A 72,089-nucleotide genomic window follows, 5' to 3' on the forward strand; every position below is an offset into this window, starting at 1 on the left:
TTTTGTATTCTGTGATGTGCAGATGTTCTTCTTGGATAAGGCTATCTTTTTTTGTCGTTTCATTTGTGAATACTCTCAGTATTCACATTCTCAGTATTCTCAGTATTATCAGTCGCTTCATTTGCGAATACTCTCTTTATCAGTCATTTCATTTGTGAATACTCTCTTTATCAGTCACTTCATTTGTGAATACTCTCTTTATCAGTCGCTTCATTTGTGAATACTCTCTTTATCAGTCGCTTTATTTGTGAATACTCTCTTTATCAGTCGCTTCGTTTTTTAATACTCTCTTTATCAGTCGCTTCATTTGTGAATACTCTCTTTATCAGTCGCTTCATTTGTGAATACTCTCTTTATCAGTCGCTTCGTTTTTTAATACTCTCTTTATCAGTCGCTTCAATTGTGAATACTCTCTTTATCAGTCGCTTCATTTGTGAATACTCTCTTTATCAGTCGCTTCGTTTTTTAATACTCTCTTTATCTGTCGCTTCATTTGTGAATACTCTCTTTATCAGTCAATTCCTTTCCTACTTATATACACCTAGCCTGAAAACTTATATGCTGCTATCAGCCCCACTCCACTTGTGAACCTTTCAAGATCTTTGTCATGGTTGTTTGATCCAACCTTCTCCATTTCTTTTGTATGGAATCTTCCTGTTCCTGAATTCCTATCAGTATTACTGCTCTATGTATCTTATTTGATGTGGGGTAATATATCAATTGTATTTGTGATGATACATTGTATAACTCGCTTTATCAGGCTTTGTACAGATATCACGAATACTTATTTATTTGTGTTTTTCATACAAAAAAACAAATGAACTTGAAGATTCACTCAACCCCTGATTGTTGTTGGCACTCCTTCACTCAGGCACCCACCCAGCCCCCCATGGCCGCCCGCCCACCTGCCAGCCTGCCCACCCACCTACCTCCCAACTTGGCCGCCCGCCCACCTGCCTACGAGGCTGCCCATCCACCCTCCTGCCCGCCTGCCTGCCCACCCGCCTACCGACCTTCCCGCCCGCCCACCTGCCTACGAGGCTGCTCACCCACCCGCCTGTCATCAAGATGCAGCTACAGTATACCCTGCGAAGGTACAAGCGAGGGCGGTTGCTGAGGGCGGTGTGGGTGGCGAGTGTGGGCGTCGTGGGCGTCACATACATTCTGAGTTCGGCTCTCTACACCTCGCAGCTTCTTCAGCTCTTGTGCGAGTCAGGTGGGCCAAATATCTGCATAAACAACCCAACAACTACCCAGTCTAAGTAACACATCTTGACATATCAATGTACCAAATCACTGTCATTCTAACTTAGCCCAGCTAACCTGTCCCTGCCTTCTGTTGAACAAAATATTGCACCTCTTTTAAATATATGAAATTGAACGAATATCTTAAAGGTTGGATTTGGTCTCTTTTTTTTTTTAGATTCAATCTTCACTATAGAAAGCTGAGAGATGTATTTGTTTATTTATGTATTAATATGTTTAGTGGGTGTCCTCTCATGTCTTCTGGCTTCCCTCTTGTATCTGCCTCTCTCCTTGCCTTATTCCTTTCCTCCCTGCCTCTCTTCCTGCCTGACTCCCTTCCTGCCTCACTTCTTCCCTCCGTGCTTCTCTCCCTGCCTCACTCCCTCCCTGCCTGCCTCCCTGCCTCACTCTCCCTCCCTCCCAGCAGAGTGCACAAGGCAGGCGCTGGAGGGGTGTTGGAGCCCAGAGAGCAGGGTCCTGGTCACCCACATCCGTCGAGCCGTCCTGGACAAGATGCAGACTCAGGTGGCCGAGCCCATCACCCGCCAGGAGCTGGATGACCCGCCCTGGCTGCACCTCGGGGGATGGATGTTTGCTGAGGCCGCCATCCGCCAGGTCTTCACCCACAAGGTGAGACAAGGACGCACGCACGCACACGGATGGGACACGAACAAGGGGACACAGGTGGAGACTGAGTACCCAGATGAGGCACAGGGACGTTAGAAAGAACTTTTACAGTGTCAGAGTAGTTAACGGATGGAATGCATTAGGAAGTGATGTGGTGGAGGCTGACTCCATACACAGTTTCAAGTGTAGATATGATAGAGCCCAGTAGGCTCAGGAATCTGTACACCAGTTGATTGACAGTTGAGAGGCGGGCCGAAAGAGCAGAGCTCAACCCCCGCAAACACAACTAGGTGAGTACATACACATAACGGGCGCCGGAGGCTGTGTGGACAGCAGGCTGGACACGTAATCCTCTGGCCCAGGTTCGTTTCCCAGCACCGGCGAGAAACAAAAATGAGGAGAGTTTCCTTCACCCTGATGCTCCTGATACCTAGGAGTACATAGATACCTGGTAGTTAGACAGCTGCTACGAGCTGCTTCCAGGGTGGGTGTGTGTGGGAGGGGGGGATGAGTCAGTAGTTAGTAACAGTTGTTTGATTGACAGTTGAGAAGCGGGCCAAAAGAGCAGAGCTCAACCCCCGCAAGCACAACTAGGTGAATACAACTAAGTGAACACACACACACACACACACACACACACACACACACACACACACACACACACACACACACACACACACACAGGAGCAGAAGAACTGTGCCTCCCACTCTCCATAGTGTATAACAAATCACTGGTAACAGGGGAACTGCCAGATATTTGGAAAGCAGCTAACGTAGTCCCGATATACAAGAAAGGGGATAGACAGGAGGCACTGAACTACAGGCCTGTGTCCCTAACCTGCATACCATGCAAGCTGATGGAGAAGATTGTGCGAAAAAACTAGTGGAGCATCTGGAGCGAAGGAACTTTGTAACACAGCATCAACATGGTTTCAGGGATGGCAGGTCCTGCCTCACAGGGTTACTTGAATTCTACGACCAGGCAACAAAAATAAGGCAAGAAAGAGAAGGGTGGGCAGACTGCATATTTTTGGATTGTCAGAAAGCCTTTGATACAGTGCCACACAAGAGGCTAGTGAAAAAGTTGGAGACGCAGGCTGGAGTGAAAGGGAAGGTACTCCGGTGGATAGAGGAGTACCTAAGCAACAGGAGACAACGAGTCTGTGTGAGGGGTGAGGTCTCAGATTGGCGAGAGGTTACAAGTGGAGTTCCGCAGGGGTCAATCTTTGGACCTATACTGTTTCTGGTATATGTAAATGATCTCCCAGAGGGTATAGATTCGTTCCTCTCAATATTTGCCGACGATGCAAAAATTATGAGGAGGATTGAAACAGAGGATGATAGTAAGAGGCTACAAGATGACCTAGATAGACTGAGTGAATGGTCCAACAAATGGCTGTTGAAGTTCAACCCGAGTAAATGCAAAGTAATGAAACTAGGCAGTGGAAACAGGAGGCCAGACACAGGATACAGAATAGGAGATGAAGTACTTAATGAAACAGACAGAGAGAAAGATCTAGGAGTTGATATCACACCAAACCTGTCTCCTGAAGCCCACATAAAGAGAATAACGTCTGCGGCATATGCGAGGCTGGCTAACATCAGAACGGCGTTCAGGAACCTGTGTAAGGAATCATTCAGAATCTTGTACACAACATATGTAAGACCAATCCTGGAGTATGCGGCCCCAGCATGGAGCCCGTACCTTGTCAAGCACAAGACGAAGCTGGAAAAAGTCCAAAGGTATGCTACTAGACTAGTCCCAGAACTAAGAGGCATGAGTTATGAGGAAAGTCTGCGGGAAATGCACCTTACGACACTGGAAGACAGAAGAGTAAGAGGGGACATGATCACAACCTACAAAATCCTCAGGGGAATCGACCGGGTAAACAAGGATGAACTATTCAACACTGGAGGGACGCGAACAAGGGGACACAGGTGGAAGCTGAGTACCCAAATGAGCCACAGAGACATTAGAAAGAACTTTTTCAGTGTCAGAGTAGTTAGTAAATGGAATGCACTAGGAAGTGATGTGGTGGAGGCTGACTCCATACACAGTTTCAAATGTAGATATGATAGAGCCCAGTAGGCTCAGGAATCTGTACACCAGTTGATTGACGGTTGAGAGGCGGGACCAAAGAGCCAGAGCTCAACCCCCGCAAGCACAATTAGGTGAGTACAATTAGGTGCGTACACACACACACACACACACACACACACACACACACACACACACACACACACACATATCATTGGATTGCTAGAAAGCGCTGGCTATCAGACTGGAGAGAGGTAACAAGGGAGTACCTCAAGGGTGGGTACCAGGGGCCCATCCTGTTCCTAATATATGTAAACGATCTAACACAGAAAGTAAGTTCATGCTTATCCATGTCTGCTGACGATACTAAGCTAATGAGGCCAATCAGAACTGCGAAGGACTGCAAACAATTACAAAGGTAACCTTGACCATCTCCAGAGATGGTCTGAGAAATGGCTGCTAGATTTTAACCCTGAAAAATGCAAGGTAATAGGGATGAGAGTTAGAGCAAGAAAACCGTAAATACAGAACAAGATGAAGAGAAGGCAACTTTCAACTTCTGAAAAAGAGAAAGACATAGGAGTGGACATAACTGGATATCTATCACCAGAGGCCCACACCATCAGGATAACGAGGGCAGCATACGCCATACTGGCAAAGATCCGGTTATCCTTCACCGACCTGGACAAAGATCTCTTTTGAGCGCTGTATACATCCTTTGTGAGACCTATTATTGAGTATGCTGCCCCGGCATGGAACCCCTACCTAAAGATGCATAAAATAAAACTAGGAAAGGTCCAAAATATGCTGTTAATAGACTGAGCTATGAAGAAAGACTGAGGGAACTGGACCTCACTACACTGGAGGAAAGAAGGAATAGTACAGACATGATAACAACGTACAAGATACTGCGGGGGATTGACAAAGTAGATATATAGAAGCAATAATCCAATCAGTAGAACGCGAGGACATAATTGGAAACTGTAAACACGAGTCACAGAGATATCTGAAAGAACTTTTAACGTCTCAAAGTCATAAATAAGTGGAACGAACTAGATGAGAAAGTTGTCGAAGCCAATTCGATTCTCGGCTTTAAATAAAGCTATGATCAGAAAACCAGTGAAAAAGTCCCTACATTGAACTAATGACGGTCGAAAGGCGGGGCTTAAGAGCAGTATTCGATCTTGTAAGCCTATCTAGGTGAGGGTACTACATACATACATACATACATGCATACATACATACATGCATACATACATACATGCATACATACATATATACATACATACATACATACATACATACATACATACATACATACGTACATACATACATACATACATACATACATACATACATACATGCATACATACATATATACATACATACATACATACGTACATACATACATACATACATACATACATACATACATACATACATACATACATGCATGCATGCATACATACATATATACATACATACATATATACATACATACATACATACATACATACATATATACATACATACATACATACATACATACATACATACATACATACATACATACGTACATACATACATACATACATACATACATACATACATATATACATACATACATACATACGTACATACGTACATACATACATACATACATACATACATACATACATACATACATACATACATACGTACATACATACATACATACATACATACATACATACATGCATACATACATGCATACATACATACATACATACATACGTACATACATACATACATACATACATATATACATACATACATACATACATACATACATACATACATACATGCATACATACATACATACATACATACATATATACATACATACATATATACATACATACATACATACATACATACATACATACATATATACATACATACATACATACATACATACATACATACATACATACATACATATATACATACATACATACATACATACATATATACATACATACATACATACATACATACATACATACATATATACATACATACATACATACATATATACATACATACATACATACATATATACATACATACATACATACATACATACATACATACATACATACATACATACATATATACATACATACATACATACATATATACATACATACATACATACATACATACATACATACATACATACATACATACATACATATATACATACATACATACATACATACATACATACAAGTAACAATCAATCACCAGTGTATGCACTTTCACAACCCTGTGTACCTTTGTGTGTAAAAATAAGTAAAATAAACACAATTATAAATATAAAATAATGAAACATTTCGTCAGGTGTCGTACTCGACACTCTTCGTGATTGACTTTTATCAAGCAGTTTCCCTCAATACACACTCCCCGCTCTTCACCCCCTCAACACCCCCGTCCACATATCTCCCCACAGTGGAGGGGGGTGTTCGTGGAGGTGGGGGCGGGATCAGGGGTGTTCAAGTCCCACACAGCGTGGTTGGAGACGGACCGTGGTTGGTCTGGGCTGCTGGTGGAGCCTCGCCCAGAAGCCTATGCCCGCCTCAGGCTACGACGGAAGGCGCTCGCTGCCCGGGCTTGTGTCTCCGACCTGCCCCATACTAAGAAGGTCAGCTCTTGGGTCTTCCTTAAGAGTGAAAGGGATTCTGTAAGATTACATAGGATTCTATAAGGTTATATAGCATTCTGTGATATTATATAGGATTTTATAACACAGGATTCTATAAGATTATATTGTATTTTATAATTTACAATTCTACACTGTTACAGAACTCTATAAGATTATATAGGATTTTATCATTTTGAATTCTCTAAGATTACAAAGGATTCTATATGATTATATAGGATTCTATAAGATTATACATGATTTTATAAGATTATGTAGGATTCTTTAAGACTTCACAATATCCAACAAAAAATTGTGTATCTCCATAAGATTACATAAGATTAAATCTATATCTATAAAAGCAAATGTCTATTTTGTGCATTGTTCGTGATTGTGATTGGAAGGAAGATGCTTGGAGCTAGCTAGTAGGTCCTTGTACGACGCAGAGCGACCCTTTGGCTTTGTTGTGATAGTTGCTCTTCGTCGTCATAGATCTGAACATGGTGCCAGCCCTCCCTGTTTCAGTCATAATTCTGTCCCAGTCTGTCGGTCAACCTGTTGACTGGCCCCTCTCGCCTAAGGATTCTAGACAATGTATTTATCAAGACAGTGTTTGGTCTGGATAGACATCAGATGAGTCTAACCAGACCTAACTTAACTAGACCCAACCTAACACTTATGTTATCCTAGATGGTATGAAGGAGGGAAGTTTATTGATACTACCTATCCATCTACCCACGACATTCTACTATCCTTCCTAAATATACTCCTAGCCTGTATTCCGGCGTGTCATAGCTCACCAAGACCCTGCACGCCATCCCCCGCACCCTTGCTACCACTCCACCACCACACAGTTAATTGAAAGTTGAGAGGCGGGACCAAAGAACCAAAGCTTAACTCCAACAAGCACAACCACTTGAGTACACAGCCTTGCTCTATATGCATCCTCCCCCCCCCCCCCCCGATACATCCCTACAATCATCTCTTTCTTCCCTACATACCCCCCCCCCCTCACCCTTCAGCCACCACTTACCCTCCCTACATCCCCTGCCCTATTCCACCCCCCCCCCCCACCCCACCCTTTTCCATGTTCCTCTAGTTCCAATTTTTTTTGGCGCTAACCTATCCTATTTGTACCCACGGCTTTTGTATTATTATTCCATTATTCTATTAGGGATTATAACATTCGCACCCATGGCATCAGAAGAACAGGAACAGGAGAAGCAGGACAGACGAGGAGGCAGTCACAGAAAGATATAGGCTTCAAGAAAGAACTAGGCTTCAAGAAAGAACTAGGCTTCAAGAAAGAACTAGGCTTCAAGAAAGAACTAGACTTCAAGAAAGAACTAGGCTTCAAGAAAAAACTAGGCTTCAAGAAAGAACTAGGCTTCAAGAAAGAACTAGGCTTCAAGAAAGAACTAGACTTCAAGAAAGAACTAGGCTTCAAGAAAGAACTAGACTTCAAGAAAGAACTAGGCTTCAAGAAAGAACTAGACTTCAAGAAAGAACTAGGCTTCAAGAAAGAACTAGGCTTCAAGAAAGAACTAGGCTTCAAGAAAGAACTAGGCTTCAAGAAAGAACTAGGCTTCAAGAAAGAACTAGACTTCAAGAAAGAACTAGGCTTCAAGAAAGAACTAGGCTTCAAGAAAGAACTAGGCTTCAAGAAAGAACTAGGCTTCAAGAAAAAACTAGGCTTCAAGAAAGAACTAGGCTTCAAGAAAGAACTAGGCTTCAAGAAAGAACTAGACTTCAAGAAAGAACTAGGCTTCAAGAAAGAACTAGGCTTCAAGAAAGAACTAGGCTTCAAGAAAGAACTAGGCTTCAAGAAAAAACTAGGCTTCAAGAAAGAACTAGGCTTCAAGAAAGAACTAGGCTTCAAGAAAGAACTAGGCTTCAAGAAAGAACTAGGCTTCAAGAAAGAACTAGGCTTCAAGAAAGAACTAGGCTTCAAGAAAGATATAGGCTTTACCCTATGCAGCGGAGCATTTCCAGGATTATATGATGTTGGATCACTCATTAATTAGGATCATTAATCAGGAATCACTCGCTAAATAATTAGGAATTTATCATCTTGAGTCCCGAATCTCCAGGTCTTGCAATATTAGCCTAACCCAGTTCTCAACTCTTATCAAACTCACCTGCAATGCACAAGTTACTAATGGAGACGTGTAGACAAACACAGCACAACAACACCTTCACAGGCATACACATACACACACACACACTATGCATTTTTTGTTATACTCGTAATTTTAATCCATACAAGACAACATACTTGTAGATGCGATATAACAGCATCATGTTACTGTATTCATTTCACATTATAGAAGGCGCATATCTCTTACTCAAAAATGCACACTTGCACTAACTTCACACTTTCGCAAAAATTGCATAATTACACAAAAATTTACATTCGCACAAATATACATACTTTCACATACAATCTCATTCACAAACACAATAACTCCTATTCACATACACAAACCAACACACACACATACATAAACCAGCATACATAACGCGCTAAAAAAAGCAATACATTCAAGTGTACAGAGCAACATTTTATTTTGCAAGAGTCGACCAATGAGTTAACTTCTCGGTGTTGTCCCTGCCATGGTTCTCCTGACGGGTGTGGCGTGACAGGACGTGCTGTGGACACCTGGCCACACCGAGGACCTCCCCGACCTCTACAGGGACATGGCCCTCTCTAAGTCCACCCTAGAAGCCTACGTGGCCCCGGAGGTCAGTCACCTTCCTGCCCCTAAGATTACCGTTCTAAACCATTACTGAGTGAGGTCCAGGATTTGAGAATGGTCCAGGACGGACCGAAACGTCATCGTTCCCTTCACTTTCTAGTGTGTGGTTTGGTCAACATTATTGAGGGAATTCTATAAGCTTAGAGCTGTTGTGCAATGTTCAGCTTATTTTCAAGTCTGTTTTGTAAAAACGCTGTATGTATTTTCAGTCATATATATATATATATATATATATATATATATATATATATATATATATATAATATTTTGGTAGCAGTCTTTCTTGTAGACATATATTATTAAATATGACCGAAAAAGTAAGATTAATAATTCTAACACGAATTTTCTCAATATTTCTTATGTTTCTTTTCACTGTCGATGGTAATTGAAAAATCAATTCTCCAAAATTCATTTTTATTTCTAGTCTGACGCGACGCTTGAACACGTTTCGTAATAACTTATTACATTTTCAAAGACTTTAGTTTACACACACACAACTATAACCTGCAAACACTGAACAGAGTTCTTCTATGCTATAATTTTAAACAGCTTTCATCTTATTTACCTGCATTTGGGTGAGGTGATATGTTACAACAGTTTTGGATGAGGGTGAACAAAACTTTCAACACAAGTCAGAACACGAAACAATGGGTATATATTGGGTAAATTAAAGGGAAGAATGGAAGTAACTGCAAAGGGCCTATTGGCCCATATTTCTTGATGCTTCTATATTGGTGCGGAGTCTTGAAGTGGGTAGAATATAGTTGTGCATTAATTGGCTGTTGATTGCTGGTGTTGACTTCTTGATGTGTAGTGCCTCGCAGATGTCAAGCCACCTGCTATCGCTGTATCTATCGATGATTTCTGTGTTGTTTGTTAAGATTTCTCTGGTGATGGTCTGGTTGTGGGAAGAGAATATATGTTCCTTAATGGAGCCCTGTTGCTTATGCATCGTTAATCGCCTGGAAAGAGATGTTGTTGTCTTGCCTATATACTGAGTTCTTTGAGGCTTACAGTCCCCAAGTGGGCATTTGAAGGCATAGACGACGTTGGTCTCTTTTAAAGCGTTCTACTTTGTGTCTGGAGAGTTTCTCATGAGTAGGTTGGCCGTTTTTTTGGTTTTATAGTAAATCGTCAATTGTATCTTCTGATTTTTGTCTGTAGGGATAACGTTCCTATCAACAATATCTTTCAGGACCCTTTCCTCCATTTTATGAGCTGTGGAAAAGAAGTTCCTGTAGAATAGTCTAATAGGGGGTAAAGGTGTTGTGTTAGTTGTCTCTTCAGAGGTTGCATGGCGTTTCACCTTCCTTCTTATGATGTCTTCAACGAAACCATTGGAGAAGCCGTTGTTGACTAGGACCTGCCTTACCCTACAGAGTTCTTCATCGACTTGCTTCCATCCTGAGCTGTGGCCGAGAGCACGGTCGACATAAGTGTTAACAACACTCCTCTTGTACCTGTCTGGGCAGTCACTGTTGGCATTGAGGCACATTTCTATGTTTGTTTCCTTAGTGTAGACTGCAGTGTGGAAACCTCCGCTCCTTTCCATGACTGTTACATGTAGAAAGGGCAGCTTCCCATCCTTCTCCATCTCGTAAGTGAAACGCAACACAGAATTCCGCTCAAATGCCTCTTTCAGCTCTTGCAGATGTTTGACATCAGGTACCTGTGTGAAAATGTCGTCAACATACCTGCAGTATATGGCCGGTTTCAAGTTCATGTCGACTAAGACCTTCTGTTCGATGGTACCTATGTTGAAGTTCGCAAACAGGACACCTAGGGGAGAACCCATGGCGACCCCATCTACTTGCTTATACATGTGCCCATCCAGGCTCAAGAAGGGTGCCTCTTTAGTACAAGCTTGGAGTAGTTTCCTTAGAATGTTTTCTGGTATGTCAAGAGGAGTACAGGCCGGATCACGATACACTCTGTCCGCTATCATCCCGATTGTTTCATCTGCAGGTACATTGGTAAACAGTGATTCTACGTCCAACGAGGCTCTTATCCCTGCTTCCTGTGTTCCCTGCAGTAAGTCAACAAATTCCTTTGGAGACTTCAGGCTGAAGGCGCAAGGGACATAAGGGGTTAGCAAGCCATTGAGTCGTTTTGCCAGTCTGTTCGTAGGTGTGGGTATCTAGCTGATGATTGGCCGAAGTGGGTTTCCAGGCTTGTGTGTCTTGACATTTCCATACGCATACCCAGGTTTGTATTCCCCAATAATCTTTGGCAGGTGGAGTCTGGATTTCTTGGCGTTCACAGTTTCGATCAATCTGTTAACCTTTGCTTCAATTCGGCTGTAGTGTCCTTCGTTACCCTTTGGAGAAACAGCAATATCGACGAAAACCTCCGTACTCGTATCGAGCAACACCTCGACATCCTCACAGATCGACATCACCTCAGCACCGAAACTAGGATAATCAAATGAACAATGATTAGGATAATAAAAAACTAACAACATTATATGGAGGACCTATGGCGATTCCACGACCAAGAGACGGCTTCCTGAACCTTGCTGGAATCGACCTCACTGAGGACCAAGTCACTCTCCTAAATCTGGGTATAAACTGTCACGTTATGTCCAGACCAAGTGAGATGGCCCGGAAAGTGGAGTTGGAGATTCTGTTGGACGACATATTCGACCTCGAGACACAAAGAAAGGTCACCACCAAAGACACCTTACAAGCAGAACTTATCACAGAAGGAGGAAAGATTCGAGGCAACTACAGAAACACCACACTGTCCCCCGAGCTCAAAGCGGCAGCTAAGAGCCTTCGTGGCAACAAGGAGATAGTCGTCAGGAGAAGTGACAAGTCGCCAATATACGTCATTCTTAAAAAAGACGAATATCTGGCGAAAATGAACCTCATACTCTCTGACCAAACTAAATTCCAAAGGGTAACAAATGACACTACAGCCGAATTGAAAGCAAAGGTTAACAGATTGATCGAAACTGTGAACGCCAAGAAATCCAGACTCCACCTGCCAAAGATTATTGGGAATACAAACCTGTGTATGCGTATGGAAATGTCAAGACACACAAGCCTGGAAACCTACTTCGGCCAATCATTAGCCAGATACCCACACCCACGTACAGACTGGCGAAGCGACTCAACGGCTTGCTGACTCCTTATGTCCCTTGCACCTTCAGCCTGAAGTCTCCAAAGGAATTTGTTGACTTACTGCGGGGAACACGGGCCACAGCAGGGATAAGAGCCTCGTTGGACGTAGAATCACTGTTTACCAACGTACCTGTGGATGAAACAATCGGGATGATAGCGGACAGAGTGTATCGTGATCCGGCCTGTACTCCTCTTGACATACCAGAAAACATTCTAAGGAAACTACTCCAAGCTTGTACTAAAGAGGCACCCTTCTTGAGCCCGGATGGGCACATGTATAAGCAAGTAGATGGGATCGCCATGGGTTCTCCCCTAGGTGTCCTGTTTGCGAACTTCTACATGGGTACCATCGAACATAAGGTCTTAGTCGACATGAACTTGAAACCAGCCATATACTGCAGGTATGTTGACGACATTTTCACACAGGTACCTGATGTCAAACATCTGCAAGAGCTGAAAGAGGCATTTGAGCGGAATTCTGTGTTGCGTTTCACTTACGAGATGGAGAAGGATGGGAAGCTGCCCTTTCTACATGTAACAGTCATGGAAAGGAGCGGAGGTTTCCACACTGCAGTCTACACTAAGGAAACAAACATAGAAATGTGCCTCAATGCCAACAGTGACTGCCCAGACAGGTACAAGAGGAGTGTTGTTAACACTTATGTCGACCGTGCTCTCGGCCACAGCTCAGGATGGAAGCAAGTCGATGAAGAACTCTGTAGGGTAAGGCAGGTCCTAGTCAACAACGGCTTCTCCAATGGTTTCGTTGAAGACATCATAAGAAGGAAGGTGAAACGCCATGCAACCTCTGAAGAGACAACTAACACAACACCTTTACCCCCTATTAGACTATTCTACAGGAACTTCTTTTCCACAGCTCATAAAATGGAGGAAAGGGTCCTGAAAGATATTGTTGATAGGAACGTTATCCCTACAGACAAAAATCAGAAGATACAATTGACGATTTACTATAAAACCAAAAAAACGGCCAACCTACTCATGAGAAACTCTCCAGACACAAAGTAGAACGCTTTAAAAGAGACCAACGTCGTCTATGCCTTCAAATGCCCACTTGGGGACTGTAAGCCTCAAAGAACTCAGTATATAGGCAAGACAACAACATCTCTTTCCAGGCGATTAACGATGCATAAGCAACAGGGCTCCATTAAGGAACATATAATCTCTTCCCACAACCAGACCATCACCAGAGAAATCTTAACAAACAACACAGAAATCATCGATAGATACAGCGATAGCAGGCGGCTTGACATCTGCTTGGCACTACACATCAAGAAGTCAACACCAGCAATCAACAGCCAATTAATGCACAACTATATTCTACCCACTTCAAGACTCCGCACCAATATAGAAGCATCAAGAAATATGGGCCAATAGGCCCTTTGCAGTTACTTCCATTCTTCCCTTTAATTTACCCAATATATACCCATTGTTTCGTGTTCTGTCTTGTGTTGAAAGTTTTGTTCACCTCATCCAAAACTGTTGTAACATATCACCTCACCCAAATGCAGGTATATAAGATGAAAGCTGTTTAAAATTATAGCATAGAAGAACTCTGTTCAGTGTTTGCAGGTTATAGTTGTGTGTGTGTAAACTAAAGTCTTTGAAAATGTAATAAGTTATTACGAGACGCCTTCTAGCGTCGCGTCAGACTAGAAATAAAAATGAATTTTGGAGAATTGATTTTTTAATTACCATCGACAGTGAAAAGAAACATAAGAAATATTGAGAAAATTCGTGTTAGAATTATTAATCTTACTTTTTCGGTCATATATATATATATATATATATATATATATATATATATATATATATATATATATATATATATATATATATATATATATATATTTGCTTTGGTCTTGGGATTAAGGTCCACCGATTTCTGGAAGGTTATTAAGGCTGCCACAACAGCTTTCTGACCAACAAGCAAGTATACTTTAGTCTTCAGCATAGTCCAAAAGTATTGTAAACTTATTGTATATCCTGAGAAGTGTTGTATACCTCTCGGTGTATATTTGGATATATTTTGAGCATGAAGCTGGAACAGTCTGTGAGCCACAGTATTTTTTTTTTTGAGGTGGGGGGGGGGGAATTATCATAGCTTTTGGAATATGTACGTGTTGAGGGGACATGTTCCAGTCATGTAAGATTGTGTGATCACTCATTATACTCGTGCATATATATATATATATATATATATATATGGGGGGAACCTGCTGCATGGGTAACAGCTTCTCCCCCGTATCAAGCTACCCATGCTTTGCGCCCTGGAGATGCCACTCCAGACCGACAACCAGAGAGCAACTCCATAGTAGCTTACTACTCCCATATATATATTACAGTGTCAGACCATGAAGGAAGGATTGAGACAGGAATTTCTCCTTAATTTTTTTCGTATTTAATAATACATCTTCTGAAAGAGGGATTTTTCAGGTCTGTGGGTGTGGATAGATAGGCAGGAAAGAGGTGAAGTACAACGTCTTTAATGTGATCAAGGGATATTAATAAGGTATTGGTGAGATAAATGTGTATTAATGATCCTACTCAAATTTCCCTTTAACTGATTAATAAAAAATGGATCTAAATTATACAAACCACCGCTAATGTTCAAATTACATGTTTCTCTAATCTGTTTTAAAGCAGATTCAATCATGTTCCTATTAAAATGCTTTTACAATTCGTTATTGAAGAAGCCATCTCCCAGTCAATCTGGTGAGAACTTTCTGACAAAGCATTAGACAATTGGCCATGTCTTACAGAGTATTTATGTTGCAAAATTCAAAATGTCAAATCTTTAAATGTTTGCTCAACATAGAACCTATTACAGTCTTTACAAGGTATTTTGTAAATTACATAAATTTTTTACATTACGTAAATTACTAGGAGAACTGTTTCTAACTAATAGTTTTCCAACAGTATTTTCGTGATTAAACAATACATATATATATCAAAAAGTTTCAAAGCCTTGACAATGTTTAATTATAATTTTCGTTTAATTACAAAAATACTGTGTCATTTACAAAATACCTTGTATTTTGTATTTGTATTACTACAAATTTTGTATTAAAATGTATTATTACTTTATTGTATTATACATTATAAAATGTATGATTACATTTTGTATTTGTATATATTTGTAAAAATACTTTGTATTTTGTTTTTGTATTACTACAAATTTTGTATTAATATATATTATTACTGTATTGTATACAGTAATAATACATTATAAAATGTATTATTACTGTATTATATTACACGTTATAAAATGTATTATTACGTTTTGTATTTGTATATATTTGTAAAAATACTTTGCATTTTGTGTGTGTGTGTGGCGCAGGACAAGGCGGGGACGGCGGGGCGGGCGGTGCAGTGCTTCACCTTGGACGCCCTGGCGGCGGCGGCTCTTGGCCTTCATCGAACCATCGACCTGGTGGTCCTGGACACCGCCGGCGGGGAGTACATGGTCCTCAACACCCTCCAGCACCTCAACATCTTGGTGAGGAGCCTCCAGCTGCGCTTTCAGTATGGCGCTCAGTTCAAAATGCAACTGTTTGGGCTAATTGGAGCAGTTTGAGCCCACGCTCAAAACTGAAAAGCGCTCAAACGCTCGATAGAGCCCTAGGCTCTATCGATGCCGATGCATAGAGAACCTCATTATTGCATTGCAATTATTTTTACTAATAACATTTTTAACGGATTGGCAATTCTTTAGGTATCCGTTTAATAACAAAATATTCGGTTCTAATTAAAATTAATTTATAATTAAGTTTATGTAATTTTCAGAGTTTGTGTAATTTTTGGGGTTTATGTAATTTTCTGGGTGTATGTAATTAGATTATGTAATTCATGTAATAGTTTGATAAAGTAAACGAATGACTTTAAAGTTTATCAACACTATTTGGTTGTCAGTGACCACACCAACATTATACCTACTCTAGCACTCTACCATATCTCCATCTGTGTTATTCCCAGAAGGTCACACAAGGTGATTGATGATTAACGAAGATTTAGCCACCCAAGAGGTGGCACGGGCATGAATAGCCCGTAATCACACAAGTAGGAGGGGGACTAGAATTATCTAGGGGAAACTGCTGAGTGTGTGGACGGAAGACATCTCCCGTCACGCAGGGTGCAGTCGCACCTCCACAGATCTCCCGTATCATCTATTGATACTGGTAATGGCTCAAATGGGCCACCACTTACGGGCTATTCATGCCCGTGCCACCTTTTGGGTGGCTTAATCTTCATCAATCAATCAATGCTGAGGTGTGGTGAGTGAGCGGGGGCGTGAGGAATGAGAATGACAAAGTTACAGAAACTGATGTGCCCTCCTCCCCACAGAGCCTGCTGATCAAGTACAACACGGAGGTCGACTTCGACATGATCGTAGACGCTGCCAAAGGACTCAACCTTCACCAGCAGCACGCGGACGTCCTCCAAAACGAAAAATATATCTTCTTCCTCAATCCCAATTCTGGGATTAATATTACTCGAACCTAAAGCCCCTCCTCCCAAGGAGACTGTGGGTGGGGGTGATGGAATCACTATATCAACCTGAATTATAATATATGATAATAGTATTAATATTGTTTGTGTACAAAATACTTAGGGAGTGGTTCTTGACAGTCCGGGTCGCCGGAATGCAAATCTGTCAACAGATCATGTATTTTGATATGTCTTTCCCTCGCCGACTTCATGGGGTTAACCCCAACCCCCCTGAGACCATCCCCATACACCCACTAGTCACTGCAAAGTCTGGTGAGACTAGCCCCAAGCCTCTGGCCTCCAGCCCTGGAGAGAAAGATATCTTATATCGTAGATGTAAATATACCCCCGGCGGTCCAGCCTCGACCAGCACCCAGGGCAGTGGTCACAGGTGTTGAAACGTCTACATCTGCAGCAGAAACAGCAGCGTCTTCAGCAGGAGCTGGGGAGGAGGGCGGAGTAGCAGCGGGAGCTGTATCTTCAGGAGAAACAGCGGCAGCAACACCCACACCAAGACGGTGAAGGGTCCCACAACAAGACGGTGAAGGGTCCCACAACAAGACGGTGAAGGGTCCCACAACAAGACGGTGAAGGGTCCCACGACAAGACGGTGAAGGGTCCCACAACAAGACGGTGAAGGGTCCCACAACAAGACGGTGAAGGGTCCCACAACAAGACGGTGAAGGGTCCCACAACAAGACGGTGAAGGGTCCCACAACAAGACGGTGAAGGGTCCCACAACAAGACGGTGAAGGGTCCCACAACAAGACGGTGAAGGGTCCCACAACAAGACGGTGAAGGATCCCACAACAAGACGGTGAAGGGTCCCACAACAAGACGGTGAAGGGTCCCACAACAAGACGGTGAAGGGTCCCACAACAAGACGGTGAAGGGTCCCACAACAAGACGGTGAAGGTTCCCACAACAAGACGGTGAAGGTTCCCACAACAAGACGGTGAAGGGTCCCACAACAAGACGGTGAAGGTTCCCACAACAAGACGGTGAAGGGTCCCACAACAAGACGGTGAAGGGTCCCACAACAAGACGGTGAAGGTTCCCACAACAAGACGGTGAAGGGTCCCACAACAAGACGGTGAAGGGTCCCACAACAAGACGGTGAAGGGTCCCACAACAAGTGGGAACTGCTGTAAAAAAAAGCTAACCAAACCCTGTGAATAATCAAGCGTACCTCTAAACAAAAGAAGGTAGTTATTCAAATGTATGACTCTGGTGCGCCTCCACCCCTGCCTTTACTCCCTGTTCTGTTCCAAAGAAAATTGTAAGAAAGCGTCCAGTTGCTTTTCTAAACTACACCTTGTATTTCCATTCTGTTATTAATGTTAATAAACTACTGTACTATTGCAACAACTACTGACTCCGTATTGTAATAGCCTATGTCTGCCATCCTTAATTATCACCTTTATGCATTCATTTATTATATTATAGGAACGATCTCATTATGTTAACTTCTTGAGTTTTAAGTGTTTTACGCCCTCACGGTTAGTTAAATTGGTTGTCTATTTATTTTATGTTTTGCCAGAAACGCTTTGAGTAATAGTGGCTTCATTTATGTGTAATTCCTGTCCCTTCAATTGTACATTATTCTTATATTCTTTGTACACATTCTTTTGATTATTATTATTATTATTATTATTATAATTATTATTATTATTATTATTATTATTATTATTATTATTATTATTATTATTATTATTATTATTATTATTGTTATCCAGGCATGGAGACCTCATCATCAGAAAGACATAACTTCTTTGGAGAAAGTGCAACACCGGGCAAAACAAATTATTCCAGAACTAAGTCATTTCTCCTACCAGGACAGGTTGAGACCACCGGGCTAACAACACTGCAAACAGCCATAATAGCGCTGATCTCACTACTTCCTCAAAAGGTCAAATGTAACACAGACAAGGAGCAACGGTTTCAAGATCAACAAGCCACAATGTAGGACAGAAAACAGATGCTTTTTCACCCACAGGGTTATAAACCCATGGAACTGCCTACCCGCCCAAGCCGTAAATACTAAAACTATGCTACACTTTAAAATCCAGCTTGATAAAATCGTCGGGACAAATAGCGGGACCTTTGACAAACCGCCGGCTTCCTGTCCTCGTCTAGGCCACTCGTTAGTGGCCCTCGGGTAAATTCATAGTCCTGAGAAATAAAGATAAAACCAATCTTAAATATTCCTAGGCCAACTATACCAAATATGTGAACTATGTTAGGCCTCAGATAATGTGCATTAGGCCTAGGATGGTTAAGTTAGGTTTTATTAGCAGCATAATTATAGAACCTTTTTTTCGGTTTGTCCAAATTCAATAGTACCAAATTATATTTTCTAATTGTCCATTACGCCAATGTATGTACGATGATCCACATCGTTACTATAAGTATTATCTAAACGGCAGAATGAGCTGATTTGCCTAAATAATGTAAATTACATGTAGCCAACGCCTCGTAAATCTCGTAAATAAGTAGATCAATATTGCAAGCGAGCAACATTACATAGAACACCGGCGCCATTTTGTGAAACTCTCCGTTCTCTTCCTTCAGATATATAATTCATAGAAGATGACTTTGTTTTATGGGTAACTTAAATAATAGTAAAGGGCGCAAACTATAAATAAAATTCCTACATTAAATATTAAACGAAAATTATCGGTAGAGCCGTATTTATGGAAACGTTATAGAGCTGATGTATAAGTATACGAAATAATTTACTTTAGTCCTGGACTAAAGCATTCATGCTAGTTGGTCAGTAAGATATTAAGGCCACCACAAAGATAATATGGTGGCCTTTATAACCCTCCATGAGTCCAGAGAATAATTCACTTTGCAGGGAGGGAACACATGGGGCAACAGGAGCCAAGCCCACACAACAAAGCCAGGTAATAAACAACCACGTGAAGCCAATACCAAAATAATAGAACAAAACGGATTCCTGGTTCAACCTTGACGCCGAGCAGACGTGTGGACGCCGCCTCCGCCAGGGAGCCGTCGGATCATATTTTGTTTTGCGATTTGGAGTTGCTACTGCCGTTTGGCGTCCCTCTTCAACGGTCCGGTTATACGACGCCTGGTGCACATACCGCCTTGGGTCCCGGCATTGTTGGTAGATTTTTTTTTCACGTGTTCTGGCTGGTTCTCCCGGCGGGGTGACGGTGTTCGGGGGCCGGCTTGGCCGAGAGGTGCCGGGGGTTGGTGGGGTCCTGGTGTACTCTCAGACGTGGTGCGCGGCCGGCTTCTGCTCTGCCGGGAAGCACTGGATGACTTTTGCGTTTTAGCTGGAGGCCAAGATTTGGTTTTGCTACCAAGTGTTCTCTGTATTCACCTAGTTGTGTTTGCGGGGGTTGAACTTTGCTCTTTCGGCCCGCCTCTCAACTGTTTACTAACTACTTTTTTTTTTTTTACTTTTTTCCCCACACTACACACACACACACACCAGAAAGCAGCTCGTGACTACTGATTAATTCCCAGGTACCTATTTATTGCTAGGTAACAGGGGCATTCAGGGTGAAATAAACTTTGCCCATTTGTTTCTGCCTGGTGCGGCAAATCGAGCCCGCGCCACAATATTACGAGTACTGGGCGCTATCCACTTGGCTACCAGGCCCTGTTCTGTGTTGGGCGGGGCCGGTGCTTGTCACCCTGAGGGACTCCTGGGACTCCCCAATCATCTGCCTGTCTGCGATTCTTTGCCGCGAGGCATATTAGTTTCCAGTGATTGGCGTCACTCGTTTCGCGATGAGGCTTGGCGTTTCACCTTTCCGGTCTTCGTGATTAACCCTTCACGGGTACGCTGGGCGCATCCCATCCCACGATCGTCGCCGCCCCTAAATCAACAACAACATAGAACAAAACACAAGCAAATAGCCCCCAGAGGACGAAGTTCAATGATGGCTGACAGCATAAAGAAAATCAGCCCGCCCACGTAAACAAAGACCAAAGTCCGCGCCATGCATCCGCCACACCCCCTGTTTATGAATGAAAAACGGTTTACACACGACTCACAACCCGTCCTCGACTCAAGTCCATTCCATCCAGCGGTCGACCTTACAGACGCATTCATAAATTGTTACATTCTGTTCACAAAACAGGAATTTTCTCAAATATATATTACTATTTTAATATATTACCATATTGTGCATATATAGGCATAGGTTAGGTTAGGTGTTTAGGTTCTGTTGGCGATTATTTGTATTTGTAGTACGTGGGTGAAGCATTTACAGGGTTGTGGTTCGAACATAATTCGTCAGTGAAGCGCTTGTTCCGGAAGTGTTCGAACGTCATCAGTTATGAGTCGTGTGTAAACCTTTTTTCATTTATAAACCAGCCCGTCCTCCAAAAAAAGATCCAAAAGTGATTCCATGCACCCGCCAAACCCCCTGTTTATGAATGAAAAGCGGTTTACACACGACTCACAACTGCTGACGTTCAAACATATCCGGAACAAGTGCTTCACTGACGAATTTTGTTCGAACCACAACGCTATAAATGCTTCACCCACGTACTACAAATACAAATAATCGCCAACAGAACCTAAACACCTGACCTAACCTAACCTATGCCTATTTATACACAATATGCTAATATATTATAATATTAATTTATACTTGAGAAAATTCCCATTTTGAATGAACAGCATGTTAAAATTTATGAATGCGTCTGTGGGGTTGACCGCTGGATGTAATGGACTTGAGTCGAGGACGGGTTGAGTTATGAGTCGTGTGTAAACCTTTTTTCATTTATAAACAGCGGGTTTGGCAGGTGCATGGAATCACTTTTGAGTCTTCGTTTGGAGGACGGGCTGCAAAGTGAGGATCAAGCTAACTCCGCGAACCTACATCAACAGCAACAAACAATAACCCTTCTCCGCGAGGTTAGCTACTGTTACACTGACCGTTTTCTTGACGTTGGGAACCTTAGGAGGACGGACTGGAATAGGAAGGTTGTTAAACGATTGGCGGTTCGTACTCCAGAGAAAATAGTGTGTAAGGCTCACCATGAGCTATGGGAAGGGAAAGCTCTCAGCCTGCTAACAGGAGTCATCTGTTCCTGTACCCGCCTGTGTACAAAAAATGTAACTATTCTTCGTAGTCACATTTTTTCACCAGATGCGGAGTGATGATATGAATGAGTGAGCAGTCTCTTCATAACTTAATTTAAAATATCATTATTTTGCAAATCTAGGCAAGTATATGACTGATTTGCAAACCATTGCATGGCTTGCAATGATTGTTACTTTATTTTGATAATTTTAAAGATGTTTCATGTTAAGTTCTTTTAAGGATGCTTGGTTGGAGAGTGATTTGTTTGCTTAGGCTTGAAATTGAAATTGAATTAAGTTTATTGAGGTAAAATACACACAAAGGGATGAGGTAGCTCAAGCTATTCTCACCCCGTTCAGTACATCGTGTTAATACATACATATACACACATCACAAACAATAATCATATTACCGAACATTCTGAGAGATAAATATATACATTCCTCATTTACTCAAGTTGTTGCTTAGGCTAGTATATGGAAATTTAGCTTGCAATATAATGATTTATAAGAATTGCTAGTCATGGTTGATTAGTTAAGTAATTTCTTGAATTCTTCATTCTAGAAGTTAAATAAAGAAAGCAAATGAACTTAAAGGCTTTCGTTTTGTTCGTTAAATAGTAAATCATTCTTAATTTGCATGATCTGGTTTTAAAATATTGAATGGAGTTTATTTGAATATTATTTATTGATATGAATACTGCACAACCAGCAGACCCTGTAAATATGTTTTAGAAAAAAACATTTTCTGAACATCAAACACTACGCCCGATAACGTTGCCCGAAAACGCTATGCGTATTAGTGACTAGGTATTGTATGTACTAGCTCTATCTATAAATCCAACTTTATGTTTGTAAATCAGCTATGTATGTACTTTTCCTGAATAAATAATTTGAATATGGCGTAGGAATATAATGGTTAGGTTCCCGCCAGTCAAGATCAGCAGCTGATGCGACGCTGCCACATCTAGATTTCCCAAAACAATTAATCTCCTTAGTTATCGCTGCAAGTATTTAGAATGGTATAAGATCTTGAGAATAACTCTTTTTTTTTTAGGAATATTGTAAGAGGTTGATTGTGTACTCTACACTTAAGTTTCAAACTTTGTTATTAGTGTGATGAAAGTCATTAAAGTCGATCAAGTCGTGGTGTCTTGAGGAGCTGCCTTGCTGACGTTTAAATTTTCAGTCGGTGTTCGGACATGGTTAGGACCTGTTGGCTCGAGGAATGTTATTTCATGATAAGTAGTCCTGGATTCTTCTGTTAGGGAGTAGTAGTCATAGTTGGATATGTTGTGAAAAATTACTACTGTAAGGATAATTTGTTGGAATACTACTTGGTAATTACTTGTTTTAGGTTGAGAGTGATGCTGGATGCCCAGTTGAGTATTACATTTTGTGTGTCAATTAGTCAGTGTTATTAAGGCCTGTGGTGCCTATTGCCTAATGTTCTCTGTTGTAGAATAGTTACATTTGTAGGCACCTTAAGGCACCACAACAGTCTCCGTGGTGTAGTGGTAAGACACTCGCCTGGCGTTCCGCGAGCGCTATGTCATGGGTTCGTATCCTGGCCGGGGAGGATTTACTGGGCGCAAATCCTTAACTGTAGCCTCTGTTTAACGCAACAGTAAAATGTGTACTTGGATGAAAAAACGATTCTTCGCGGCAGGGGATCGTATTCCAGGGACCATAGGATTAAGGACCTGCCCGAAACGCTACGCGTTCTAGTGGCTCTACAAGAATGTAACAACTCTTGTATATATCTCAAAAAAAAACTAATTGATTGATTGCCTTCTGCCTCTCCTCCCCAAGTACACCTGTTATAAACTTTGATCCAGTGTTGTAATTATCCCGAATCCTGGGAATTCAGGTTGTTTCGTATTCATTTTCCTCGGCATAGATTTAGGTGGGGAGGAAGGGAGGGAACTGTCGGGGGAAAGCGCCAAGCCATTACGACTATATAGCACTGGAAAAGGGGTCAAGATAAGGATTTAGAATGGGACGGGAGGAAAGGAATGGTGCCCAACCACTTGGACGGTCGGGGATTGAACGCCGACCTGCATGGAAACCGTCGCTCTACCGTCCAGCCCAGGTGCTTGGGCAACAGGCCAGTGTTTTGGGTAATTAGAAATAACTGGCTAGCAACAGATTGTCTTGTAGCAGTGGGCAGGAGTGATGTTGGTCTAAAATGTGTGAGATCACCACTTTATGGACTTGGGTTACTTGAGCCTTCTCAAGAATATCTAAGAAAGCTCGGAGTTGAAGTGATTTGTTGTACAGAAATGCTATGGCAGAAGCTAAACACCATGAAGTCTTTTAATAAATTAGGGGTGTTACATAGCCTTCCCGGCTTGGTGTTTTCTTTTGATAATAAATAAGGGTTGGTATCTCGGGAAGGTTACTTGATTTAGTTTAGTGAGAGGATTATATCATAAACACCTCAGGAATTTGTTGGGGATAGGCACAAAGACTCTAGATAGCTTCCTGAAAGGCGTCTGGGATGCTGGGATCTTATTTGCAAGGGACGTTACAATGTAGGGCGCCTGACAGCTGGGTGGACAGCGCTTCGGATTCGTAGTCCTGAGGTTCCGGGTTCGATCACCGGCGGAGGCGGAGACAAATGGGCATAGTTTCTTTCACCCTGATGCTCCTGTTACCTAGCAGTAAATAGGTACCTGGGAGTTAGACAGCTGCTACGGGCTGCTTCCTAGGGATGTGTAACAAAAAGGAGGCCTGGTCGAGGACCGGGCCGCGGGGACGCTAAGCCCCGAAATCATCTCAAGATAACCTCAAGATGTATTTAGTAAAAGTGTCATTCCATCGTCATCAGTTAGGATTTTTTTTAATCGAGTTTTTACTTGACTAATACTTGGCAAAGAGTGTACCATGCTTCTTTTTTCATGCTAAGTTTTATTTGATTAAATTTATTTTTATAGTAGCTTTTTTTGGCTCTTATTATCTAAAAACCATTAAAGAGTACGTCTTAGACAAATCTCTGGAATTAATAATAATAATAATGAGAAAATCCATTATGCGAGGTGACGCTAAGCTTCGACCCGTGCATTGCCACCCACAATAATACTAATAATTCTAATAATAATAATTATTCTAATAATTACTATTCTAGTAATAATTATTTTAATAATAATAACAATTCTTATTTTTCAATCACTTTGTGTTTTGATGGATTTGTTGGCTTTTAGATGAACTTTGTTTTCGGAGAAAGGTTAGGCTGTCTTCCTATTCTACTTCGTTGTTGTCATCTTTGAGACTGACATTTTATATGGCAAGTTTTCGATTTTAATTACAAGTTCTTTGTTTAATGTCTTTATGATACGGACTTCACTTGTTTAATCTTTGATTATCTTGGGTTTGACACTCCAGAAACTTGACTAGTCTCAAGTTCAAGTATGTTTATTGAGACAAGAAAAAAAATACATCTCAAAGGGATAGAGTAGCTTAGGCTATTTCTACCCCCTTAACACTAGTCACGGGGGGGGGGGGGTAGAAATAGCCTAATTCAAATAGGCTATTTATAGCCTTATTTATTTATTATAGGCTAATTCTAATTAATAGTTCTTGATCCACTGGTCAGCCTTCCACACCTTGGGAGCACGTGTGGAAGGGTTGGTGAGCGAACAAGCTGACAGAGTTGCAGCTGAACGAGCTGACAGAGTTGCAGCTGAACGAGCTGACAGAGTTGCAGCTGAACGAGCTGACAGAGTTGGAGCTGAACGAGCTGACAGAGTTGCAGCTGAACGAGCTGACAGAGTTGGAGCTGAACGAGCTGACAGAGTTGCAGCTGAACGAGCTGACAGAGTTGGAGCTGAACGAGCTGACAGAGTTGCAGCTGAACGAGCTGACAGAGTTGCAGCTGAACGAGCTGACAGAGTTGGAGCTGAACGAGCTGACAGAGTTGGAGCTGAACGAGCTGACAGAGTTGGAGCTGAACGAGCTGACAGAGTTGGAGCTGAACGAGCTGACAGAGTTGCAGCTGTAGTATCATTTGATTTGTCGAGATTCAATAATACTTATGCAAGTAACATACTTTTAAAGCTTATAAATATTTCTGCCTGCCGAGATATCTGTAGTATTAGGACATCAATAGAAACCAAACCGCGATAGATTAATCTTGATAACATTTTTAAATACTAGACGAAAAAAAAGGCCACTAGCCTCAGATTTATTTTTCGTCTTGAAATTGTATATTTTCTTTATGTATGAATTTAAACTTTTATTATTGTATTAGTTTGTGATGATGAGAGACTTGGAGTATGTTGGGTGATGTTCTGTTAGTTTGTGATGTTGAGGGACTTGGAGTATATTGGGTGATGTTCTGTTAGTTTGTGATGTTGAGGGACTTGGAGTATGCTGGGTGATGTTCAGTTAGTTTGTGATGTTGAGGGACTTGGAGTATGTTGGGTGATGTTCTGTTAGTTTGTGATGTTGAGGGACTTGGAGTATATTGGGTGATGTTCAGTTAGTTTGTGATGTTGAGGGACTTGGAGTATGCTGGGTGATGTTCAGTTAGTTTGTGATGTTGAGGGACTTGGAGTATGCTGGGTGATGTTCTGTTAGTTTGTGATGTTGAGGGACTTGGAGTATGCTGGGTGATGTTCTGTTAGTTTGTGATGTTGAGGGACTTGGAGTATATTGGGTGATGTTCAGTTAGTTTGTGATGTTGAGGGACTTGGAGTATGCTGGGTGATGTTCAGTTAGTTTGTGATGTTGAGGGACTTGGAGTATGTTGGGTGATGTTCTGTTAGTTTGTGATGTTGAGGGACTTGGAGTATGCTGGGTGATGTTCTGTTGGTTTGTGATGTTGAGAGACTTGGAGTATGCTGGGTGATGTTCAGTTGGTTTGTGATGTTGAGAGACTTGGAGTATGCTGGGTGATGTTCTGTTAGTTTGTGATGTTGAGAGACTTGGAGTATGCTGGGTGATGTTCTGTTGGTTTGTGATGTTGAGAGACTTGGAGTATGCTGGGTGATGTTCAGTTAGTTTGTGATGTTGAGAGACTTGGAGTATGTTGGGTGATGTTCAGTTAGTTTGTGATGTTGAGAGACTTGGAGTATGCTGGGTGATGTTCTGTTGGTTTGTGATGTTGAGAGACTTGGAGTATGCTGGGTGATGTTCAGTTAGTTTGTGATGTTGAGGGACTTGGAGTATGCTGGGTGATGTTCAGTTAGTTTGTGATGTTGAGAGACTTGGAGTATGCTGGGTGATGTTCAGTTAGTTTGTGATGTTGAGGGACTTGGAGTATGCTGGGTGATGTTCAGTTAGTTTGTGATGTTGAGAGACTTGGAGTATGCTGGGTGATGTTCTGTTAGTTTGTGATGTTGAGAGACTTGGAGTATGCTGGGTGATGTTCAGTTAGTTTGTGATGTTGAGGGACTTGGAGTATGCTGGGTGATGTTCAGTTAGTTTGTGATGTTGAGAGACTTGGAGTATGCTGGGTGATGTTCTGTTAGTTTGTGATGTTGAGAGACTTGGAGTATGCTGGGTGATGTTCAGTTAGTTTGTGATGTTGAGGGACTTGGAGTATGCTGGGTGATGTTCAGTTAGTTTGTGATGTTGAGAGACTTGGAGTATGCTGGGTGATGTTCTGTTAGTTTGTGATGTTGAGAGACTTGGAGTATGCTGGGTGATGTTCTGTTAGTTTGTGATGTTGAGGGACTTGGAGTATGCTGGGTGATGTTCAGTTAGTTTGTGATGTTGAGGGACTTGGAGTATGCTGGGTGATGTTCTGTTAGTTTGTGATGTTGAGAGACTTGGAGTATGCTGGGTGATGTTCAGTTAGTTTGTGATGTTGAGAGACTTGGAGTATGCTGGGTGATGTTCAGTTAGTTTGTGATGTTGAGAGACTTGGAGTATATTGGGTGATGTTCAGTTAGTTTGTGATGTTGAGAGACTTGGAGTATGCTGGGTGATGTTCTCCACAAGTTGGGTAACGACCTGGCTGTTCTTTTAATTGGTTTTAAGGTGTCTTAACTTGATAGACAGGAAATATTTACATAGTTTGACATACGGGAAGCCTCGTGGTTAGATTTTCATGGATCCCATTGATTTTCTGCTTCAAATGATTTATTATATCTTTAATATTTTGAAATATATCGCTTAATTACTGTAATTTGTAAACATTTAGTTCTTTAATTTAGAATTAAATCAAGTTAATCAACAGATTGCACCTCTATGATTCAGATTCTGATCTATATAAGAAAATGTTTGTTCTTGGTTGTAGGTAAGATGCCTCGTTAAACTTTAAATGATTAATAATTTTATCGGGGAACAGGGGAGGGTCAACCTGTCCTTCTAATAGAACGTCGTATTTTGACGTATACTTTGCATAAGGCCCAAAATCGTCGTACTACAAAATAGAAGCGGCGCGCGAAATTGACCTGCTGTACTGTTTTCTGTTTGGCTCCTCTAATAGGATAGGATAAGGGGGCACTTTAGCACAACAGTTTCTTGATGCTAGGGAACCTCAGGAGAACGGGCTGGGAGGGGCGGAAAGGGTGTGGCCATGACCTGGGCACCGGGTCGGGCATGACCTGGGCACCGGGTCGGGCATGACCTGGGCACCGGGTCGGGCATGACCTGGGCATCGGGTCGACCCGGACAAGGCCCCATACCCAATCTAGTACGTTATCTATGGCAGTAACGTCAGTGTCTACTGACTGAAGTCGTTAAAAATGTAGTATCAACGATGATTGTAGGTTGCCTTCGGACCAAGTTTGTGGCTCAAATCAAAATTGCTTGAGTTTACCTTAATGTTATCGTGTTATTATTTTGTTTTCAGGGATATTCTTTGTTGGCCGTAGGGCTCTGGGGCCAGATTCACGAAGCAGTTACGCAAGCACTTACGAATCTGTTTATCTTTTCTCAATCTTTGACCGCTTTGTTTACAATTGTTAAACAGTTAATGAGCTCCGAAGCACCAGAAGGCTGTTCATAACAATAACAACAGTTGAATGGGAAGTTTTCATGCTTGTAAACTGTTTAATAAATGTAACCAAAGCCGTCAAAGATTGAGGAAAGATGTACACGTTCGTAAGTACTCGCGTAACTGCTTCGTGAATTCGGGTCCTGGCTGTCCCACTTAGTCTTACTCATCACTGTCTCACTCGGGCGGTGAATGAGTATTTACGACTCGAATTTTGACTTCAGTAAGTTAATAATAATAATAATAGTTTAGATAAATGTACATACATTCAAAATGAGTTACAAGCAGAATGTTAGATTTCTAGATGGAGCAAATAATACTATGCCTAAAGCCACTAATACCTACAGTGTTTGGGCAGAGTTTTTATTTATTTAATTTATGTATACACAAGAAGTTACATTGGGTTTATGAGAGTACATAGCATGATGTGTTTACATTTTTGTATAGCCACTAGTACGCGTAGCGTTTCGGGCAGCAACTTAATGCCCAATGTGTTCAGCACTGGTAGTTATGAGGGAGCGTTGTTAAGTGGTTGTTGTGACCCTTGCGGCCTGTTGGGTCTGTTGTTTGGCTGAATTGGTCTGTCAATCTCCGTAGGGTAATTATGGCTCTTATGAAGCACCTAGCAGAATACTTTAGTTCAGCACTAAAGTCAACTCAGTTTATTCACCGAGGAAAAGGGTATACTGAAATAATTCCTTACCAGCTCAGGTGGCCTGGCAGAGTATGTAAAATATTCCGAGTGAAAACCAAACTTGCAATATGCAGGCTAAGAGACGCTTGTGTGAACAATAAGGGTCCAAGACCCGGATTCACGAAGCAGTTACGTAAGTATTTACGAACGTGTACATCTTTCCTCAGTCTATGACGGCTTTGGTTACATTTATTAAACAGTTTACAAGCATGAAAAATTCCAAATCAACTGTTGTTATTGTTATAAACAGCCTCCTGGTGCTTCGGAGCTCATTAACTGTTTAATAATTGTAAACAAAGCCGCCAAAAATTGAGAAAAGATGGACAGATTCGTAAGTGCTTGCTTAACTGCTTCGTGAATCTGGTCCCAAGCCACTTGCCCTCTGTATGTAAGAGGGAAAGTGTCGACACTTTCAACACTTGCCCTCTGTACGTAAGTAAGAGGGAAAGTGTCGACACTTTCAACACTTGCCCTCTGTACGTAAGTAAGAGGGAAAGTGTCGACACTTTCAACACTTGCCCTCTGTACGTAAGTAAGAGGGAAAGTGTCAACACTTTCAACACTTGCCCTCTGTACGTAAGTAGTGACCTCTCACACTGTTCAAGAGGAGGCCAGGTCAACTGGGCTATATACGTCAGATGCGTCCAACAGCATCTAATGACCTAGTTAACCAGAACAGCAACCAGGAGGCATAGTTAGAGACCGGTTTTCGGGTATATTGATACCCGGAACTACATCAAGGTCTATACCTCTCGATGTAAACATCAGTGTGTTTGGGAGCATCAAGACGCCGCGTGTGGGTTATCTTGAGATGATTTCGGGGCTTAGCGTCCCCGCGGCCCGGTCCTCGACCAGACCTTTTTGTGACACCTCGCCCAGGAAGCAGCCCGTAGCAGCTGTCTAACTCCCAGGTACCTATTTAATGCTAGGTAACAGAAATATTTTGCCCATTTGTCTTCGTCTCCACCGGGGATCGAACCCGGAACCTCAGGACTACGAATCCGAAGCGCTGTCCACCCAGCTGTCAGGCGCTATCCCTGATCATCCTTGTAGATCTCCCTCTCCGTTCAAGAATGAGTTCGCGAGCAGTGTTATTGAAGCGGATTCGTCCTGGGTTCGATCCCAGGCGCCGGCGAGAAGTACTGAGCAGAGTTTCTTTCACCCTATGTCCCTGATACCTAGCAGTAAAATAGGTACCTGGGTGTTAGTCAGCTGTCACGGGCTGCTTCCTGGGGGTGGAGGCCTGGTCGAGGACCGGACCATGTGGTCTAGCTCTGTATGCCCCGCCTACTAACATTGCTGTACCTGTTGGGTTTAAATTAAACTCTTCTGACATTCGAATTTAACCTTAAAGATGTTGACTGACGAGGCTGTCACAACGTCTTGCAGTGTGTTCCATGATTGAGTGATGAAGATTAAGCCACCCTAAGAGGTGGCACGGGCATGAATAGCCCGTATATGTGTTCCATGTGTAAAGGAACCATGTTTTCCTACGGCGTGTTTCATCGGCTCCTTTACGAAGATAGTGATAATGAGAGTAGTGAGTGTGTTTACATAAGAGCAGCGGTGAGATAGTGAGAGTGTTTACATGAGAGCAGCGGTGAGATAGTGAGAGTGTTTACATGAGAGCAGTGGTGAGATAGTGAGTGTGTTTACATGAGAGCAGCGGTGAGATAGTGAGAGTGTTTACATGAGAGCAGCGGTGAGATAGTGAGTGTGTTTACATGAGAGCAGCGGTAAGATAGTGAGTGTGTTTACATGAGAGCAGCGGTGAGATAGTGAGTGTGTTTACGTGAGAGCAGCGATGAGATAGTGAGAGGAGTTACTGTAGAGAATCAACAGATACGGAAGCAGAGTTGTGGTTCATTAGTGACATAACTTTACTATGTAAAGTCAGTTTATGCTAAATACTTGGTACCTTTGGTCATATAAAAGTTGAATGCTTCAATATACGTTCCTATTTTCTTCAGTCATTTCTAGTACTTTTGTAACCGTTCACCGCTAATGGTTGAGTCGTCAACCAAAAACTGAACTTATTCTCACATGAGTTTAATTCTGTTCGAGTTTTACTGCCCAGAGAACAAGATGGCGCCTTAGAGAACAAGAAGACGCCCCAGAGAACAAGATGGCGCCTTAGAGAACAAGAAGACGCCCCAGAGAACAAGAAGACGCCCCAGAGAACAAGAAGACGCCCCAGAGAACAAGATGATGCCTTAGAGAACAAGAAGACGCCCCAGAGAACAAGATGACGCCCCAGAGAACAAGATGGCGCCTCAGAGAACAAGATGACGCCCCAGAGAACAAGAAGACGCCCCAGAGAACAAGAACACGCCCCAGAGAACAAGAAGACGCCCCAGAGAACAAGATGAAGCCCCAGAGAACAAGAAGACGCCCCAGAGAACAAAAAGACGCCCCAGAGAACAAGAAGACGCCCCAGAGAACAAGAAGACGCCCCAGAGAACAAGATGAAGCCCCAGAGAACAAGAAGACGCCCCAGAGAACAAGATGAAGCCCCAGAGAACAAGAAGACGCCCCAGAGAACAAGAAGACGCCCCAGAGAACAAGATGACGCCCCAGAGAACAAGATGACGCCCCAGAGAACAAGATGAAGCCCCAGAGAACAAGAAGACACCCCAGAGAACAAGAAGACGCCCCAGAGAACAATATGACGCCCCAGAGAACAAGATGACGCCCCAGAGAACAAGATGACGCCCCAGAGAACAAGATGACGCCCCAGAGAACAAGATGACGCCCCAGAGAACAAGAAGACGCCCCAGAGAACAAGATGACGCCCCAGAGAACAAGAAGACGCCCCAGAGAACAAGAACAAGTCCCAGAGAACAAGAACAAGCCCCAGAGAACAAGATGACGCCCCAGAGAACAAGACGAAGCCCCAGAGAACAAGATGACGCCCCAGAGAACAAGGAGACGCCCCAGAGAACAAGATGAAGCCCCAGAGAACAAGAACAAGCCCCAGAGAACAAGAACAAGCCCCAGAGAACAAGAACAAGCCCCAGAGAACAAGTTGACGCCCCAGAGAACAAGTTGACGCCCCAGAGAACAAGTTGACGCCCCCCAGAGAACAAGAAGACGCCCCAGAGAACAAGATGACGCCCCAGAGAACAAGTTGACGCCCCAGAGAACAAGATGACGCCCCAGAGAACACGATGACGCCCCAGAGAACAAGTTGACGCCCCAGAGAACAAGTTGACGCCCCAGAGAACAAGATGACGCCCCAGAGAACAAGATGACGCCCCAGAGAACAAGATGACGCCCCAGAGAACAAGATGACGCCCCAGAGAACAAGAAAAAGCCCCAGAGAACAAGAAGAAGCCCCAGAGAACAAGAAGACGCCCCAGAGAACAAGACGAAGCCCCAGAGAACAAGACGAAGCCCCAGAGAACAAGAACAAGCCCCAGAGAACAAGAACAAGCCCCAGAGAATAAGAAGAAGCCCCAGAGAACAAGATTACGCCCCAGAGAACAAGAACAAGCCCCAGAGAATAAGAAGAAGCCCCAGAGAACAAGATTACGCCCCAGAGAACAAGATGACGCCCCAGAGAACAAGATGACGCCCCAGAGAACAAGATGACGCCCCAGAGAACACGATGACGTCCCAGAGAACAAGACGAAGCCCCAGAGAACAAGACGAAGCCCCAGAGAATAAGAAGAAGCCCCAGAGAACAAGAACAAGCCCCAGAGAACAAGACGACGCCCCAGAGAACAAGATGAAGCCCCAGAGAACAAGAACAAGCCCCAGAGAACAAGAAGAAGCCCCAGAGAACAAGAAGAAGCCCCAGAGAACAAGACGAAGCCCCAGAGAACAAGAAGAAGCCCCAGAGAACAAGAAGAAGCCCCAGAGAACAAGAAGAAGCCCCAGAGAACAAGATGACGCCCCAGAGAACAAGATGACGCCCCAGAGAACAAGAAGAAGCCCCAGAGAACAAGAAGAAGCCCCAGAGAACAAGTTGACGCCCCAGAGAACAAGATGACGCCCCAGAGAACAAGATGACGCCCCAGAGAACAAGATGACGCCCCAGAGAACAAGTTGACGCCCCAGAGAACAAGATGACGCCCCAGAGAACAAGATGACGCCCCAGAGAACAAGATGACGCCCCAGAGAACAAGATGACGCCCCAGAGAACAAGAAAAAGCCCCAGAGAACAAGAAGAAGCCCCAGAGAACAAGTTGACGCCCCAGAGAACAAGTTGACGCCCCAGAGAACAAGTTGACGCCCCCCAGAGAACAAGAAGACGCCCCAGAGAACAAGATGACGCCCCAGAGAACAAGTTGACGCCCCAGAGAACAAGATGACGCCCCAGAGAACAAGATGACGCCCCAGAGAACAAGTTGACGCCCCAGAGAACAAGTTGACGCCCCAGAGAACAAGATGACGCCCCAGAGAACAAGATGACGCCCCAGAGAACAAGATGACGCCCCAGAGAACAAGATGACGCCCCAGAGAACAAGAAAAAGCCCCAGAGAACAAGAAGAAGCCCCAGAGAACAAGATGACGCCCCAGAGAACAAGATGACGCCCCAGAGAACAAGAAGAAGCCCCTGAGAACAAGAAGAAGCCCCAGAGAACAAGAAGAAGCCCCAGAGAACAAGTTGACGCCCCAGAGAACAAGATGACACCCCAGAGAACAAGATGACGCCCCAGAGAACAAGATGACGCCCCAGAGAACAAGAAGAAGCCCCAGAGAACAAGAAGAAGCCCCAGAGAACAAGTTGACGCCCCAGAGAACAAGATGACGCCCCAGAGAACAAGATGACGCCCCAGAGAACAAGATGACGCCCCAGAGAACAAGAAGAAGCCCCAGAGAACAAGAAGAAGCCCCAGAGAACAAGTTGACGCCCCAGAGAACAAGATGACGCCCCAGAGAACAAGAAGAAGCCCCAGAGAACAAGTTGACGCCCCAGAGAACAAGATGACGCCCCAGAGAACAAGTTGACGCCCCAGAGAACAAGATGACGCCCCAGAGAACAAGATGACGCCCCAGAGAACAAGTTGACGCCCCAGAGAACAAGTTGACGCCCCAGAGAACAAGATGACGCCCCAGAGAACAAGATGACGCCCCAGAGAACAAGATGACGCCCCAGAGAACAAGATGACACCCCAGAGAACAAGATGACGCCCCAGAGAACAAGATGACGCCCCAGAGAACAAGATGACGCCCCAGAGAACAAGAAGAAGCCCCAGAGAACAAGATGACGCCCCAGAGAACAAGATGACGCCCCAGAGAACAAGAAGAAGCCCCAGAGAACAAGATGACGCCCCAGAGAACAAGAAGAAGCCCCAGAGAACAAGAACAAGCCCCACCAGAGTCAGGGAGCCCCGCCACAAAGTGGACCTCAGCAACAAGAGGAACAGCAGCAAGTAAAGGGGTAGCGTCTTTAAGTTTTGGGAGGGAAGGGAGTAGGTTTGGGGGTCGGGGGGCGGAGAGAGGGTTGGGGGGCGGAGTGGTGGTCGGGGGGCGGAGAGAGGGTTGCGGGGGGGGGGGTCTTACGGGGGGGGTTGTGTGGAGGGGAGGCTGCGTTAATGGTCGCCTCTGCTTACGTAGTTTATTAGCAAGCAGTCTCGTTATTTTTGTAATCTCTCCCTCCCAGTCATGCGTACACTCGCTCACACACACACACACACACACACACACACACACACACACACACACACACACACACACACACACACACACACATACACACACACACACACACACACACACACACACACACACACACACACACACACACACAGTGTATGTGTATGTGAGGAACTGAATAAGAAATTCCCAGAGGTCTTTACATTAGAACAAGGAGAAAGTTCCAGAGATAAGAGAGGGAATAGTTAACCAGGCACCACTAGAGGAGTTCGGGATTACCAGTGGGGAGGTGAGGGAGCTTTTGTCTGGATATGACACAGGCAATAGGCCCGGTTGGAATATCACCATGGATACTAAAGGAAGGAGCAGCAGCACTGTGCTTGCCACTCGCCATGGTATATATCAAATCACTTGTAACAGGTGAACTGTCCAAAATTTGGAAGATGGCTAACGTAGTCCCGATATACAAAAAGGGGGATAGACATGAGGCACTGAACTACAGGCCAGTGTCTCTAACTTGCATACCATGCAAGTTGATGGAGAAGATTGTGCAAAAAAAATTTGTGGAACATCTGGAGCGAAAGAACTTTGTAACGCAACATCAGCATGGGTTCAGAGTTGGCAAGGAATGCCTCACTGGATTAATTGAATTCTTCGACCAGGCAACAAAAATCAGGTAAGGAAGAGAGGGCTGGGCAGACTGCACATTTTTGGATTGTCAGAAAGCTTTGATACAGTACCACACAAGAGACTAGCGAATAAGCTGGAGACGCAGGCCGGAGTGAAAGAGAAGGTACTCCATTGGATAAGGGAGTACCTAAGCAACAGAAGACAACGAATCACTGTGAGGGGTGAGGTCTCAGACTGGTGAGGCATCACCAGTGGAGTCCCACAGGGTTCAGTCTTTGGACCTATACTGTTTCTGATATATGTAAATGATCTTCCAGAGGGAATAGACACGTTCCTCTCATTATTTGGTGATGATGCAAAATTTATAAGGAGGATTAAGACAGAGGATGATAGTTTGAGGCTACAAGATGACCTAGGCAGATTGAATAAATGGTCAAACTAATGGCTACTAAAGTTCAACCCGAGTAAATGTAAGGTAATAAAACTAGGCGGTGGAAACAGGAGGCCAGGCAGAGGATACAGAATGGGAGATGAAGTACTTAATGAAACGGACAGAGAGAAAGATCTAGGAGTGTATATCACACCAAACTTGTCTCCTGAAAACCACATCAAAAGAATTACATCAGCGGCATATGCGAGGCTGGCTAACATCAAAACTGCCTTCAGGAACCTGTGTAAGGACTCCTTCAGAACCTTTTATACCACATATGTAAGGCCAATCCTGGAGTATGCGGCCCCAGCATGGAGCCCGTACCTTGTCAAGCACAAGACGAAGCTGGAAAAACTTCAGAGGTATGTCACTAGACTAGTCCCAGAACTAAGAAGCATGAGTTACGAGGAAAGGCTGAGTGAATTGCATCTCATTTCGCTGGAAGACAGGAGAGCTCCTGGTGACAGGATCACAACCTACACAATTCTTAGAGGAATTGACTGGGTAGATAAAGATAAACTGTTTAACACGGGTGGGACACGAACAAGGGGACACAGGTGGAAACTGAGTACCCACATGGACCACAGAGACGTTAGAAAGAACTTTTTCAGTGTCAGAGTAGTTAACGGATGGAATGCATTAGGCAGTGATGTGGTGGAGGCTGACTCCATACACAGTTTCAAGTGTAGATATGATAGAGCCCAGTAGGCTCAGGAACCTGTACACCAGTTGATTGACGGTTGAGAGGCGGGACCAAAGAGCCAGAGCTCAACCCCCGCAAGCACAACTAGTTGAGTACACACACGATCTCTCTTCCCTCGGTCAAATATCGCCACAATACCTCAGTAACTGGCGCACTCCTATCGTTAAACTCACTCCCGTGCGATACCCAGAACGACAGCCTCAGAAAAGCAGATCTATCCAGTCTCACGATAACCTGTAAACAGCCGATAGATCAGTAGTTGGACGAAAGGCACTCAGACGATAACCACCCTCAGACAATAAATACTTAGACGATAGCTGCGTTCAGCGACAGTATTCAGATAACAGACGCCCTCAAACTATAACAGAACAAGAACGATAGGCTACCGTCTCAACGGTAGCCTCGCTCAGACGAAAGTTGACGCTCATTCTGGGAAAATGGACTATTATTGTACAGTATATAGCAACACACAGGACAGGAATATTTAGTTGAGATGCTCACCTGGGTGTTTCTTTTGCCTTAGTGATGCATTGTCTCGTCTAGCAGAGTTGGTAGGACTAGGCTTCAGCTCCTGGACCCCCGCTTTAACGAGCTGTTGGTCGTCGAACCCTGTGATTTCCGACTCCTTGCTTCTATAGTCATATCTGCTTTAAAACTATTTGTGGACTTAGTCGTTACTGTTTGCTCTTCTGGGTCGTCACACTTGCTTGTTGTCATTTGTGTTTCCCGCCCTCGGTGTTTCCCGCCCCTCGGTGTTTCCCGTCCCCTCGGTGTTTCCCGCCCTCGGTGTTTCCCGCCCTCGGTGTTTCCCGTCCCCTCGGTGTTTCCCGCCCTCGGTGTTTCCCGCCCCTCGGTGTTTCCCGTCCCCTCGGTGTTTCCCGCCCCTCGGTGTTTCCCGTCCCCTCGGTGTTTCCCGCCCCTCGGTGTTTCCCGTCCCCTCGGTGTTTCCCGCCCCTCGGTGTTTCCCGCCCTCGGTGTTTCCCGTCCCCTCGGTGTTTCCCGCCCTCGGTGTTTCCCGCCCCTCGGTGTTTCCCGTCCCCTCGGTCTTTTCCGTCCCCTCGGTGTTTCCCGCCCCTCGGTGTTTCCCGTCCCCTCGGTGTTTCCCGTCCCCTCGGTCTTTTCCGCCCCTCGGTGTTTCCCGCCCCTCGGTGTTTCCCGCCCCTCGGTGTTTCCCGTCCCCTCGGTGTTTCCTACCCTCGGTGTTTCCCGCCCCTCGGTGTTTCCCGTCCCCTCGGTGTTTCCTACCCTCGGTGTTTCCCGTCCCCTCGGTGTTTCCCGTCCCCTCGGTCTTTTCCGCCCCTCGGTGTTTCCCGCCCCTCGGTGTTTCCCGCCCCTCGGTGTTTCCCGTCCCCTCGGTGTTTCCCGCCCCTCGGTGTTTCCCGCCCCTCGGTGTTTCCCGTCCCCTCGGTGTTTCCCGTCCCCTCGGTGTTTCCCGCCCCTCGATGTTTCCCGCCCCTCAATGTTTCCCGCCCCTCAATGTTTCCCGCCCCTCAATGTTTCCCGCCCCTCAATGTTTCCCGCCCCTCAATGTTTCCCGTCCCTCAATGTTTCCCGCCCCTCAATGTTTCCCGCCCCTCAATGTTTCCCGCCCCTCAATGTTTCCCGCCCCTCAATGTTTCCCGTCCCTCAATGTTTCCCGCCCCTCAATGTTTCCCGCCCCTCAATGTTTCCCGCCATCAGTGTTTCCCGCCCCTCAATGTTTCCCGTCCCTCAATGTTTCCCGCCATCAGTGTTTCCCGCCCCTCAATGTTTCCCGCCATCAGTGTTTCCCGCCCCTCAATGTTTCCCGCCCCTCAATGTTTCCCGTCCCTCAATGTTTCCCGCCATCAGTGTTTCCCGTCCCTCAATGTTTCCCGCCATCAGTGTTTCCCGCCCCTCAATGTTTCCCGCCCCTCAATGTTTCCCGCCCCTCAATGTTTCCCGCCCCTCAATGTTTCCCGCCCCTCAATGTATCCCGCCATCAGTGTTTCCCGCCCCTCAATGTTTCCCGCCATCAGTGTTTCCCGCCCCTCAATGTTTCCCGCCATCAGTGTTTCCCGCCCCTCAATGTTTCCCGCCATCAATGTTTCCCGCATCTCAATGTTTCCCGCCATCAGTGTTTCCCGCCCCTCAATGTTTCCCGCCATCAGTGTTTCCCGCCCCTCAATGTTTCCCGCTCCTCAATGTTTCCCGCCCCTCAATGTTTCCCGCCCATCAATGTTTCCCGCCCCTCAATGTTTCCCGCCCCTCAATGTTTCCCGCCCCTCAATGTTTCCCGCCCCTCAATGTTTCCCGCCCCTCAATGTTTCCCGTCCCTCAATGTTTCCCGCCCCTCAATGTTTCCCGCCCCTCAATGTTTCCCGCCCCTCAATGTTTCCCGCCCCTCAATGTTTCCCGTCCCTCAATGTTTCCCGCCCCTCAATGTTTCCCGCCCCTCAATGTTTCCCGCCATCAGTGTTTCCCGCCCCTCAATGTTTCCCGTCCCTCAATGTTTCCCGCCATCAGTGTTTCCCGCCCCTCAATGTTTCCCGCCATCAGTGTTTCCCGCCCCTCAATGTTTCCCGCCCCTCAATGTTTCCCGTCCCTCAATGTTTCCCGCCATCAGTGTTTCCCATCCCTCAATGTTTCCCGCCATCAGTGTTTCCCGCCCCTCAATGTTTCCCGCCCCTCAATGTTTCCCGCCCCTCAATGTTTCCCGCCCCTCAATGTTTCCCGCCATCAATGTTTCCCGCCCCTCAATGTTTCCCACCCTCAATGTTTCCCGCCCCTCAATGTTTCCCGCCCCTCAATGTTTCCCGCCCCTCAATGTTTCCCGCCCCTCAATGTTTCCCGCCCTCAATGTTTCCCGCCCCTCAATGTTTCCCGCCCTCAATGTTTCCCGCCCCTCAATGTTTCCCGCCCCTCAATGTTTCCCGCCCCTAAATGTTTCCCGTCCCTCAATGTTTCCCGCCCCTCAATGTTTCCCGCCCCTCAATGTTTCCCGTCCCTCAATGTTTCCCGCCCCTCAATGTTTCCCGCCCCTCAATGTTTCCCGCCCCTCAATGTTTCCCGTCCCTCAATGTTTCCCGCCCCTCAATGTTTCCCGCCCCTCAATGTTTCCCGTCCCTCAATGTTTCCCGCCCCTCAATGTTTCCCGTCCCTCAATGTTTGCCGCCCCTCAATGTTTCCCGTCCCTCAATGTTTCCCGCCCCTCAATGTTTCCCGCCCCTCAATGTTTCCCGTCCCTCAATGTTTCCCGTCCCTCAATGTTTCCCGCCCCTCAATGTTTCCCGCCCCTCAATGTTTCCCGCCCCTCGATGTTTCCCGCCCCTCAATGTTTCCCACCCTCAATGTTTCCCACCCTCAATGTTTCCCGCCCCTCAATGTTTCCCGCCCCTCAATGTTTCCCGCCCCTCAATGTTTCCCGCCCCTCAATGTTTCCCGCCCCTCAATGTTTCCTGCCCCTCGATGTTTCCCACCCTCAATGTTTAACGCCCCTCAATGTTTCCCGTCCCTCAATGTTTCCCATCCCCTCAATGTTTCCCACCCCTCAATGTTTCCCGCCCCTCAATGTTTCCCGCCCCTCAATGTTTCCCGTCCCTCAATGTTTCCCGTCCCTCAATGTTTCCCACCCTTCAATGTTTCCCACCCCTCAATGTTTCCCGCCCCTCAATGTTTCCCGTCCCTCAATGTTTCCCGCCCCTCAATGTTTCCCGCCCTCAATGTTTCCCGCCCCTCAATGTTTCCCGTCCCTCAATGTTTCCCGCCCCTCAATGTTTCCCGCCCCTCGGTGTCTTCAGCCCCTCAATGTTTCCCGCCCTCAATGTTTCCCGCCCCTCAATGTTTCCCACCCTCGATGTTTCCCACCCTCAATGTTTCCCGCCCCTCAATGTTTCCCGCCCCTCGATGTTTCCCGCCCCTCAATGTTTCCCACCCTCAATGTTTCCCACCCTCAATGTTTCCCGCCCCTCAATGTTTCCCACCCTCAATGTTTCCCACCCTCAATGTTTCCCGCCCCTCAATGTTTCCCACCCTCGATGTTTCCCACCCTCAATGTTTCCCGCCCCTCAATGTTTCCCGCCCCTCGATGTTTCCCACCCTCAATGTTTCCCGCCCCTCAATGTTTCCCACCCTCGATGTTTCCCACCCTCGATGTTTCCCGCCCCTCAATGTTTCCCACCCTCAATGTTTCCCACCCTCGATGTTTCCCGCCCCTCAATGTTTCCCACCCTCGATGTTTCCCACCCTCAATGTTTCCCGCCCCTCAATGTTTCCCGTCCCTCAATGTTTCCCGACCCTCAATGTTTCCCGCCCCTCGATGTTTCCCGACCCTCAATGTTTCCCGTCCCTCAATGTTTCCCGCCCCTCAATGTTTCCCGCCCCTCGATGTTTCCCGCCCCTCAATGTTTCCCGCCCCTCAATGTTTCCCGCCCCTCGATGTTTCCCGCCCCTCAATGTTTCCCGACCCTCAATGTTTCCCGCCCCTCGATGTTTCCCGACCCTCAATGTTTCCCGTCCCTCAATGTTTCCCGACCCTCAATGTTTCCCGTCCCTCAATGTTTCCCGCCCCTCGATGTTTCCCGTCCCTCAATGTTTCCCGCCCTCAATGTTTCCCGCCCCTCAATGTTTCCCACCCTCAATGTTTCCCGCCCCTCAATGTTTCCCGCCCCTCAATGTTTCCCGTCCCTCAATGTTTCCCGCCCCTCAATGTTTCCCGCCCCTCAATGTTTCCCGTCCCTCAATGTTTCCCGCCCCTCAATGTTTCCCGTCCCTCAATGTTTGCCGCCCCTCAATGTTTCCCGCCCCTCAATGTTTCCCGTCCCTCAATGTTTCCCGCCCCTCAATGTTTCCCGCCCCTCAATGTTTCCCGTCCCTCAATGTTTCCCGTCCCTCAATGTTTCCCGCCCCTCAATGTTTCCCGCCCCTCAATGTTTCCCGCCCCTCGATGTTTCCCGCCCCTCAATGTTTCCCACCCTCAATGTTTCCCACCCTCAATGTTTCCCGCCCCTCAATGTTTCCCGCCCCTCAATGTTTCCCGCCCCTCAATGTTTCCCGCCCCTCAATGTTTCCCGCCCCTCAATGTTTCCCGCCCCTCGATGTTTCCCACCCTCAATGTTTAACGCCCCTCAATGTTTCCCGTCCCTCAATGTTTCCCATCCCCTCAATGTTTCCCACCCCTCAATGTTTCCCGCCCCTCAATGTTTCCCGTCCCTCAATGTTTCCCGTCCCTCAATGTTTCCCACCCTTCAATGTTTCCCACCCCTCAATGTTTCCCGCCCCTCAATGTTTCCCGTCCCTCAATGTTTCCCGCCCCTCAATGTTTCCCGTCCCTCAATGTTTCCCGTCCCTCAATGTTTCCCGCCCCTCAATGTTTCCCGCCCCTCGATGTTTCCCGCCCCTCAATGTTTCCCACCCTCAATGTTTCCCACCCTCAATGTTTCCCGCCCCTCAATGTTTCCCACCCTCGATGTTTCCCACCCTCAATGTTTCCCGCCCCTCAATGTTTCCCGCCCCTCGATGTTTCCCGCCCCTCAATGTTTCCCACCCTCAATGTTTCCCACCCTCAATGTTTCCCGCCCCTCAATGTTTCCCACCCTCAATGTTTCCCACCCTCAATGTTTCCCGCCCCTCAATGTTTCCCACCCTCGATGTTTCCCACCCTCAATGTTTCCCGCCCCTCAATGTTTCCCGCCCCTCGATGTTTCCCGCCCCTCAATGTTTCCCACCCTCAATGTTTCCCACCCTCAATGTTTCCCGCCCCTCAATGTTTCCCACCCTCGATGTTTCCCACCCTCGATGTTTCCCGCCCCTCAATGTTTCCCACCCTCAATGTTTCCCACCCTCGATGTTTCCCGCCCCTCAATGTTTCCCACCCTCGATGTTTCCCACCCTCAATGTTTCCCGCCCCTCAATGTTTCCCGTCCCTCAATGTTTCCCGACCCTCAATGTTTCCCGCCCCTCGATGTTTCCCGACCCTCAATGTTTCCCGTCCCTCAATGTTTCCCGTCCCTCAATGTTTCCCGCCCCTCGATGTTTCCCGCCCCTCAATGTTTCCCGCCCCTCAATGTTTCCCGCCCCTCGATGTTTCCCGCCCCTCAATGTTTCCCGACCCTCAATGTTTCCCGCCCCTCGATGTTTCCCGACCCTCAATGTTTCCCGTCCCTCAATGTTTCCCGACCCTCAATGTTTCCCGTCCCTCAATGTTTCCCGCCCCTCGATGTTTCCCGTCCCTCAATGTTTCCCGCCCTCAATGTTTCCCGCCCCTCAATGTTTCCCACCCTCAATGTTTCCCGCCCCTCAATGTTTCCCGCCCCTCGATGTTTCCCGACCCTCAATGTTTCCCGCCCCTCAATGTTTCCCGCCCCTCAATGTTTCCCGCCCCTCAATGTTTCCCGACCCTCAATGTTTCCCGCCCCTCAATGTTTCCCGTCCCTCAATGTTTCCCACCCTCAATGTTTCCCGCCCCTCAATGTTTCCCGCCCCTCAATGTTTCCCGCCATCAGTGTTTCCCGCCCCTCAATGTTTCCCGCCATCAGTGTTTCCCGACCCTCGATGTTTCCCGCCCCTCAATGTTTCCCGCCATCAGTGTTTCCCGCCCCTCAATGTTTCCCGCCATCAGTGTTTCCCGCCCTCAATGTTTCCCGCCATCAGTGTTTCCCGCCCTCAATGTTTCCCGCCATCAGTGTTTCCCGCCCCTCAATGTTTCCCGCCCCTCAATGTTTCCCGCCCCTCAATGTTTCCCGCCCCTCAATGTTTCCCGCCCCTCAATGTTTCCCGCCCCTCAATGTTTCCCGCTCCTCAATGTTTCCCGCCCCTCAATGTTTCCCGCCCCTCAATGTTTCCCGCCATCAGTGTTTCCCGCTCCTCAATGTTTCCCGCCCCTCAATGTTTCCCGCCCCTCAATGTTTCCCACCCTCAATGTTTCCCGCTCCTCAATGTTTCCCGCCCCTCAATGTTTCCCGTCCCTCAATGTTTCCCGCCCCTCAATGTTTCCCGCCCCTCAATGTTTCCCGCCCCTCAATGTTTCCCACCCTCAATGTTTCCCGCCCCTCAATGTTTCCCACCCTCAATGTTTCCCGCCCCTCAATGTTTCCCACCCTCAATGTTTCCCGCCCCTCAATGTTTCCCACCCTCAATATTTCCCGTCCCTCAATGTTTCCCACCCTCAATGTTTCCCGCCCCTCAATGTTTCCCGCCCCTCAATGTTTCCCGTCCCTCAATGTTTCCCACCCTCAATATTTCCCGTCCCTCAATGTTTCCCGCCCCTCAATGTTTCCCGCCCCTCAATGTTTCCCGTCCCTCAATGTTTCCCACCCTCAATGTTTCCCGCCCCTCGATGTTTCCCACCCTCAATGTTTCCCGTCCCTCAATGTTTCCCGCCCTCAATGTTTCCCACCCTCAATATTTCCCGCCCCTCAATGTTTCCCGTCCCTCAATGTTTCCCGCCCCTCAATGTTTCCCGTCCCTCAATGTTTCCCACCCTCAATGTTTCCCACCCTCAATATTTCCCGCCCCTCAATGTTTCCCGTCCCTCAATGTTTCCCGCCCCTCAATGTTTCCCACCCTCAACGGGCTATGGTGAGCCTCTACGGGCTCACCATAGCCCGTGCTACTTACCCCGCTCCTGTGCCAGGTAAGTCCTCTACGGGCTCACCATAGCCCGTGCTACTTACCCCGCTCCTGTGCCAGGTAAGTCCACTACGGGCTCACCATAGCCCGTGCTACTTACCCCGCTCCTGTGCCAGGTAAGTCCACTACGGGCTCACCATAGCCCATGCTTCTTGCCCCGCTCCTGTGCCAGGTAAGTCCACTACGGGCTCACCATAGCCCGTGCTACTTGCACCGCTCCTGTGCCAGGTAAGTCCACTACGGGATAACCATAGCCCGTGCTACTTGCACCGCTCCTGTGCCAGGTAAGTCCACTACGGGCTCACCATAGCCCGTGCTACTTGCCCCGCTCCTGTGCCAGGTAAGTCCACTACGGGCTCACCATAGCCCATGCTACTTGCACTGCTCCTGTGCCAGGTAAGTCCACTACGGGCTCACCATAGCCCGTGCTACTTACCCCGCTCCTGTGCCAGGTAAGTCCACTACGGGCTCACCATAGCCCATGCTTCTTGCCCCGCTCCTGTGCCAGGTAAGTCCACTACGGGCTCACCATAGCCCGTGCTACTTGCACCGCTCCTGTGCCAGGTAAGTCCACTACGGGATAACCATAGCCCGTGCTACTTGCACCGCTCCTGTGCCAGGTAAGTCCACTACGGGCTCACCATAGCCCGTGCTACTTGCCCCGCTCCTGTGCCAGGTAAGTCCACTACGGGCTCACCATAGCCCATGCTACTTGCACTGCTCCTGTGCCAGGTAAGTCCACTACGGGCTCACCATAGCCCGTGCTACTTGCCCCGCTCCTGTGCCAGGTAAGTCCACTACGGGCTCACCATAGCCCGTGCTACTTGCCCCGCTCCTGTGCCAGGTAAGTCCACTACGGGCTCACCATAGCCCGTGCTACTTGCACCGCTCCTGTGCCAGGTAAGTCCACTACGGGCTCACCATAGCCCGTGCTACTTGCCCCGCTCCTGTGCCAGGTAAGTCCACTACGGGCTCACCATAGCCCGTGCTACTTGCCCCGCTCCTGTGCCAGGTAAGTCCACTACGGGCTCACCATAGCCCGTGCTACTTGCCCCGCTCCTGTGCCAGGTAAGTCCACTACGGGCTCACCATAGCCCGTGCTACTTGCCCCGCTCCTGTGCCAGGTAAGTCCACTACGGGCTCACCATAGCCCGTGCTACTTGCCCCGCTCCTGTGCCAGGTAAGTCCACTACGGGCTCACCATAGCCCGTGCTACTTGCCCCGCTCCTGTGCCAGGTAAGTCCACTACGGGCTCACCATAGCCCGTGCTACTTGCCCCGCTCCTGTGCCAGGTAAGTCCACTACGGGCTCACCATAGCCCGTGCTACTTGGAACTTTGTGTTCCCAGTAGCTGAATCTTAACAACAACATCCTGGACCCTAGAGGCGACCCGCAGCACAGCTTTGTATAATATATGTGAGACACATGGGAAATAAATAGGCAGTAGAGCGAAGCGTGACAGTGCATGTGATTGTGAGAGTGTCAGTACTGTGGTGGCCCTGGTGGTGGTGTGGTGGTGGCCCTGGTGGTGTGATGGTGGCCCTGGTGGTGTGGTGGTGGCCCTGGTGGTGTGGTGGTGGCCCTGGTGGTGGTGTGGTGGCCCTGGTGGTGGTGTGGTGGTGGCCCTGGTGGTGTGATGGTGGCCCTGGTGGTGTGGTGGTGGCCCTGGTGGTGTGGTGGTGGCCCTGGTGGTGGTGTGGTGGCCCTGGTGGTGGTGTGGTGGTGGCCCTGGTGGTGTGGTGGTGGTGGCCCTGGTGGTGGTGTGGTGGTGGCCCTGGTGGTGGTGTGGTGGTGGCCCTGGTGGTGGTGTGGTGGTGTGATGGTGGCCCTGGTGGTGTTGTGGTGGCCCTGGTGGTGTGATGGTGGCCCTGGTGGTGTGGTGGTGGCCCTGGTGGTGTGGTGGTGGCCCTGGTGGTGTGGTGGTGGCCCTGGTGGTGTGGTGGCCCTGGTGGTGTGGTGGTGGCCCTGGTGGTGTGGTGGCCCTGGTGGTGTTGTGGTGGCCCTGGTGGTGGTGTGGTGGTGGCCCTGGTGGTGGTGTGGTGGTGGCCCTGGTGGTGTTGTGGTGGCCCTGGTGGTGGTGTGGTGGTGGCCCTGGTGGTGGTGTGGTGGTGGCCCTGGTGGTGTTGTGGTGGCCCTGGTGGTGTGATGGTGGCCCTGGTGGTGTTGTGGTGGCCCTGGTGGTGGTGTGGTGGTGGCCCTGGTGGTGGTGTGATGGTGGCCCTGGTGGTGTTGTGGTGGCCCTGGTGGTGGTGTGGTGGTGGCCCTGGTGGTGGTGTGGTGGTGGCCCTGGTGGTGTTGTGGTGGCCCTGGTGGTGTGGTGGTGGCCCTGGTGGTGAGATGGTGGCCCTGGTGGTGTGGTGGTGGCCCTGGTGGTGGTGTGGTGGTGGCCCTGGTGATGTGATGGTGGTGGCCCTGGTGGTGTTGTGGTGGCCCTGGTGGTGTTGTGGTGGCCCTGGTGGTGTGGTGGTGGCCCTGGTGGTGTGGTGGTGTGATGGTGGCCCTGGTGGTGTGGTGGTGGCCCTGGTGGTGGTGTGATGGTGGCCCTGGTGGTGTGATGGTGGCCCTGGTGGTGTGATGGTGGCCCTGGTGGTGTTGTGGTGGCCCTGGTGGTGTGGTGGCCCTGGTGGTGTTGTGGTGGCCCTGGTGGTGTGGTGGTGGCCCTGGTGGTGTGGTGGTGGTGTGGTGGTGTGATGGTGGCCCTGGTGGTGTGGTGGTGGCCCTGGTGGTGGTGTGGTGGTGTGATGGTGGCCCTGGTGGTGTTGGTGGCCCTGGTGGTGTGGTGGTGGCCCTGGTGGTGTGGTGGCCCTGGTGGTGTGGTGGTGGCCCTGGTGGTGTGGTGGTGGCCCTGGTGGTGTGGTGGTGGCCCTGGTGGTGTGGTGGCCCTGGTGGTGGTGTGGTGGCCCTGGTGGTGTGGTGGTGGCCCTGGTGGTGTGGTGGTGGTGTGGTGGTGTGATGGTGGCCCTGGTGGTGTTGTGGTGGCCCTGGTGGTGTGGTGGTGGCCCTGGTGGTGTGGTGGTGGTGTGGTGGTGTGATGGTGGCCCTGGTGGTGTGGTGGTGGCCCTGGTGGTGGTGTGATGGTGGCCCTGGTGGTGATGGTGGCCCTGGTGGTGTGGTGGTGGCCCTGGTGGTGTTGTGGTGGTGTGATGGTGGCCCTGGTGGTGTGATGGTGGCCCTGGTGGTGGTGTGGTGGTGGCCCTGGTGGTGTGATGGTGGCCCTGGTGGTGGTGTGGTGGTGGCCCTGGTGGTGGTGTGGTGGTGGCCCTGGTGGTGGTGTGGTGGTTGCTCTGGTGGTGGTGTGGTGGTGGCCCTGGTGATGTGGTGGTGGCCCTGGTGGTGGTGTGGTGGTGGCCCTGGTGGTGGTGTGGTGGTGGCCCTGGTGGTGTGGTGGTGGCCCTGGTGGTGGTGTGGTGGTGGCCCTGGTGGTGGTGTGGTGGTGGCCCTGGTGGTGGTGTGGTAGTGGCCTTGGTGGTGTGGTGGTGGCCCTGGTGGTGGTGTGGTGGTGGCTTTGGTGGTGGTGTGGTGGTGGCCCTGGTGGTGGTGTGATGGTGGCCCTGGTGGTGTGGTGGTGACCCTGGTGGTTTGATGGTGGCCCTGGTGGTGTGGTGGTGACCCTGGTGGTGTGGTGGTGGCCCTGGTGGTGTGGTGGTGGCCCTGGTGGTGTGATGGTGGCCCTGGTGGTGGTGTGGTGGTGGCCCTGGTGGTGGTGTGGTGGTGGCCCTGGTGGTGGTGTGATGGTGGCCCTGGTGGTGTGATGGTGGCCCTGGTGGTGGTGTGGTGGTGGCCCTGGTGGTGTGATGGTGGCCCTGGTGGTGGTGTGATGGTGGCCCTGGTGGTGTGATGGTGGCCCTGGTGGTGGTGTGATGGTGGCCCTGGTGGTGGTGTGGTGGTGATCCTGGTGGTGTGATGGTGGCCCTGGTGGTGGTGTGGTGGTGGCCCTGGTGGTGTGATGGTGGCCCTGGTGGTGGTGTGGTGGTGGCCCTGGTGGTGGTGTGGTGGTGGCCCTGGTGGTGGTGTGGTGGTGGCCCTGGTGGTGGTGTGATGGTGGCCCTGATGGTGGTGTGGTGGTGGCCCTGGTGGTGGTGTGGTGGTGGCCCTGGTGGTGTGATGGTGGCCCTGGTGGTGGTGTGATGGTGGCCCTGGTGGTGTGATGGTGGCCCTGGTGGTGGTGTGATGGTGGCCCTGGTGGTGGCCCTGGTGGTGTGATGGTGGCCCTGGTGGTGGTGTGGTGGTGGCCCTGGTGGTGTGATGGTGGCCCTGGTGGTGGTGTGGTGGTGGCCCTGGTGATGTGATGGTGGCCCTGGTGGTGGCCCTGGTGTGTGATGGTGGCCCTGGTGGTGGTGTGGTGGCGGCCCTGGTGGTGTGATGGTGGCCCTGGTGGTGGTGTGGTGGTGGCCCTGGTGGTGTGATGGTGGCCCTGGTGGTGGTGTGGTGGTGGCCCTGGTGGTGTGATGGTGGCCCTGGTGGTGTGATGGTGGCCCTGGTGGTGTGATGGTGGCCCTGGTGGTGGCCCTGGTGGTGTGATGGTGGCCCTGGTGGTGTGATGGTGGCCCTAGTGGTGTGATGGTGGCCCTGGTGGTGGTGTGGTGGTGGCCCTGGTGGTGGTGTGGTGGTGGCCCTGGTGGTGGTGTGGTGGTGGCCCTGGTGGTGGTGTGGTGGTGGCCCTGGTGGTGTGGTGGTGGCCCTGGTGGTGGTGTGGTGGTGGCCCTGGTGGTGGTGTGGTGGTGGCCCTGGTGGTGGTGTGATGGTGGCCCTGGTGGTGTGGTGGTGACCCTGGTGGTGGTGTGGTAGTGGCCCTGGTGGTGTGATGGTGGCCCTGGTGGTGGTGTGGTGGTGGCCCTGGTGGTGGTGTGGTGGTGGCCCTGGTGGTGGTGTGATGGTGGCCCTGGTGGTGTGATGGTTGCCCTGGTGGTGTGATGGTGGCCCAGGTGGTGGTGTGATGGTGGCCCTGGTGGTGGTGTGATGGTGGCCCTGGTGGTGGTGTGGTGGTGGCCCTGGTGGTGTGATGGTGGCCCTGGTGGTGTGGTGGTGGCCCTGGTGGTGTGATGGTGGCCCTGGTGGTGGTGTGGTGGCCCTGGTGGTGGTGTGGTGGTGGCCCTAGTGGTGTGGTGGTGGCCATGGTGGTGTGATGGTGGCCCTGGTGGTGGTGTGGTGGCCCTGGTGGTGGTGTGGTGGTGGCCCTGGTGGTGTGATGGTGGCCCTGGTGGTGGTGTGATGGTGGCCCTGGTGGTGGTGTGGTGGTGGCCCTGGTGGTGTGATGGTGGCCCTGGTGGTGTGGTGGTGGCCCTGGTGATGTGATGGTGGCCCTGGTGGTGGTGTGGTGGTGGCCCTGGTGGTGTGATGGTGGCCCTGGTGGTGGTGTGGTGGTGGCCCTGGTGGTGTGATGGTGGCCCTGGTGGTGGTGTGGTGGTGGCCCTGGTGGTTTGATGGTGGCCCTGGTGGTGTGGTGGTGGCCCTGGTGATGTGATGGTGGCCCTGGTGGTGGTGTGGTGGTGGCCCTGGTGGTGTGATGGTGGCCCTGGTGGTGGTGTGGTGGTGGCCCTGGTGGTGTGATGGTGGCCCTGGTGGTGGTGTGGTGGTGGCCCTGGTGGTGTGATGGTGGCCCTGGTGGTGTGGTGGTGGCCCTGGTGATGTGATGTTGGCGCTGGTGGTGGTGTGGTGGTGGCCCTGGTGGTGTGATGGTGGCCCTGGTGGTGGTGTGGTGGTGGCCCTGGTGGTGTGATGGTGGCCCTGGTGGTGGTGTGGTGGTGGCCCTGGTGATGTGATGGTGGCCCTGGTGGTGTGGTGGTGGCCCTGGTGATGTGATGGTGGCCCTGGTGGTGTGGTGGTGGCCCTGGTGGTGTGGTGGTGGCCCTGGTGGTGTGGTGATGGCCCTGGTGGTGTGGTGGTGGCCCAGGTGGTGTGGTGGTGGTGGCCCTGGTGTTGTGGTGGTGGTGGCCCTGGTGGTGGTTTGGTGGTGGCCCTGGTGGAGTGGTGGTGGCCCTGGTGGTGTGGTGGTGGCCCTGGTGGTGGCCCTGGCTGTGTGGTGGTGGCCCTGGTGGTGTGGTGGTGGCCCTGGTGGTGTGGTGGTGGCCCTGGTGGTGTGGTGGTGGCCCTGGTGGTGTGGTGGTATGGTGGTGGCCCTGGTGGTGGTGTGGTGGTGGCACTGGTGGTGTGGTGGTGGCCCTGGTGGTGGTGTGGTGGTGGCCCTGGTGGTGTGGTGGTGTGGCAGCATGATACTGTGGCAGCATGATATTGTGACAGCATGATACTGGGGCTGCATGATACTGGGGCAGCATGATACTGTGGCAGCATGATACTGGGCAGCATGATACTGTGGCAGCATGATAATAAGCCTGCATAATACTGGGGAAGCATGATACTGGGTTAGCATGATACTGGGGCAGCATGATACTGGGGCAGCTTATACTGGGTTAGCATGATACTGGGATAGCATGATACTGGGGCAGCATGATACTGGGGCAGCATGATACTGGAGAAGCTTGATGCTGGTGCAGCATGATACTGGGGCAGCTTGATGCTGGGGCAGCATGATACTGGTGCACCATGATACTGGGGCAGCATGATACTGGGGAAGCTTGATACTGGTGCAGCTTGATACTGGAGCAACATGATCCTGGGGCAGCTTGATATTGGGGCAGCATGATACTGGAACAGCTTGATACTGGTCCAGCATGGTACTGGGGCAGCTTGATACTGGTGCAGCTTGATACTGGGGCAGCATGATACTGGAGCAGCATGATACAGGGGCAGCCTGATACTGGGGCAGCATGATACTGGGGCAGCATGATACTGTGGCAGCGTGATACTGGGGCATCCTGATACTGGGGCAGCATGATACTGGTGCACCATGATACTGGGGCAGCCTGATACTGGGGCAGCATGATACTGGGGCAGCATGATACTGTGGCAGCGTGATACTGGGGCAGCCTGATACTGGGGCAGCATGATACTGGTGCACCATGATACTGGGGCAGCCTGATACTTGGGCAGCATGATACTGGGGCAGCATGATACTGTGGCAGCGTGATACTGGGGCAGCCTGATACTGGGGCAGCATGATACTGGGGCAGCATGATACTGGGGCAGCTTGATACTGGGGCAGCTTGATACTGGGGCAGCCTGATACTGGGGCAGCATGATACTGGGGCAGCATGATACTGGGGCAGCTTGATACTGGGGCAGCTTGATACTGGGGCAGCTTGATACTGGGGCAGCATGATACTGGGGCAGCTTGATACTGGTGCAGCATGATAATGGGGCAGCTTGATACTGGGGCAGCATGATACTGGGGCAGCATGATACTGGGGCAGCCTGATACTGGGGCAGCATGATACTGCTGCAGCATGATACTGGGGCAGTATGATACTGGGGCAACATGATACTGTTGCAGCATGATACTGGGGCAGCATGATACTGGGGCAGCATGATACTGGGGCAGCCTGATACTGGGGCAGCTTGATACTGGTGCAGCCTCATACTGGGGCAACCTCATACTGGGGCAGCATAATACTGGGGCAGCATGATACTGGGGCAGCATGATACTGGTGCAGCTTGATACTGGTGGAGCATGACACTGGTGCAGCTTGGTACTGGTGCAGCATGATACTGGGGTAGCCTGATACTGGTGCAGCGTGATACTGGGGCAGCCTCATACTAGGGCAGCCTCATAATGTGGCAGCATGATACTGGTGCAGCATGATACTGGGGCAGCATGATACTGGGGTAGCTTGATACTGGGGCAGCTTGATACTGGGGCAGCATGATACTGTGGCAGCTTGATACTGGGGCAGCTTGATACTGGGGCAGCCTCATACTAGGGCAGGATGATACTGGGGCAGGATGATACTGGGGCAGCTTGATACTGGGGCAGCATGATACTGGGGCAACTTGATACTGGGGCAGCCTCATACTGGTGCAGCATGATACTGGGGCAGCATGATACTGCGGCAGCTTGATACTGAGGCAGCTTAATACTGGGGCAACATGATACTGGGGCAGCATGATACTGGGGCAGCATGATACTGGAGCAGCATGATACTGGGGCAGCCTCATACTGGGGCAGTATGATACTGGTGTAGTTTGATACTGGTGCAGCATGATTCTGGTGCAGCTTGATACTGGTGCAGCATGATACTGGGGCAGCATCATACTGAGGCAGCCTCATACTGTGACAGCATGATACTGGGGAAGCTTGAAACTGGAGCAGGATGATACTGGGGCAGCTTGATACTGGTGCAGCATGATACTGTGGCAGCTTGAAACTGGGGCAGGATGATACTTGGGCAGCTTAATACTGGGTCAGCATGATACTGGGGCAGTATGATACTGGGGCAGCCTCATACTGGGGCAGCCTCATACTGGAGCAGCATGATACTGGGGGACCATGATACTGATACAGCATGATACTGGAGCAGCATGATACTGGGGCAGCTTGATACTGGGGCACCTTGATACTGGTGCAGCTTGATACTGGGGCAGCATGATACTGGGGCAGTATTATACTGTGGCAGCATGATACTGGGGCAGCCTGATCCTGGGGCAGCATGATACTGGTGCACCATGATACTGGGGCAGCTTGATACTGGGGCAGCTTGATACTGGTGCAGCTTGATACTGGAGCAGCATGATACTGGAGCAGCATGATACTGGGGCAGCTTGATACTGGTGCAGCTTGATTCTGGTGCAGCTTGATACTGGGGCAGCATGATACCGGGGCAGCATGATACTGTGGCAGCGTGATACTGGGGCTGCGTGATACTGGGGCAGCATGATACTGGTGCAGCATAATACTGGGACAGCTTGATACTGGGGCAGCATGATACTGGGGCAGCATGATACTGGGGAAGCATGATACTGGGGCAGCATGATACTGGGTTAGCATGATACTGGGGCAGCCTGATACTGGTGCTGCATGATACTGGGGCAGTATGATACTGGGGCAACATGATACTGTTGCAGCATGATACTGGGGCAGCATGATACTGGGTTAGCATGATACTGGGTTAGCATGATACTGGGGCAGCTTATACTGGGTTAGCATGATACTGGGATAGCATGAATCTGGGGCAGCATGATACTGGGGCAGCATGATACTGGAGAAGCTTGATACTGGTGCAGCATGATACTGGGGCAGCTTGATACTGGGGCAGCATGATACTGGTGCACCATGATACTAGTGCAGCATGATACTGGGGCAGCATGATACTGGGGAAGCTTGATACTGGTGCAGCTTGATACTGGAGAAGCATGATCCTGGGGCAGCTTGATATTGGGGCAGCATGATACTGGGGCAGCTTGATACTGGTGCAGCATGGTACTGGGGCAGCTTGATACTGGGGCAGCTTCATACTGGTGCAGCTTGATACTGGGGCAGCATGATACTGGAGCAGCATGATACTGGGGCAGCCTGATACTGGGGCAGCATGATACTGGGGCAGCATGATACTGTGGCAGCGTGATACTGGGGCAGCCTGATACTGGGGCAGCATGATACTGGTGCACCATGATACTGGGGCAGCTTGATACTGGGGCAGCTTGATACTGGGGCAGCATGATACTGGAGCAGCATGATCCTGGGGCAGCTTGATATTGGGGCAGCATGATACTGGGGCAGCTTGATACTGGTGCAGCATGGTACTGGGGCAGCTTGATACTGGGGCAGCTTCATACTGGTGCAGCTTGATACTGGGGCAGCATGATACTGGAGCAGCATGATACTGGGGCAGCCTGATACTGGGGCAGCATGATACTGGGGCAGCATGATACTGTGGCAGCGTGATACTGGGGCAGCCTGATACTGGGGCAGCATGATACTGGTGCACCATGATACTGGGGCAGCTTGATACTGGGGCAGCTTGATACTGGGGCAGCATGATACTGGAGCAGCATGATACTGGGGCAGCTTGATACTGGGGCAGCTTGATACTGGTGCAGCTTGATACTGGGGCAGCATGATACTGGGGCAGCATGATACTGTGGCAGCGTGATACTGGGGCAGCGTGATACTAGGGCAGCATGATACTGGTGCAGCATGATAATGGGGCAGCTTGATACTGGGGCAGCATGATACTGGGGCAGCATGATAATGGGGCAGCATGATACTGGGGCAGCATGATACTGGGGCAGCCTGATACTGGGGCAGCCTGATACTGGGGCAGCATGATACTGGTGCAGCATGATACTGGGGCAGTATGATACTGGGGCAACATGATACTGTTGCAGCATGATACTGGGGCAGCATGATACTGGGGCAGCCTGATACTGGGACAGCTTGATACTGGTGCAGCCTCATACTGGGGCAACCTCATACTGGGGCAGCATAATACTGGGGCGGCATGATACTGGGGCAGCATGATACTGGTGCAGCTTGATACTGGTGCAGCATGACACTGGTGCAGCTTGGTAATGGTGCAGCATGATACTGAGGCAGCCTGATACTGGTGCAGCGTGATACTGGGGCAGCCTCATACTGGGGCAGCCTCATAATGTGGCAGCATGATACTTGTGCAGCATGATACTGGGGCAGCATGATACTGGGGCAGCTTGATACTGGGGCAGCTTGATACTAGGGCAGCCTCATACTGGGGCAGGATGATTCTGGGGCAGGATGATACTGAGGCAGCTTGATAATGGGGCAGCATGATACTGGGGCAACTTGATACTGGGGCAGCCTCATACTGGTGCAGCATGATATTGGAGCAGCATGATACTGCGGCAGCTTGATACTGGGGCTGCTTGATACTGGGGCAACATGATACTGGGGCAGCATGATACTGGGGCAGCATGATACTGGAGTAGCATGATACTGGGGCAGCCTCATACTGGGGCAGTATGATACTGGTGTAGTTTGATACTGGTGCAGCATGATACCGGTGCAGCATGATACTGGTGCAGCTTGATACTGGTGCAGCATGATACTGGGGCAGCCTCATACTGGGGCAACCTCATACTGTTGCAGCATGATACTGGGGCAGCATGATACTGTTGCAGCATGATACTGGGGAAGCTTGAAACTGGGGCAGGATGATACTGGGGCAGCTTGATACTGGTGCAGCATGATACTGGGGCAGCTTGAAACTGGGGCACGATGATACTGGGGCAGTATGATACTGGGGCAGCCTCATACTGGGGCAGCCTCATACTGGAGCAGCATGATACTGGGGCAGCTTCATACTGGGGCAGCTTCATATTGGTGCAGCTTGATACTGGGGCAGCATGATACTGGGGCAGTATGATACTGTGGCAGCGTGATACTGGGGCAGCCTGATCCTGGGGCAACATGATACTGGTGCACCATGATACTGGGGCAGCTTGATACCGGGGCAGCTTGATACTGGTGCAGCATGATATTGGGGCAGCATGATACTGGAGCATCATGATACTGGGGCAGCTTGATACTGGGGCAGCTTGATACTGGTGCAGCATTATACTGGGGCATCATGATACTGGGGCAGCATGATACTGTGTCAGCGTGATACTGGGGCAGCGTGATACTGGGGCAGCATGATACTGGTGCAGCATGATACTGGGACAACTTGACACTGGGGCAGCATGATACTGGGGCAGCATGATACTGGGGCAGTATGATGCTGGGGAAACATGATACTGTTGCAGCATGATACTGGGGCAGCATGATACTGGGGCAGCATGATACTGGGGCAGCATGATACTGGGGCAGCCTGATACTGGGGCAGCTTGATACTGGTGCAGCCTCATACTAGGGCAGCCTCGTACTGGGGCAGCATAATACTGGGGCGGCATGATACCGGGGCAGAATGATACTGGTGCAGTTTGATACTGGTGCAGCATGATACTGGTGCAGCATGATACTGGTGCAGCTTGATACTGGGGCAGCTTGATACTGGGGCAGCATGATACTGGGGCAGCCTCATACTGGGGGCAACATGATACTGGTGCAGCTTGATACTGGTGCAACATGATACTGGTGCAGCATGATAATGGTGCTGCTTGATACTGGTGCAGCATGATACTGGGGCAGCCTCATACTGGGGCAGCCTCATACTGTGGCAGCATGATACTGGTGCAGCATGATACTGGGGCAGCATGATACTGGTGCAGCATGATACTGGGGCAGCTTGATACTGGGGCAGCTTGATACTGGGGCAGCTTGATACTGGGGCAGCCTCATACTGGGGCAGAATGATACTGGGGCAGGATGATACTGTGGCAGGATGATACTTGGGCAGCTTGATACTGGGGCAGCATGATACTGGGGCAACTTGATTCTGGGGCAGCCTCATACTAGTACAGCATGATACCGGGGCAGCATGATACTGGGGTAGCTTGATACTGGGGCAGCTTGATACTGGGACAGCATGATACTGGGGCAGCATGATACTGGAGCAGCATGATACTGGGGCAGCCTCATACTGGGGAAGTATGATACTGGTGTAGCTTGATACTGGTGCAGCATGATACTGGGGCAGCATCATACTGGGGCAGCCTCATACTGTGGCAGCATGATACTGGGGCAGCATGATACTTGTGCAGCATGATACTGGTGCAGCATGATACTGGGGAAGCTTGATACTGGGGCAGCCTCATACTGGTGCAGCATGATACTGGGGCAGCTTGAAACTGGGGCAGGATGATACTGGGGCAACTTGATACTGGGGCAGCATGATAATGGGGCAGTTTGATACTGGCGCAGCCTCATACTGGGGCAGCCCCATACTGGAGCAGCATGATACTGGGGGACCATGATAATGGTGCAGCATGATACTGGTGCTGCGTGATACTGGGGCAGCGTGATACTGGGGCAGCATGATACTGGGACAGCATGATACTGGGGCAGCGAGACACTGGGCAGCATGATACTGGGGCAGCATGATACAAGGGCAGCATGATACTGGGGCAGCATGATACTGGGGCAGCTTGATACTGGGGCAGCATTGTACTGGTGCAGCATGATACTGGGGTAGCTTCATACTGGGGCAGCATCATACTGGGGCAGTATGATACTCGGGCAGCATGATACTGGGGCAGCATGATACTGGTGCAGCATGATACTGGGGCAGCATGATACTGGTGCAGCATGATAATGGGGCAGCATGATACTGGGTCAGTATGATACTGGGGCAGCCTCATCCTGGGGCAGCATGATACTGGGGCAGCATGATACTTAGACAGCATGATTCTGGGAAAGCATGATACTGGGGCAGTATGATACTGGGGCAGCATGATACTGGGGCAGCATGATACTGTTGCAGCACGGTACTGGGGCAGCATGATAATGGGGCAGCATGATATTGGTGCAACATGATACTGGGGCAGCATGACACTGGGGACAGCATATTGGTGCACCATTATACTAGGGCAGCATGATACTGGGGCAGCATGATTTTGGGGCAGCATGATACTTGTGCAGCATGATATTGGTGTAGCATGATACTGGTGCAGCATGATACTGGGGCACCATGATACTGGGGCAGCATGATACTGGTGCAGCATGATACTGGAGCAGCATGATACTGGGGCAGCATGATACTGGGGCAACATGATACTGGTGCAGCATGATACTGGGGCAGCATGATACTGGGGGACCATGATACTTTGGAAGCATTATTCTGGTGCAGCATGATACTGGTGCAGCATGATACTGGGGGACCATGATACTGGGGCAGCATGATACTGGTGCACCATGATACTGGTGCACCATGATACTGGTGCAGCAGGATACTGGTGCACCATGATAGTGGTGCAGCATGGTACTGGTGCAGCATGATACTGGTGCACCATGATAGTGCTGCAGCATGATACTGATGCACCATGATACTGGGGCAGGATGATACTGGTGCACCATGATATTGGTGCAGCATGATACTCGTGCAGAATGATACTCGTGCAGCATGATACTGGGGCAGCATGATACTGGGGCAGCATGATACCCCAGCGTGATACTGGTGCAGCATGATACTGGGGCAGCATGATACTGGGGCAGCATGATACTGGTGCATCATGATGCTGGTGCAGCATGATACTGGGGACCATGATACTGGGGGACCATGATACTGGGGCAGCATGATACTGGGGGACCATGATACTGGGGCAGCATGATACTGGTGCAGCATGATACTGGGGGACCATGATACTGGGGCAGCATGATACTGGTGCACCATGATACTGGTGCAGCATGATACTGGTGCAGCAGGATACTGGTGCACCATGATAGTGGTGCAGCATGATACTGGTGCAGCATGATACTGGTGCAGCAGGATACTGGTGCACCATGATAGTGGTGCAGCATGATACTGGTGCAACATGATACTGGTGCAGCATAATACTGGCGCAGCTTGATACTGGTGCAGCATGATACTGGTACACCATGATACTGGGGCAGCATGATAGTGGGGCAACATGATACTGGGGAAGCATGATACTGGGGCAGCATGATACTGGGGCAGCATGATACTGGGTCAGTATGATACTGGGGCAGCCTCATCCTGGGGCAGCATGATACTGGGGCAGCATGATACTTGGACAGCATGATACTGGGAAAGCATGATACTGGGGCAGTATGATACTGGGGCAGTATGATACTGGGGCAGCATGATTCTGGGGCAGCATGATACTGTTGCAGCATGGTACTGGGGCAGCATGATAATGGGGCAGCATGATATTGGTGCAGCATGATACTGGGGCAGCATGACACTGGGGGCAGCATATTGGTGCACCATGATACTGGGGCAGCATGATACTGGGGCAGCATGATACTGGGGCAGCATGACACTTGTGCAGCATGATATTGGTGTAGCATGATACTGGTGCAGCATGATACTGGGGCAGCATGATACTGGTGCAGCATGAAACTGGTGCAGCATGATACTGGGGCAGCATGATACTGGGGCAGCATGATACTGGTGCAGCATGATACTGGTGCAGCATGATACTGGGGCAGCATGATACTGGGGGACCATGATACTTTGGAAGCATTATTCTGGTGCAGCATGATACTGGGGGACCATGATAGTGGTGCAGCATGGTACTGGTGCAGCATGATACTGGTGCACCATGATAGTGGTACACCATGATACTGGTGCACCATGATAGTGCTGCAGCATGAAACTGGTGCACCATGATACTGGGGCAGGATGATACTGGTGCACCATGATAGTGGTGCAGCATGATACTCGTGCAGCATGATACTGGGGCAGCATGATACTGGGGCAGCATGATACCCCAGCGTGATACTGGTGCAGCATGATACTGGGGCAGCATGATACTGGTGCATCATGATACGGGTGCAGCATGATACTGGGGACCATGATACTGGGGGACCATGATACTGGGGCAGCATGATACTGGGGGACCATGATACTGGGGCAGCATGATACTGGTGCAGCATGATACTGGTGCAGCATGATACTGGGGCAGCATGATACTGGGGGACCATGATACTTTGGAAGCATTATTCTGGTGCAGCATGATACTGGGGGACCATGATAGTGGTGCAGCATGGTACTGGTGCAGCATGATACTGGTGCACCATGATAGTGGTACACCATGATACTGGTGCACCATGATAGTGCTGCAGCATGAAACTGGTGCACCATGATACTGGGGCAGGATGATACTGGTGCACCATGATAGTGGTGCAGCATGATACTCGTGCAGCATGATACTGGGGCAGCATGATACTGGGGCAGCATGATACCCCAGCGTGATACTGGTGCAGCATGATACTGGGGCAGCATGATACTGGTGCATCATGATACGGGTGCAGCATGATACTGGGGACCATGATACTGGGGGACCATGATACTGGGGCAGCATGATACTGGGGGACCATGATACTGGGGCAGCATGATACTGGTGCAGCATGATACTGGGGGACCATGATACTGGGGCAGCATGATACTGGTGCACCATGATACTGGTGCAGCATGATACTGGTGCAGCAGGATACTGGTGCAGCATGATACTGGCGCAGCAGGATACGGGTGCACCATGATAGTGGTGCAGCATGATACTGGTGCAACATGATACTGGTGCAGCATAATACTGGTGCAGCTTGATACTGGTGTAGCATGATACTGGTACACCATGATACTGGGGCAGCATGATAGTGGTGCACCATGATAGTGGTGCACCATGATAGTGGTGCACCATGATAGTGGTGCAGCATGATACTGGTGCAGCTTGATAATGGTGCAGCATGATACTGGAGCACCATGACACTGGTGCAGCATGATACTGGGGCAGCATGATACTGGGGCAGCATGATACTGGTGCAGCATGATACTGGGCCAGCGTGATACTGGGGCAGCTTGATACTGGGGCAGCTTGATACTGGGGCAGCATGATACTGGAGCAGCATGATACTGGGGCAGCTTGATACTGGGGCAGCTTGATACTGGTGCAGCTTGATACTGGAGCAGCATGATACTGGGGCAGCATAATACTGTGGCAGCGTGATACTGGGGCAGCCTGATACTGGGGCAGCATCATACTGGGGCAGCTTGATACTGGGGCAGCTTGATACTGGGGCAGCCTGATACGGGGGCAGCATGATACTGGGGCATTATGATACTGCGGCAACATGATACTGTTGCAGCATGATACTTGGGCAGCATGATACTGGGGCAGCCTTATATTGGGGCAGCTTGATACTGGTGCAGCCTCATACTGGGGCAGCCTCATACGGGGGCAGCCTCATACTGGGGCAGCCTCATACTGGGGCAGCATGATACTGGGGCAGCATGATATTGGGGCAGCATGATACTGGTGCAGCTTGATACTGGTGCAGCTTGATACTGGTGCAGCATGATACTGGTGCAGCATGATACTATTGCAGCTTGATACTGGGACAGCATGATACTGGGGCAGCCTCATACTGGGGCAGCATGATACTGTTGCAGCTTGATACTGGTGCAGCATGATACAGGTGCAGCTTGATACTTGTGCAGCATGATACTGGGGCAGCCTCATACTGGGGCAGCCTCATACTGTGGCAGCATGATACTGGTGCAGCATGATACTGGGGCAGCATGGTACTGGTGCATCATGATACTGGGGCAGCTTTATACTGGGGCAGCTTGATACTGGGGCAGCCTCATACTGGGGCAGGATGATACTGGGGCAGGATGATACTTGGGCAGCTTGATACTGGGGCAGCATGATACTGGGGCAGCTTGATACTGGGGCAGCTTGATACTGGGGTAGCCTCATACTGGTGCAGCATGATACTATTGCAGCTTGATACTGGGACAGCATGATACTGGGGCAGCCTCATACTGGGGCAGCATGATACTGTTGCAGCTTGATACTGGTGCAGCATGATACAGATGCAGCCTCATACTGGGGCAGCATGATACTGGGGCAGCCTCATACTGGGGCAGCCTCATACTGGGGCAGCATGATACTGTTGCAGCTTGATACTGGTGCAGCATGATACAGGTGCAGCTTGATACTTGTGCAGCATGATACTGGGGCAGCCTCATACAGGGGCAGCCTCATACTGTGGCAGCATGATACTGGTGCAGCATGATAATGGGGCAGCTTTATACCGGGGCAGCTTGATACTGGTGCAGCATGATACTGGGGCAGCTTGAAACTGGGGCACGATGATACTGGGGCAGTATGATACTGGGGCAGCCTCATACTGGGGCAGCCTCATACTGGAGCAGCATGATACTGGGGCAGCTTCATACTGGGGCAGCTTCATATTGGTGCAGCTTGATACTGGGGCAGCATGATACTGGGGCAGTATGATACTGTGGCAGCGTGATACTGGGGCAGCCTGATCCTGGGGCAACATGATACTGGTGCACCATGATACTGGGGCAGCTTGATACCGGGGCAGCTTGATACTGGTGCAGCATGATATTGGGGCAGCATGATACTGGAGCAGCATGATACTGGGGCAGCTTGATACTGGGGCAGCTTGATACTGGTGCAGCATTATACTGGGGCATCATGATACTGGGGCAGCATGATACTGTGTCAGCGTGATACTGGGGCAGCGTGATACTGGGGCAGCATGATACTGGTGCAGCATGATACTGGGACAACTTGACACTGGGGCAGCATGATACTGGGGCAGCATGATACTGGGGCAGTATGATGCTGGGGAAACATGATACTGTTGCAGCATGATACTGGGGCAGCATGATACTGGGGCAGCATGATACTGGGGCAGCATGATACTGGGGCAGCCTGATACTGGGGCAGCTTGATACTGGTGCAGCCTCATACTAGGGCAGCCTCGTACTGGGGCAGCATAATACTGGGGCGGCATGATACCGGGGCAGAATGATACTGGTGCAGTTTGATACTGGTGCAGCATGATACTGGTGCAGCATGATACTGGTGCAGCTTGATACTGGGGCAGCTTGATACTGGGGCAGCATGATACTGGGGCAGCCTCATACTGGGGGCAACATGATACTGGTGCAGCTTGATACTGGTGCAACATGATACTGGTGCAGCATGATAATGGTGCTGCTTGATACTGGTGCAGCATGATACTGGGGCAGCCTCATACTGGGGCAGCCTCATACTGTGGCAGCATGATACTGGTGCAGCATGATACTGGGGCAGCATGATACTGGTGCAGCATGATACTGGGGCAGCTTGATACTGGGGCAGCTTGATACTGGGGCAGCTTGATACTGGGGCAGCCTCATACTGGGGCAGAATGATACTGGGGCAGGATGATACTGTGGCAGGATGATACTTGGGCAGCTTGATACTGGGGCAGCATGATACTGGGGCAACTTGATTCTGGGGCAGCCTCATACTAGTACAGCATGATACCGGGGCAGCATGATACTGGGGTAGCTTGATACTGGGGCAGCTTGATACTGGGACAGCATGATACTGGGGCAGCATGATACTGGAGCAGCATGATACTGGGGCAGCCTCATACTGGGGAAGTATGATACTGGTGTAGCTTGATACTGGTGCAGCATGATACTGGGGCAGCATCATACTGGGGCAGCCTCATACTGTGGCAGCATGATACTGGGGCAGCATGATACTTGTGCAGCATGATACTGGTGCAGCATGATACTGGGGAAGCTTGATACTGGGGCAGCCTCATACTGGTGCAGCATGATACTGGGGCAGCTTGAAACTGGGGCAGGATGATACTGGGGCAACTTGATACTGGGGCAGCATGATAATGGGGCAGTTTGATACTGGGGCAGCCTCATACTGGGGCAGCCCCATACTGGAGCAGCATGATACTGGGGGACCATGATAATGGTGCAGCATGATACTGGTGCTGCGTGATACTGGGGCAGCGTGATACTGGGGCAGCATGATACTGGGACAGCATGATACTGGGGCAGCGAGACACTGGGCAGCATGATACTGGGGCAGCATGATACAAGGGCAGCATGATACTGGGGCAGCATGATACTGGGGCAGCTTGATACTGGGGCAGCATTGTACTGGTGCAGCATGATACTGGGGTAGCTTCATACTGGGGCAGCATCATACTGGGGCAGTATGATACTCGGGCAGCATGATACTGGGGCAGCATGATACTGGTGCAGCATGATACTGGGGCAGCATGATACTGGTGCAGCATGATAATGGGGCAGCATGATACTGGGTCAGTATGATACTGGGGCAGCCTCATCCTGGGGCAGCATGATACTGGGGCAGCATGATACTTAGACAGCATGATTCTGGGAAAGCATGATACTGGGGCAGTATGATACTGGGGCAGCATGATACTGGGGCAGCATGATACTGTTGCAGCACGGTACTGGGGCAGCATGATAATGGGGCAGCATGATATTGGTGCAACATGATACTGGGGCAGCATGACACTGGGGACAGCATATTGGTGCACCATTATACTAGGGCAGCATGATACTGGGGCAGCATGATTTTGGGGCAGCATGATACTTGTGCAGCATGATATTGGTGTAGCATGATACTGGTGCAGCATGATACTGGGGCACCATGATACTGGGGCAGCATGATACTGGTGCAGCATGATACTGGAGCAGCATGATACTGGGGCAGCATGATACTGGGGCAACATGATACTGGTGCAGCATGATACTGGGGCAGCATGATACTGGGGGACCATGATACTTTGGAAGCATTATTCTGGTGCAGCATGATACTGGTGCAGCATGATACTGGGGGACCATGATACTGGGGCAGCATGATACTGGTGCACCATGATACTGGTGCACCATGATACTGGTGCAGCAGGATACTGGTGCACCATGATAGTGGTGCAGCATGGTACTGGTGCAGCATGATACTGGTGCACCATGATAGTGCTGCAGCATGATACTGATGCACCATGATACTGGGGCAGGATGATACTGGTGCACCATGATATTGGTGCAGCATGATACTCGTGCAGAATGATACTCGTGCAGCATGATACTGGGGCAGCATGATACTGGGGCAGCATGATACCCCAGCGTGATACTGGTGCAGCATGATACTGGGGCAGCATGATACTGGGGCAGCATGATACTGGTGCATCATGATGCTGGTGCAGCATGATAATGGGGACCATGATACTGGGGGACCATGATACTGGGGCAGCATGATACTGGGGGACCATGATACTGGGGCAGCATGATACTGGTGCAGCATGATACTGGGGGACCATGATACTGGGGCAGCATGATACTGGTGCACCATGATACTGGTGCAGCATGATACTGGTGCAGCAGGATACTGGTGCACCATGATAGTGGTGCAGCATGATACTGGTGCAGCATGATACTGGTGCAGCAGGATACTGGTGCACCATGATAGTGGTGCAGCATGATACTGGTGCAACATGATACTGGTGCAGCATAATACTGGCGCAGCTTGATACTGGTGCAGCATGATACTGGTACACCATGATACTGGGGCAGCATGATAGTGGGGCAACATGATACTGGGGAAGCATGATACTGGGGCAGCATGATACTGGGGCAGCATGATACTGGGTCAGTATGATACTGGGGCAGCCTCATCCTGGGGCAGCATGATACTGGGGCAGCATGATACTTGGACAGCATGATACTGGGAAAGCATGATACTGGGGCAGTATGATACTGGGGCAGTATGATACTGGGGCAGCATGATTCTGGGGCAGCATGATACTGTTGCAGCATGGTACTGGGGCAGCATGATAATGGGGCAGCATGATATTGGTGCAGCATGATACTGGGGCAGCATGACACTGGGGGCAGCATATTGGTGCACCATGATACTGGGGCAGCATGATACTGGGGCAGCATGATACTGGGGCAGCATGACACTTGTGCAGCATGATATTGGTGTAGCATGATACTGGTGCAGCATGATACTGGGGCAGCATGATACTGGTGCAGCATGAAACTGGTGCAGCATGATACTGGGGCAGCATGATACTGGGGCAGCATGATACTGGTGCAGCATGATACTGGTGCAGCATGATACTGGGGCAGCATGATACTGGGGGACCATGATACTTTGGAAGCATTATTCTGGTGCAGCATGATACTGGGGGACCATGATAGTGGTGCAGCATGGTACTGGTGCAGCATGATACTGGTGCACCATGATAGTGGTACACCATGATACTGGTGCACCATGATAGTGCTGCAGCATGATACTGGTGCACCATGATACTGGGGCAGGATGATACTGGTGCACCATGATAGTGGTGCAGCATGATACTCGTGCAGCATGATACTGGGGCAGCATGATACTGGGGCAGCATGATACCCCAGCGTGATACTGGTGCAGCATGATACTGGGGCAGCATGATACTGGTGCATCATGATACGGGTGCAGCATGATACTGGGGACCATGATACTGGGGGACCATGATACTGGGGCAGCATGATACTGGGGGACCATGATACTGGGGCAGCATGATACTGGTGCAGCATGATACTGGGGGACCATGATACTGGGGCAGCATGATACTGGTGCACCATGATACTGGTGCAGCATGATACTGGTGCAGCAGGATACTGGTGCAGCATGATACTGGCGCAGCAGGATACGGGTGCACCATGATAGTGGTGCAGCATGATACTGGTGCAACATGATACTGGTGCAGCATAATACTGGTGCAGCTTGATACTGGTGTAGCATGATACTGGTACACCATGATACTGGGGCAGCATGATAGTGGTGCACCATGATAGTGGTGCACCATGATAGTGGTGCACCATGATAGTGGTGCAGCATGATACTGGTGCAGCTTGATAATGGTGCAGCATGATACTGGAGCACCATGACACTGGTGCAGCATGATACTGGGGCAGCATGATACTGGGGCAGCATGATACTGGTGCAGCATGATACTGGGCCAGCGTGATACTGGGGCAGCTTGATACTGGGGCAGCTTGATACTGGGGCAGCATGATACTGGAGCAGCATGATACTGGGGCAGCTTGATACTGGGGCAGCTTGATACTGGTGCAGCTTGATACTGGAGCAGCATGATACTGGGGCAGCATAATACTGTGGCAGCGTGATACTGGGGCAGCCTGATACTGGGGCAGCATCATACTGGGGCAGCTTGATACTGGGGCAGCTTGATACTGGGGCAGCCTGATACGGGGGCAGCATGATACTGGGGCATTATGATACTGCGGCAACATGATACTGTTGCAGCATGATACTTGGGCAGCATGATACTGGGGCAGCCTTATATTGGGGCAGCTTGATACTGGTGCAGCCTCATACTGGGGCAGCCTCATACGGGGGCAGCCTCATACTGGGGCAGCCTCATACTGGGGCAGCATGATACTGGGGCAGCATGATATTGGGGCAGCATGATACTGGTGCAGCTTGATACTGGTGCAGCTTGATACTGGTGCAGCATGATACTGGTGCAGCATGATACTATTGCAGCTTGATACTGGGACAGCATGATACTGGGGCAGCCTCATACTGGGGCAGCATGATACTGTTGCAGCTTGATACTGGTGCAGCATGATACAGGTGCAGCTTGATACTTGTGCAGCATGATACTGGGGCAGCCTCATACTGGGGCAGCCTCATACTGTGGCAGCATGATACTGGTGCAGCATGATACTGGGGCAGCATGGTACTGGTGCATCATGATACTGGGGCAGCTTTATACTGGGGCAGCTTGATACTGGGGCAGCCTCATACTGGGGCAGGATGATACTGGGGCAGGATGATACTTGGGCAGCTTGATACTGGGGCAGCATGATACTGGGGCAGCTTGATACTGGGGCAGCTTGATACTGGGGTAGCCTCATACTGGTGCAGCATGATACTATTGCAGCTTGATACTGGGACAGCATGATACTGGGGCAGCCTCATACTGGGGCAGCATGATACTGTTGCAGCTTGATACTGGTGCAGCATGATACAGATGCAGCCTCATACTGGGGCAGCATGATACTGGGGCAGCCTCATACTGGGGCAGCCTCATACTGGGGCAGCATGATACTGTTGCAGCTTGATACTGGTGCAGCATGATACAGGTGCAGCTTGATACTTGTGCAGCATGATACTGGGGCAGCCTCATACAGGGGCAGCCTCATACTGTGGCAGCATGATACTGGTGCAGCATGATAATGGGGCAGCTTTATACCGGGGCAGCTTGATACTGGGGCAGCCTCATACTGGGGCAGGATGATACTGGGGCAGGATGATACTTGGGCAGCTTGATACTGGGGCAGCATGATACTGGGGCAGCTTGATACTGGGGCAGCCTCATACTGGTGCAGCATGATACTGGGGCAGCATGATACTGGGGCAGCTTGATACTGGGGCAGCTTGATACTGGGGCATCATGATACTGAAGTAGCATGATACTGGAGCAGCATGATACTGGGGCAGCTTGATACTGGGGCAGCCTCATACTGGGGCAGCCTTATACTTGGGCAGCATGATACTGGGGCAGCATGATACTTGGGCAGCTTGATACTGGGGCAGCCTCATACTGGGGCAGCCTCATACTTGGGCAGCATGATACTGGGGCAGCATGATATTGGTGCAGCATGATACTGGGTCAGCATGATACTGGGGCAGTATAATACTGGGGCAGCATGATACTGGGGCAGCATGATATTGGTGCAGCATGATACTGGGGCAGCATGATACTGGGGCAGCTTGATACTGGGGCAGCTTGATACTGGGGCAGCATGATACTGGGGTAGCATGATACTGGAGCAGCATGATACTGGGGCAGCTTGATACTGGGGCAGCCTCATACTGGGGCAGCCTTATACTTGGGCAGCATGATACTGGGGCAGCATGATACTGGGGCAGCTTGATACTGGGGCAGCCTCATACTGGGGCAGCCTCATACTTGGGCAGCATGATACTCGTGCATGATACTGGGTCAGCATGATACTGGTGCAGCATGATACTGGGGCAGCATGATACTGGGGCAGCACGATACTGGGACAGTATGATACTGGGGCAGCATGATACTGGGGCAGTATGATACTGGTGTAGCTTGATAATGGTGCAGCATGATACTGGTGCAGCATGATACTGGTGCAGCTTGATACTGGTGCAGCATGATACTGGGGCAGCCTCATGCTGGGGCAGCCTCATACTGTGGCAGCATGATACTGAGGCAGCATGATACTGGTGCAGCATGATATTGGGGCAGCTTAATACTGGGGCAGCTTGATACTGGGGCAGCCTCATACTTGGGCAGCATGATACCGGGGCAGCATGATATTGGTGCAGCATGATACTGGGGCTGCATGATACTGGGGCAGTATAATACTGGGGCAGCATGATATTGGTGCAGCTTGATACTGGGGCAGCATGATACTGGGGCAGTATAATACTTGGGCAGCATGATACTGGGGCAGCATCATACCCCAGCCTGATACTGGGGCAGCATCATACCCCAGCCTGATACTGGGGCAGCATCATACCCCAGCCTGATACTGGGGTAGCATGATACTGGGGCAGCATGATACTGGTGTAGCTTGATACTGGTGCAGCTTGATACTGGTGCAGCATGATACCGGTGCAGCATGATACTATTGCAGCTTGATACTGGGACTGCATGATACTGGGGCAGCCTCATACTGGGGCAGCATGATACTGTTGCAGCTTGATACTGGTGCAGCATGATACAGGTGCAGCTTGATACTTGTGCAGCATGATACTGGGGCAGCCTCATACTGGGGCAGCCTCATACTGTGGCAGCATGATACTGGTGCAGCATGATACTGGGGCAGCATGATACTGGAGCAGCATGATACTGGGGCAGCCTCATACTGGGGAAGTATGATACTGGTGTAGCTTGATACTGGTGCAGCATGATACTGGGGCAGCATCATACTGGGGCAGCCTCATACTGTGGCAGCATGATACTGGGGCAGCATGATACTTGTGCAGCATGATACTGGTGCAGCATGATACTGATGAAGCTTGATACTGGGGCAGCCTCATACTGGTGCAGCATGATAATGGGGCAGCTTGAAACTGGGGCAGGATGATACTGGGGCAACTTGATACTGGGGCAGCATGATACTGGGGCAGTTTGATACTGGGGCAGCCTCATACTGGGGCAGCCCCATACTGGAGCAGCATGATACTGGGGGACCATGATAATGGTGCAGCATGATACTGGTGCTGCGTGATACTGGGGCAGCGTGATACTGGGGCAGCATGATACTGGGACAGCATGATACTGGGGCAGCGAGACACTGGGCAGCATGATACTGGGGCAGCATGATACAAGGGCAGCATGATACTGGGGCAGCATTATACTGGGGCAGCTTGATACTGGGGCAGCATTGTACTGGTGCAGCATGATACTGGGGTAGCTTCATACTGGGGCAGCATGATACTGGGGCAGCATGATACTGGGGCAGCCTCATTCTGGGGCAGTATGATACTGGGGCAGCCTCATCCTGGGGCAGCCTCATACTGGGGCAGCATCATACTGGGGCAGTATGATACTCGGGCAGCATGATACTGGGGCAGCATGATACTGGTGCAGCATGATACTGGGGCAGCATGATACTGGTGCAGCATGATAATGGGGCAGCATGATACTGGGTTAGTATGATACTGGGGCAGCCTCATCCTGGGGCAGCATGATACTGGGGCAGCATGATACTTAGACAGCATGATTCTGGGAAAGCATGATACTGGGGCAGTATGATACTGGGGCAGCATGATACTGGGGCAGCATGATACTGTTGCAGCATGGTACTGGGGCAGCATGATAATGGGGCAGCATGATATTGGTGCAACATGATACTGGGGCAGCATGACACTGGGGGCAGCATATTGGTGCACCATTATACTAGGGCAGCATGATACTGGGGCAGCATGATTTTGGGGCAGCATGATACTTGTGCAGCATGATATTGGTGTAGCATGATACTGGTGCAGCATGATACTGGGGCACCATGATACTGGGGCAGCATGATACTGGTGCAGCATGATACTGGAGCAGCATGATACTGGGGCAGCATGATACTGGGGCAACATGATACTGGTGCAGCATGATACTGGGGCAGCATGATACTGGGGGACCATGATACTTTGGAAGCATTATTCTGGTGCAGCATGATACTGGTGCAGCATGATACTGGGGGACCATGATACTGGGGCAGCATGATACTGGTGCACCATGATACTGGTGCACCATGATACTGGTGCAGCAGGATACTGGTGCACCATGATAGTGGTGCAGCATGGTACTGGTGCAGCATGATACTGGTGCACCATGATAGTGCTGCAGCATGATACTGATGCACCATGATACTGGGGCAGGATGATACTGGTGCACCATGATATTGGTGCAGCATGATACTCGTGCAGAATGATACTCGTGCAGCATGATACTGGGGCAGCATGATACTGGGGCAGCATGATACCCCAGCGTGATACTGGTGCAGCATGATACTGGGGCAGCATGATACTGGGGCAGCATGATACTGGTGCATCATGATGCTGGTGCAGCATGATACTGGGGACCATGATACTGGGGGACCATGATACTGGGGCAGCATGATACTGGGGGACCATGATACTGGGGCAGCATGATACTGGTGCAGCATGATACTGGGGGACCATGATACTGGGGCAGCATGATACTGGTGCACCATGATACTGGTGCAGCATGATACTGGTGCAGCAGGATACTGGTGCACCATGATAGTGGTGCAGCATGATACTGGTGCAGCATGATACTGGTGCAGCAGGATACTGGTGCACCATGATAGTGGTGCAGCATGATACTGGTGCAACATGATACTGGTGCAGCATAATACTGGCGCAGCTTGATACTGGTGCAGCATGATACTGGTACACCATGATACTGGGGCAGCATGATAGTGGGGCAACATGATACTGGGGAAGCATGATACTGGGGCAGCATGATACTGGGGCAGCATGATATTGGGTCAGTATGATACTGGGGCAGCCTCATCCTGGGGCAGCATGATACTGGGGCAGCATGATACTTGGACAGCATGATACTGGGAAAGCATGATACTGGGGCAGTATGATACTGGGGCAGTATGATAC

General features: G+C 49.4%; 3 protein-coding genes across 3 annotated transcripts; all 3 read left to right on the plus strand.

Moving 5' to 3' along the window:
* Positions 1 to 868: 868 nt before the first annotated feature.
* On the plus strand, positions 869 to 18,334 carry LOC123748629 (uncharacterized). The gene is made up of 6 exons (XM_045730798.2): positions 869 to 1,216; positions 1,673 to 1,875; positions 6,402 to 6,593; positions 9,234 to 9,332; positions 15,827 to 15,985; positions 16,831 to 18,334. Exons 1-6 carry the CDS (start codon positions 1,069 to 1,071, stop codon positions 16,987 to 16,989), a joined length of 960 nt encoding a protein of 319 aa, XP_045586754.2. The 5' UTR covers positions 869 to 1,068; the 3' UTR covers positions 16,990 to 18,334.
* A 14,087-nt stretch (positions 18,335 to 32,421) lies between these two features.
* On the plus strand, positions 32,422 to 33,122 carry LOC138371191 (splicing regulatory glutamine/lysine-rich protein 1-like). Its single transcript, XM_069336035.1, has 2 exons — positions 32,422 to 32,606; positions 32,936 to 33,122. The coding sequence occupies exons 1-2, from the start codon at positions 32,422 to 32,424 to the stop codon at positions 33,120 to 33,122; spliced, it is 372 nt and encodes a 123-aa protein (XP_069192136.1).
* A 161-nt stretch (positions 33,123 to 33,283) lies between these two features.
* On the plus strand, positions 33,284 to 33,667 carry LOC138371197 (uncharacterized). Its single transcript, XM_069336040.1, has one exon. The coding sequence runs from the start codon at positions 33,284 to 33,286 to the stop codon at positions 33,665 to 33,667; it is 384 nt and encodes a 127-aa protein (XP_069192141.1).
* The last annotated feature ends 38,422 nt before the right edge of the window (positions 33,668 to 72,089 follow it).

The sequence above is a fragment of the Procambarus clarkii genome, chromosome 4 (genome assembly GCF_040958095.1).
Source record: "Procambarus clarkii isolate CNS0578487 chromosome 4, FALCON_Pclarkii_2.0, whole genome shotgun sequence".
Taxonomy (NCBI): domain Eukaryota; kingdom Metazoa; phylum Arthropoda; class Malacostraca; order Decapoda; family Cambaridae; genus Procambarus; species Procambarus clarkii.

Excerpts from the sequence above, each read along its gene's own strand:
- LOC123748629 (XM_045730798.2), top strand. The coding sequence starts at position 1,069 with ATGCAGCTACAGTATACCCTGCGAAGGTACAAGCGAGGGCGGTTGCTG. Across the intron at positions 1,217-1,672 it reads TCAGCTCTTGTGCGAGTCAG|AGTGCACAAGGCAGGCGCTG; the intron begins GTGGGCCAAATA and ends CCCTCCCAGCAG. Across the intron at positions 9,333-15,826 it reads AAGCCTACGTGGCCCCGGAG|GACAAGGCGGGGACGGCGGG; the intron begins GTCAGTCACCTT and ends TGTGTGGCGCAG.
- LOC138371191 (XM_069336035.1), top strand. The coding sequence starts at position 32,422 with ATGACGCCCCAGAGAACAAGAAGACGCCCCAGAGAACAAGATGACGCC. Across the intron at positions 32,607-32,935 it reads GCCCCAGAGAACAAGGAGAC|AGAACAAGATGACGCCCCAG; the intron begins GCCCCAGAGAAC and ends ATGACGCCCCAG.
- LOC138371197 (XM_069336040.1), top strand. The coding sequence starts at position 33,284 with ATGACGTCCCAGAGAACAAGACGAAGCCCCAGAGAACAAGACGAAGCC.